Source organism: Diceros bicornis, chromosome 36 (assembly GCF_020826845.1).
Source record: "Diceros bicornis minor isolate mBicDic1 chromosome 36, mDicBic1.mat.cur, whole genome shotgun sequence".
Taxonomy (NCBI): Eukaryota; Metazoa; Chordata; class Mammalia; order Perissodactyla; family Rhinocerotidae; genus Diceros; species Diceros bicornis.
Window position 1 is genome coordinate 28,589,114 of NC_080775.1, and position 71,846 is coordinate 28,660,959.

Below are 71,846 nucleotides of genomic sequence, written 5' to 3' on the forward strand. Positions count from 1 at the left end.
GATATGAGTGACTAGTCATAGAAATAGTCCTTTAGAAAATGACTGGCTAGCATTTGACGGAGGTGGTGGAAAGACACTGGAGAGAAGACTCGATTTCCACTGCCTGCTCTGGCTCTAAACCATTGTCTGACCTTGGACAAGTCATTTGCTTCATCTGTAATGACTTCTAAGGGTTTCTCCAGTTCTAGAAAACTCTATTTTGTAGACTAGGAGGTTACTTCTTCCTCTTTCTTAATATGAGATAAAATGTGTCTACAAATGAAGACAGAATGTGCATATCTGGAAAACCCTGGAAATTTGCATCATTTGGTCTGAAATCAACAGCATCATTTTTTAAAATATATTTTGAATTAGGTTTCATAGCATTTGATCAGAGAAGCAATTTTTTTTTCTGAAGTTTGTGACATTCATCAATAGTGAGTTGTCATAGTCTTCCCATGGCAAAATTTTTACAAAAGAACCCATATGTTAAGGTATTAGAATAAGTGAGAGCTTTTCTTAGCCCTACCTGAGAGCTAACTCTATTTTTCATCTTACAGGAAGCTGGATGTGACAGCTAATGGATCTGTTTTGTTCTAAAACTACCATCTGTTCCAAGGCACTTTTTAAGGTTCCTATTATCATCATTATGTGTGAGATGTATAAATATATATTCATAATTATTGATTTCTAAGAAAAAGGTAAAAACACAATTACACTTCAAAGATATAATATTTAAACAAATGCTGCTAAGCTTAAAGTGCAGCAAATAAAGAAATTTGATATACCTGCTGACCCTCTAGTTATATACACATTTGATATCTCTAAAAACTGAAGGAACATCTTATTGCAACAGAATTGCAGGCAACGCTGGAGGTGATAGTACCACGCACAGTTTCCCAACAAGTGTCTACGAATTCCAGGAGCTTCTATGCCGCAGATGTGTGTGATCTCCTCAGCAGCGTGTCTCAGCCACACTGGCTTCTTTTCTAGTCAGAGGCATACCGGTACCACTGTGGTACCTGCTGGCATTTGAATTCCAGGTTCTAGTTCAACCCCGTGCCTTAACTTACCCAACTTGTTGGTTCAATCCTTTCTTCAATTCCGTGATCCAATTAAATCTCCCTATATGACCAAGCTAGTTCAAACTGGGTTTTTGTCATTTTAACCAAAAAAATTCCTAATTGATATATAAAATATCAAAATATAGTGGCCCTTTGTTCTAGTCCTTTAATCCATATTCTCTAGCTAATCTGGCAAACTTATCCAAGGTATGAGTTTACTAGGTGCCAGTAATGTCTTATCCCTCCCAGGTAACAGATGCCTCTTGAACTTGACCTTGGAAGGCATTTGCTTCATCTGGGGAATCATGGGTGGTCAGCAGTAAGGAGTGTTGGCCAGGGTAAGGATATGTTCCACTGTTCTTCAGTGTATTTGGAATACAAACAATACCTGGAACAACTCTAAAGCGGGGCTGCCCTGCTGACAAGAGAATTTGTTTTCCTCTTTCTGTGAGCTGAGAACAGGTCTTGGTAGACTCCCGGTCTCATGGGGGTAGAAGCTTAGGGAACCAATTGGGCAGCAAGCATCATGGACAAGAAGACCCAGGTTGAGCCATGAGGAGGCAGTTAAAGGAAAGGACGTAGTGTATACAGACCTACAGGATAATGCTGGGGGATTTCTGCTGGAATTGGAATTGAACGAGGCCCCGGAGGGTGATGATGGTGGGGAGCATTCCAGAGGAGGCAATGGCCTGTAGAAAGGCTGAGAGGGGGCACAACAGTGGACTGCAGAGTGGTCAGAGTTGGGGCGTCCTACCGAGCAGGGGGGTGGGTTGATAATCCGTGGAGCATGTGACCAGCAACTTTAATGTAGGAAGCACATGATGTGGGGTTGGAATTTGACAGAGGCTTTCCCACAGCTTTGCAAAGTGAGGAGTGGGGCGAGCCAAATAAGATTCATGTCAGATAGTTCTCCAGGCTCTGTGCAGGAAATCTGAGGGAGCCGAGGACAGCCAATGGCAGAGCCCCAAATGAGACACTGTTGCCAAAACTGTGGGAATAAATTGGAAGGGATGGGTTGAAGGGACACAAAGCCAGGCCCCAGTGATGACTTACTGTTGGGGAAAGAGAGGAGAGTAGGGAGGGACTGAAGTTGACCAGAGCTGTGAGCCCCAGGAACCGAGAGCAGAGTGCCGTCAATGCGGTTATTCAAAGCGGGGAAGGAAGGAAGAGGGAGAAGGGAAAGCAACACTGAATCTTTAAGAAGAAAGATATGAGTGATGCTTTGAAACTTGGTGGTCCTTCTAAGATGAGAATTCCAAAAAGAGGAAAGAACTTTTTTTTTCACTCAATGACTATTAGATCAAACCACTGGACAGTAAGAGAATTAATTCCATCTGGATTTACGCTAGGAACATCTAAACTACTCAACTCAGGTAACACATTAAGGAAACTCTCTTAGAGACTTTTTTTTCCTGCTGCGAGATTTATATGGATATTCTTTTTCATTCTTGTCCTCTCTTTGGGAGGGAGGGGTTGTTTGAAAAATTAAATAAATGATGAATAATGATTAGGAATAATTGTGCAAGTAAGATCTGAGCTAAATTCTTTTTATAACTTATTCTCATAACCCGCAGAAACTGTTCTAAGTTTTAAGCGAGGGAGATAACTGTGAAGTCCTGGTGTCTGGTTTTCGTAAATGCAGTTAGGTCTGAATGTATTAGACCCATCAACCGTAGACGCGATACACATCCTGACTCTGGAAACAGTCTTGCCCCTGTCCTCTCGTGTTTGAACAGGAGTGGCCATGTTGTGTATCATGTGACCAGACCCCCAGCCACAGCTGATGGGAGCCTGATCAATGAGCTGACGCAAGGTCAGCCAATCTGTGCCCAGAAATCCAGGAAGAAGTTTGGCAAAAATGCTTTGCCTAGAGATAATAGTAATCAAGTAGGCTAATCAGATTCTTTCTCTGGGAAATTTTGCTCCTTAGAAACTCAAGAGCCCACATAGCACAGTGATATCTCCATCACTCAAAGGTTCAATTGTACCTTTCTCTACTCTGTTGCCAGTTAGCCAGAAGCTCCTATAATTACTACTCTTCTTGACCTACTAACAAAGTCAATCAGATCCTTAGTCCAGCATAACCAGCAGAGGTGAGTTTCATTGGTGTTGACTGGAATAGCCTCACTAGAGTCTGACAACTAGAGTCTAGGCCAGATTTGTGGAGGCCTTACCTCCATCTTTACAACATCAAATACTTTCCCGCTTCAAGGGCACGTGAAAAAAGATGACTATGACATCTGACCATCCATTACTAAGATGTATTTAAGAACACTGGCTACACCCCTTCTCTCCTGAATGTTGCCAACATCAGTCCCTCCATCAGGGGCACCATCTTCTTGAGAGTCATCAAGGAGAAATGTCTGCTGCAGCTCTGATATGTCTAGTTCTAAAGAGGAATGCACTATTGTCCTGTGGCCTTTTCGTGTAGTAGTATAAAGGGGCCTGCTGCCATCAGCCAATCAGGAGAGAAGCGACTTCTCTGATTGATCCTTCCAGATCCAGCTCTTTCCAATTATCACAGGTACAATTTACTGGTCTTGCTGTTGGGTCAGAGCAATCAGCTTTTCCCTCAAAAGCAGCAGGCCCTGCAATGGGCACCTTTGTCTAGACTTTCTGCCATTAGAACATCTATTTCAAACATCCTCACAGGCGTGATGGGTGAATTGCCCGGTTTGCACTGAAAGGCAGGTCTCTGATGCTGCCGCATTAAAAGAAGAAAAAAAAACCCTTCATCCAACCCACTGGGAGTGCAAAGTGCCCTTCTTGATTCCGATATTTGCCTTTCTACAATTGCAATCAGCCTCTGTGTGTTGTGTGGTTGTGACAGTTACAAAGTGGAATCCCTGCAAAGCGGCTCTGAGATTTGTCAGGAAATAGGCTTCACACACACCCTGTTTGGTTGACTAGAGCAACTACTGAAATTTCAAAGGAAAAGACAGACCTGTCCTTTGTGACTAAATCATTAAGAGTATGAAATGCAAGTCAAAACCACCATGAGATACCACTTCACACCCATTGGGATGGCTACTTTAAAAAAGAAAATCAAAAATGACAAACATCGGCAAGGATGTGGAGAAATTAGAACCCTCATTTATTGCTGGTGGGAGTGTAAAATGGTGCAGCCACTGTGGAAAATAGGCTGGCAGCTCCTCAAAAAGTTAAACATAGAGGTACCATATGATCTGCAATTTCACACATAGGTATATACTCAAAATAATTGAAAGCAGGGACTCAAACAGATATTTCTGTACCAATTTTCATAGCAGCACTATTCATAATTGCCAAAAAGTGGAAACAGCACAAGCATCCATCGATAGACAAATGGATAAACAAGATGTGGTATACACAGACAATGGAATATTATTCAGCCTTAAAAAGGAAGGACTTTCTGATACATGCTGCAACACGGATGAACCTTGAAAACATTATGCTGGGTGAAACAAACCAGACACAAAATGAGAAATATTATATGATTCCACTTCTGTGAGGTACCTAGAATAGGTAAATTTATAGACAGAAAATAGAATAGAGGTTACAGAGGCTGAAGGGAGAGCACGGTATGAGGAGTTATTGTTTAATGGGTACAGAGTTTCTGTTAGGGATGATGAAAAAGTTCTGGAAATGGGTAGTGGTGGTGGTTGTACAGCATTATGAATATACTTAATGCCACTGAATTGTACATTTAAAAATGGTTAAAATGTTAAAAAAAAAATGTATGGAAAAGTAAATTTCTTTTGTTCCTCACCAGGGTCGTAGGCAGCTCAGTTCCACATACCATCTCCTGCCCAGGGTTTGTAAAAGAAGTCCACACCTGTGTGTTACCTTGCTACAGAGAAGACCAGAAGCTCTGCCTCTGGGGGGCAGGTTTCACTGGACCATTCAGGCTGGCTTGCAGCAGCATTGTTAATATTCTCTGCAATTCCAAATGTCTTCTTATATTTTTCCAAGTTCAATCAAACACATATCCATTTCTCTGTCTGCCATTCTGGGCAAGTGAATTCTGCCGGGGAATGTGCCTTCTCTTCTCCCGGAGAAACCCTTCTAAAATGAATAAAACATGGGCCTGAGCAATTCAGCCTTCGCAGCTGGTTCTCACCAGCTTATAGTATGTCTTTTGTTTTCTTCTACCCTTGACAAGCATGATGGCTTTGCTCTCACGCTGACTTTTATCCCTGTGAAGTTGTGGATAACAGTCTGTCTGTCGGTCCCATCACACCAGAGTTTAATTTAGATTCTAATGATTAGCCATGCTACCTACGACTACACATGCATCCTTATATTATTCTAACCTCACAATTTCACTGCAGAATTAGAAAAGGGATAACGTAGCAGCACCGGGATGCCATCCCTTGCTGAAACGGGAATCCCTGTTTCTACATCGGGCTGACTGAGTCTTGGAGGACCACGACTTTGAAACTCAGCTTCAGCTGTGGTTTCTGCAATCAGCAAACACCTGTACACTGTAACCATTTTGATAAAATAAAAAACATGGGTGTTCTAACTTTCAAAAGAAATAACTCTGTCCGATTTCTGGGTAGGGACCAAATGCTCAAAAAGTCTCTGTTTGAACCATATTTATAAATTGGAAGTGAAAACATATATGCCCCAGGAAGCATCAGGCTAACTCTATTTGTCATCTCAGTTGAGAAGATTCAGAACAAATGACAATGCTTGGGAATAAGTGTTATAATATAATGAGGATACAGTAGAGGCAGCTGTGGGAAACAGCAGACACAAAGGCATGACAGCTCCTTGCTTTTTACCCTAATTCTTCCAAAGGACCTCTTCCCCCCTTAGCAGATATTAGTAAAACAAAAACGAACTGCCCTAATTTCCAATGTGTTTCCCCTTTCCTACTCACTTCCGATTTTTCCACTGTGCTGTTCCGTAATCTGATGGCATGATTCTGACAGGTGGGCATCTGCTAGTGTTTGGTATTTGCTATTTCTGATATGACACTGGCTTCATTTTATGCAAGGATTTTTACCCAGAATGAATGTAAGATCCTAGGGTGGGTTAAGGGTACAGCTTCACTTCAAAATCCAACAAGGTCGGAGCACACCTTGGACACTCTATCTCCTTAGCTGGCCATCAGCTCACTTATTACATAAGTTATCTGGTGTCATCGGCACTGACAGAAATGTTAAATCAATTAGGCCATTCCATGGAGCTGGGATAAAGCTGTGTGAAATGTCATCAGACTAACAGATTTAATGAGAAGAGCATGTTGTTCCTAAACAATCCTACGAAAACCATATTGAAAGCAACGCGGAACGGAGTCTGTTACGTGAGGTTTTTCATGGTAGCAGGGGACACGGGGAGTCAACTATGATTGCATTGTGTCTGCCATTACCAAAGCACATTTATTCCCTTCAGAGATTGGGACAGTTCGGACCCCTTCCATTCTGGACTCCAAGACCTTTTCCCCAGGGAAGAATAAGATGGTTCCTAGAAGCCTATATAGATTTCCTGTTTGTGTCGTCAGCATTTAAATAAAATAATTAAAGCCTTTAAAAACTGGTTTGATGTGGGAAATGGAAAGGAGGGGATCTGCCTTCTAAGAAGATGAGAACATCATGTGTTGGGATGTAATGGATACAGTGAGGGAACGGTGGGTGTGCCGTAGGAACACGTGCTCTGTGATCTTCCTCCACCACAACCCTGCTCTGAGGACTGTGCTCGTGACTTCTCTACCTTTTCTGGGTTCTCCTTCCACGTGGGGATCTCTGGCAGCTGGCAGTGAGCCAGCTGCAGATCTTGTTGTCCTTCCCTGGAAATCATTGTTGTTGTGTGTTTGCGTGTGCAGAGCTGTGACGTCAGCACTACCCCTGCCATGACCCACCCATAGGTGAGATGAGATATTATCCGCCTGGGAGCAGATGGAAGTCAGGCCCAGATAGCCAGGCTGGCTCTTCTGAATATCCAGGCCAGAGAATTTGGCTCAAGATACACAGCGAGTACCCAAACTTGAAATAGCTGAAACCCTCCATGAGTTTATAATATGGTCACATTACTTTCACCTTGGCCAGTTGCCTGCTTGGTGCCCTCCCAACAAATTGGAAGAAAAGAACGAAAGGCAGTAGAGTACTACCCTAGCCACAGGGACAATATGTGTTAATATCCAAAGGAAGAGTCGTGCAGATTGACCCTGCTCACGCAGGCTTCAAAGTATACACTTGCTTTAGTATCAGATGGCTATTTTGTCCATAGTATTTTTGTCAAGATTTCTGACACATTTATTCATTGTCTCGTCACTGGGCCAAAACTCCTCTTCTAACTCCTGAAAGCTAGTTCTTTTACTGCCTTCTTCACACATACACACGCACGCGCACACACACACACACACACACACACACACACTCACTCACACACATATAGCCATATGCTCAGATTAAGCTCTGAGACTTCACATTTCACATTAAACAGGAGTCCTCTCATTAAAGTATTCTCTTGGAATCTTGTAATGTCTGGGCTCCCTGGAAAAATGAAGGTATCTCTAAATATCTTCCTTTCACAATATCTTAACTAAACTCCTTATGATATTTCGGTAGCTTTAAGGAGCTCTAATACTTTGTTTTAACCTGAAAACACACATGCTCTTTGCAATGCCATTCTCTCGTCTGGAGGGAAGGAAGGAAACCACCATCTTGCTTTCCAATTAAAAGGCTAACGGAACGGTCCTTCTTAAAATTTGTTAGTCTTCTCGTGTCTCTGTAACATTTTTCCCACAAAAAGCAAATGAATATAGACATAGTGTCCTCGCTTGGTTCTCAACAAATGAGGAATCTGTGCTCATAAGTTGTATTTGGTCCCCAGAAATGGAAGATGCTAACATCTCTCATTGGCAGAGCGCTGCCATGTGCCAGGTTCTCTGCATTTTCCTCACTCGTTCTCGCGTGGACCTCAGGAAGGATACAGCCAATGTTTATGGAATGCTGACTCTGTACTCACTGCTTCCACAAAATATCTCATTTAATCCCCATAAGCAAACTGTGGTGTGTTATCATGTAAGGAAACTGAGGCTCAAAGAACTGAATTGATTTGCCTAAAGATGTGCAATTAATAAATGGCGGCATGGAGATCCAACCCAAGTCTGTCTGCCTCCAGAGCCAACACGCTTCCTCCTTCAGGCATGCTACCTCCTGACAAGCAGGGGGATTGGGAAGCACTCTGCTGTGAATGCATTCAGCTCCCCAAATGGGGCAGCCAATTACTTTGTGGTTAATGAGATCTACAGAGCAAGCGGAGAGGTATTGCTAAGAAAACCCGTCAGCAAGTTGATTCGTATTAGGACAGTCATAAGCTGTGGCTCTCAAACTTTGATGCTCATTAGAATCAGGAACTTGTTCAAAATGCAGATTTCTGAGCCCCACCTCTAGTTTCCTAGCCAATAACAGCTACCACTAAGTTTTTTCAACTTCAATTTACTGATTCTTGCTTTAATAGATTCAGATGATGGCATTTGTAGTCTTCATGGCTTATGTTGTGGATGGCAGTTGTCACCAGGTATCTTGCCATTAAGAAACTTACAATCTGGTGTGATGAACAAGGGCTTTGTGCACATGGGAACGCTGCAGGAAGGCATGTGCTTATTTTCAGATATTAGTAGAAATAGTGTCTACTATAGTAGGGAACACAAAATATAGCACATAGCCTGAAAAATGAGAATGTTAAATAAATACACTTTACTGAGTAGCAGTGGGAGTTAACTGTGAACTAAAGATGTTTCATGGTCTTTAAATGCCAAGTAAGTTCTTATGACACTAGCCCTGGTCACTCACCTTCATGAGGAAGAGGAGAGTATTTCGTTTTCCCAAAGCAATGACGTATTGGTGTCTGTGGGCTTCCTTCTTCTTGTCTTTATATTAGTGTTTCAAATCTACATCTAAGAAAATCTACCTGTCTTTTAACTTTTAAATATATTTGCTTAAACATAGTTATTAAGACCTTAAAATTTTACATCAAGTGGCTGAAAATCAGATATACCATTCTGCAACAGCTTCAACACTAGAATATTTTGTCCTCACATTCCTCTGTCTGTCACCATCTCTGTTCCCCATGCATTGGTACCCTGTTCATACTGCAGTTCATTCGGAAAGCTGGGAAAAGTAAAAACAATAATAATAATAATATTGGAGCAATTTACTGTAAGATTGCAGCAAAGAATTAGTTACTAGGCAATGTTCTTCCACATTTGACATTAATCCTTCAACATATAAAATCCATCATAACCTCATACATAGGTTTGCCTCCTGATAAACAGGTGGCCCCTGATAAAATAAACAGGTGGCCCCTGACTAGGAACAAGGCAGTGTTCTCTGGAAAAGATATTAGTTTTGTTTATGAATAGCATCTGTTCCAAGAATGTATAATATTATGGCTCCAGTGTATGCTGTAAAGAAAGGGGAAAAAAATAAGGGTGGATTTAATATTACATCTGTGACTAGTTAGTTATGGTAACCTTCAGGTATTTGGTGGTTTCAGCAAAAGTTCTAATACACATTCCAGGCATCAAGAACTACAGGGAAGACTGTAAAAATATTTAGACAAAGAATTAATACATTCACTAGTTCAAGAAAACTAGAAAGTACAGGCAGTTCCCTGCTGACTTGAAAACTGCACTCAATTCATCCTCTCACAAGGGGAGTGTGCTACAGGGTCCTGAGCCCAGGGATGGAGGCTCTGGGTATGGCTCACACAGAAATGGGAGGCCTGCTGGGCCTTATCAGCAACAACTGGGAAAGATGGACTGAGTTATCAGGGGAGGGAGGGTGACAAGGGAAACATTGGAGCAGTTATCTGGAGCTTACCAACAATTCTTCCAGCCAAATGAGACACTGGGTTTGGACTTTCATTGTTACTGATTAACTATTGCTGATGAAAAGCTGACTTGCACTAATGATTTATTTTCTTTTCTCAGACTTATGTTTCATGTCTATTAGTTGCCTTCTTACAAACCACTAATTATCCTCTTTGGTCTCTCTTATTTGCATGTTTTATATAATTTGCTCTTAGAGAATTTAATTTTTGTTGGATTAAACCAAACAAACAAACAGCATGCAATCTGCTTGATATATCTATCAGGTACTTAGGCTAATAAAAAGAGTTTGAGGAAAGTAGCTGGGTTTAAGACAGAACACAGAAAAAGAAAAAGTAAAACTCATAACGGATTTAAAACAAATAGACAAAGAATTCAAGAAAACCGAGACGTTTTCTAAAAGTGCTGGCCAGCTTTCCTTTGGTAACCCTCAGCCCTCAGCTAACTGTTTTGACCCTGTTCACATGGTGAGGATTTATAACTCAGGACTTGCACAATGGGAGTTTAAATGACCATTTTTTACTTCAGAGATGTTCAACAATTCAGTTCAACTGACAATTGTTTCATCTACCTGTCCAAAGGTATGGTGGCAGGTTGTGATAAACAGAGGAATTGATTTGTATCTGGGTCTTAATTTATAAAGGTGACCAGGTAACAACATGGAGAGGTCAATGCCATTGAAAGAAAAGTTTAATGTTACTTACAATTCCCCTAGAAACAGGAGGCATGGCCCACCATGCAGGGCCATGGAAGGAAGCACCAGTGTCCATCAGGAGGCAGAAAGGAGCAAGAAGAAAGCAGAAAACAGCCTTCATTGGGGTTTCTCCAGAAGGCAAGGCAGGGCAGGGGAAACAGCTTAGGACTGGCTGGTTTGAATAACTCTGGGGGGCTTTTGGGCACAGGGGCTGTCCCTAGTTGTCCGGGTTGATTTAGGGCAGGGAAACTATTGGCTTGGTGTGTGAGAGTTAGACAAGGAGGTGGTTCAGAGGATGGGCTCGGGATCGCAGGGGAGTTGTAAACAACCGTGGCCATTAGTTTGGTGCTGTAATTAACGGATGCCAGATAGACAAATACAGAACCTAAGAAAACACAGTTAGGACAGGAATGAACAGTCCCTTTCACCAGGAACTCAGAGTCTAGTAGCTGAACTAAATATGTATGTGGATAAAGCAAATCCAATGTATACCATGATAAATGCTATACTAGCAGCTTCCACAAATGCTATGGGAGTTTTACTGAGGCAAACAAGCAAAGATATGGAAAGCTCTCTTATATGGGAGCTTTACGTTCTCTTCAACACTCAATTAGAAGCCCTACTTCAAAATCATACAACCTTGGTCATAAATGCGACCCTTATATACACAGAAGAGCATAAGTCAAGGCCTAGCCAAGTGCCTGGCACATAAGAAACATTAAATGAAAGATAGTCCTCACCTCTTTCTCTCAACTTGGTGTCACTTTTGTGTTGCTAGCAATCACTGACTTAACAAAAGCCCAATCCGTCATTCTCTCCCCAAATGGAAGCTTTGTCATTTTTTTTTGCAATTAATGTTGGTAAACAACTTGTTTCATAGTTGCTCACATATTTCCCCTTTTTTAAATAAAAAGTCATACAGGGTTAAAGAAAACACTAAAGTCCATTTTGGTTGATTCTCGGTTAGCTGGTGTGCGATGGTGAGAGAGGCAGCCCAGGGGCGCCCATGTCCAGACCACTGGCCACATCACTGTCTTCTTGAAGCCACATCTGCATCTCCCTTGTACCAGTGGGATCTCAGCCAGCCACTGTCATTCCCCAGAGGACAGGAAAACAGGGTTTTCCTTATGAATTTGGCAAAGAATTGTAGACTGCAGGCAGGGGGACGCTTGGAATGTTCTGTCAACCACTAGTAAATGGCAACCCTTTGCTAGGGAGAGTGGTGACAGGGCTTGGGAGAGAGACAGAGAGGCTGTTTCCTATTAATGTGTAGCCCTATGGAGGAAAAAGATGAAAAAGAGATAGCAAATAATTAAAAATGCTTTGTCTCATGCAATATCCATGCAGATTCCTTTTCCTTAGAGTGAAGGTATATGATTGAAATCCTCTTCTTAATCCCTAGGGTTGTAAATTGGCTGTTTGGGTTGGTGTCAAGTCTGCTAAGTCAACAGTGAACCAACACCTAATGCACTCTATTCCAGAGGGACGTTGTTATGCTATTCTTCAACATCGTATAATGATGTCCACAGCTACTGTTCTTTGAATGTTGATTATGTGCCAATCATCCTGTTAGGTCTTGACACTATTTCTGTTTCTTGTGCTCTATCCCTGCTTCTCAAACTTTACTGCGTGTAAGAATCATCTGGGCATTTACTTAAAGTACAGATTCCAGGATCTCAACCGTATGAATTAGAAGTTCTGATTGTGTCCCTGTTGATGAGGCCCAGGAATCTGGCTTTTAGTCAACCAGCCAGTTGGTCCTGAAGTAGGTGGTCCACGGAGCACATTTTGAGAAACAGATTTCACGGTTAAAAATCATTATGCAGTATAGCTTCTGGATTAATATAAAGCAAGTTGATATCTAAAAACAAGTTTTATTAGCACTGGTTGACATAAAACTCTTTCTTGTTTTTGTACAATCATTACTGTCTGACTTCCTAGAACAAGCCAACAAGACGGACTTCAAGGTTTTACAAGAACATGCATCTTTTAAAAAAATGAGAACTGGTAGTGTTTTTACAGACTAAGAACAACATCAAAGAATATCTAAGCCAGCTAAAGGAAACCGTATAATAGGTCATCACAGAAGAGCTGAAAGGAAGGAGGGCGGAGGATTATTCTAGGTCCTTGAAAAGCCAGCAAGTTAAAGAAACAAGGGTTTTGTCTTTTTTTTTTTTTCCTGAAGAAGGCCGTTAACCATTCTTTCTCTGGTCATCGCACATCTGCCCCGATGACTCAATAATTCAAGTTCCTTCCTGAGTCTGTGAAATCCCTTCACCAGGACTCGGAGAAAGGCGGGGACCTTGGGCATCCGGGGCAGGATCCCAGCACATGCTCCTGGGGCTGCACTAGATTTCTAGCAGCATCACACTAAAAGTTGCTTTAAATCATATTTTAAAAAAATGACAGAGTAGAGAGATATTTTTTCCTGTGTTTAAATCTCCCAAAATCAAGTAGGTAGGAGAAAGGAACAGAAGTTGCATGAATGTGGGAGGGGGTGGCGATGAGGAGAAGGAATGTGATTCTTCTTATGGTCAAAATAAAACTGACACAGGTGTTTTCTGAGTTACAAAGACCTGACTAATGAAGAAATTTCCTTTTTCTAAAAACATAATGAATATATGTATATATGTATATGTATGTTTATATATAAAATACATGAGACTACATGTATATATATATATCTCTCTATAGCTGGTGTCTCACATGTCATGTCCACCATCCCATGTCTATGTTCTGGTGAGCAGTGTGGGAAATTGGCCCAATGGATTCTCCTCCACAACTTTTATTTTCATTTGGGGAAGCACCACGCTCCCCTTCTGTCTTCTTACATTATAATTCAGACAGTCCCCCACTCATACTCATATTTTTTCATAATTCTATTTCCAAATCTTCAGAAAAATCCCCCACCTTTCCCCTTGCTCCCGGGCTCCACCATCACCTTCTATCCTCATTTTTTCCTTCTGCTTGTGCATTCGCAATGGCCTTAGTCATGGCTGGAAAGCATTAGAGCAGGCTGGTGATCACCCAGTGCTGAAGAAGGAGGGACGCCAAACATTTTGAAATGAGGTCGTTATGATAAAGAGCCAGTGTCAAGAAACCACAAAAATCTTGGAAATTGTGAAGTCGTCTTCTTCAGAATCTCCAGTATCTCAATCTCGTTACCTCCCTCTAATTAAATCTGCCTTTACCAACCTTTCTGCTAAAACACAATTTCTTATTCAGTTTTATTTGGGTCGGTTCAGTTTTGTTCCTAGCATTGCTTCAATGTTGTTTTCTACTGCAACTATACAGCATTTCAGCTACATTATAAAACTTCTGTGGGGTTGACCCAGAAACCCAACAATGTAACATTGTTCTACCGGAAAACGTGTGCTAATCTCAATTTGCTGGCTGATAAATGATCCTGCGGGAACATTTGGCTCCATATGTGTGTGCATAGTGCTGGCCACATATAGGTGCTCCCCAACAACAAAAAGTTATTTCATTGAGTTGACAAATTGAGGACAAATGGGTATTGTATGTCACTGAGGCAATCTATCTCTGAAAGATGCTTTTATGACAAGAAGTAACGTCACCACTGTATATAACTGCGATTTCCCAGAAAAGCCTCTGGGTTTCATTTTCTTTTCTTTTTTCTCATCTTATTCCCCCAGCTTAGAGATGATACCCTTTGTCTCTGCCTAGCCACAACCTACCTGTCCTTCAGGGTGTTCCCCACAGAGGTTCCCTGGTGGCTCCAACCCATAGAGCCCATAACTACAAGTCTTTGCGGTAGGAGCTAATGTTTTCTGCATTCTCACTGTGTGCCAGTACCATGCTGAGTGCGAAAAAGGCATTATCTCATTTAATGCTCATGGCTTTCTTATGAGGTGAGCACCATCATCACTCCCATTTTGTTAGAGAGGAAATTGAGGCTAACAGAAGTAAAATAATGCATCTAGAAAATGGCAGAAGTGCCCAAGATCGGGACCCAAGCCATCCTGCCTCTAGAGTACCAGTCATGCTGTCTGCTCACATTCCCCATGTGTCTTCGTTGGATGCGCTATAGATAATACACAACACAGCACTTGATCGTATCGTGGGGTTTTTTAGCGCTAGCATGTTTTTCTTTTTCACTCTCTTAGACTGGACACTCCTCATGGTTAGGCTTCAGAGCAAGGGTCTTGGGCCAGATTCTGCAACTTGCTATCTTTGTGCCTCCCCAAGCTCCCAGTTCCAGAGGCACCCACCTCAAGGGACTGTGGTAAGGATTAAAAGAAAATAATGCTCATGAGGGGCTCAGACTGGGGGGGCCCAGGGTGCGAGTGCAAACAGCTTTAGGTATTATGAGTCTTATGGCAGTCAGGACAGCCTTAAATCCACGGTGTGGTTTTCTAAAACTTCCTTCTGCAGGGACTCCAGTCTGCTCTGCCAGCCATTTTTGCCTCCGTGGCCTTGCCTTAGCCAACACCCTCTCCCTTTCCCCAACTCATCAGCAAAGTGGAACATTTTATGTCTCTTCTCTGCCCTGCAAAGGACAAGGACCTTCGCCCCCAGAGCAGACCTGGCAGGAGTCTACACACTGCTGCAGGGAAAGGAGGATTGGGGTGGGAGTGGGTAAATGTTCAGTCTGGTCTGAACTCTCCCACTGACCCCCTCCTACTCCTGGCTTTAGGCAAATCCTACTCCTGACTTCAGTTTCCTCATCTGTCACAAGACAGGATAGACCTTCTGACCCCTAAGATCTCCTCCAGCGTACAGCTAAGACTCTGAGATGTCTTTTTCTAAAGAAGGAAATCCTGAGCGCTACGCTGTTGACATCTTCTGCTCTTCATGCCTTCAACGTGATTGTATTTTTGTGAAAGTGTGTGTGTGTATAGGTATTTGTGTGCATCTGTGTGTCGTTGTATATGTGTATTTGTGTGCATCTGTGTGACTATATGAGTGTGTGTGCATCCGTATGTGACCGTACATGAATATGTTTTTGTTTTGTGTGTATGTGTGTGTGTGTGTGTTTTAGCGTGTGGACATTCGCACAGGGTCGAAGCTGCTCAAACCTAAGTGACAGGAAAAGAGAAAAAAGGGTGGCCAGCTCACCTGTGCCTTCGGCGCGACCCACCCAGGCGGGGTCCAGAGGAGACCTGTGCACCAGGCGCTCGGCCTGGGCGCCGCCCTCGGGCGGGGAGAGCCAGAGCCTGGAAGCGGCCTGGCAGGCGGGGCGGTGGGCGGGGCGAGCCCGGGCGGGGCGGGGCGGTGGGCGGGGCGCGCCGGGCGGTGGGCGGGGCGGCGGCGGCGGGTCCGGGCATGCTCGGTCGCGGCGGCTGCGAGCGCGGCGGTTCGCGCTGGTCCCCGGCCGGCCGGAGCGGCGGCGGCGGCGCGGGGCAGCATGAGGGAGCCGCTCGGTAAGTCCCGGCGTCTCTCGCCGCCCCTCGCTCCCACCGTCCATTTGGCCCGCCCCCACGGCGCTCGGCGGGCCTCGCCGCCCGCCTCCCGCGCTCGCCCCCAACTTCTCCATCCCGGACGTCTCTCCGCTCCGTCCCCGGCGTCAGCGGGTGTCCGCACCCCGCCCGGAGCCCCCCGCGCGGTGCCCGCCGGCACCCGGCCGCCACGCCCGCAGCCTCGGGGTGGGGGGAGCGCCCGCTGTGCGGGGAGGGGGCGTCCCCCCCTCAGGTGCCCAGCGCGGGGCTCCCGGATCGGGCGCCGAGGGCCGGGCTGGGTGGGCGCTCGCGTCGCCCCTCGGCGCGGGGAGGCCCGGAGGGCAGGGGTCGCTGTCTCCCCTCTCCGCGTCGCCCCCGCCCGGGTCCGTCCACCCGCTCTTCGCCTGCGCGCCCCAACTTCGCGGACACCGCAACCCCCGGAGCTGACAGCCGCCGCTCGGAGTCCCCGAGGTCCCCGGTTCCCACGGTGCCCGGCAGCCCTGACCTGCCCGCGGGACGTTGGGAGCGCGGCCCCCGCCCCCGCCCCGGTCCCCGGCCGGCCGAGCGCCCACCGCCCCGCGGGGTCAGGACGCGGATTAGGGCGCTAATCGCCGCTGGTCCCAGCAAGTGCCCGCGGCGGCCCGGCCCGGCTGCCTGTGGTTAGGCAAAAAAGAAAAAAAGAGGTGGGAGAAAGGAAAGAGCCCCGCCTGAGAGTGCTGTAAATCGGGTTAATCAGCTCGTTTATGGGGTCTGGAGCCTGCCTGCCCGGGGTCTCCGCGCTTCCCCCAACCTAGAGCCGCCATCAATTCACCCCAGGAGGCCGGGGTTTTCCTAGATGCCCTGACCACGGTGAGGCTCAGCACCTACAGCCGAAGGCGCTGCTCTTGCTTCTTGTCACTGGCAATAGCAGCTGAGCGCCTCGGATTCTTCTGGCGGTTTGAAAAAGAAGCTGTGATTTCACTATTGAAGAAAAAAATAGAAACGGGAACTTTATGCCAGCACAACATGGTCGTGCCGTAGTCCTTGCTCATCCACGCTTTCTAGGAGGAGAGGACTTTGCATCCCTTCCCCCCACACGCACACACGCTGCCACCCACTCTCCCACCCCCTGCAGCCCCTTCCCCAGCCGCCCATGACCGCATCTCCCTCCCCAAGTCTAGTTGCCTAGTGCTTCTTGGGAGAGGGGTGGACCACGGCTTCCTGTCTTCCTTCTCTGGCTTTTGTCTTTTCAGATTTGCAAAGAATAGACATCCCAGGGATTCCAAGTGAGGGTTGGAAGATGACAGGGGATTCTTGGGAGGGGAAGGGAATGGGACATGGGATTCAGGCAGCCAGAAATTTTCTTGACAAAAATGGCAAACTCAACAGTCTAAACTGAGTGGTCACAGACTGTGCAGGTAAAACTTTAGGAAAATGGTGCCTTACGTCAGCTAGTTTTTGGATTTAAGATAGGTGGATTAAAACCATGTAGCAAGGCAAGCATATGTCAAGGTTTTTTTTGATTCTGTTTCATGGGACTTGTGTTGGTTTTCGTATGAAATTGGGAGTTTGGTAAATTCATTTAATTTTCCATAATGTTCTGTAGGTTTAAACTTTATATTTATCTTGCTATTAGGTGTCTAATTCTTAGCCACCAATTGAACAAGCTTTTTGAAGGTCCCGAAGTGTTACTCCCCGGAGGCAGCGTGTAGCAAACTGTTTCACTCCTACTGGAGTGGGTGAGCAAATATTTGTTGAACAGAGGCCTTAATCTGCTGGGCCTTCCTCCCACAGACTTCACCCCCTGCAGCAAAGTCTGGAAGGTCAGGCCCTTGGCAGGCCCAGGAGATTTAGGGGGATTGGGTGGATGGATGAAGCCTGTGCCAGAAAAAAAAACAAGAATTTTGTCTTTCCACCTCCTTGGAACATAACTTAAAATGCCCAAGTGTCCAAGCCCAAGCTCTGGAGGGCTTGACAAGCCAATCAGAGTCATCTAATAGCACATCTGAGTGGTCACAGATTCCAGAGGCATGTAGCGTATTGTCCAGTAGCTATAAAATGTAACTGGAGCTTGGGGGTTCACAAGGAGAATAAATAAAGACCAATTTTTCAGTTAAAAAAAAAAAAGCAAATCTGAAAAGATCCTTAGATTCTAACTTTTAAAATGTAGTTTAAAAATAAATCCTAGAAATACTATCAGTGAAGAAAGCCCAGGAGTCTGTGAATCTGCCAAGTTCTCATTGTCCTTGCTGGAGAACCCTCTAGGTTGGGAAGACGGTAAACACCAACAGTGCTGTAGGAGTCCAGAGTTTCTCTTTTAATGAGCTTGGCCAGACTCCATGCTAATTAATCTAGAGAGAGTTTAGAGAGCAGAGTGTTGGATTGAAACAATTGTTCTGTTGTGGTTTTTATTTTGATAAGCGAAGACTGTATCTCTGAAATCCTCTAAGCCTGTTGCTGAACCCATTACTGCAGTTTATTTGGTTTTTTAGCAGATGTTGTTTTTCACCTTTTTGGTGGAAAGGGTTATCTCACTCATTAGAACCTTGCTATTGTGCTTTGTTTCAAGGGCCTGCTGACTTGGGGAATGCTGAGGGACGCTCACTGGCTAAGGCCAGCAGCCTAGGGAGGCTGGCTCAGTCTCCAACACTTTGATAGAGCCTTTAAAAACGCTGTGGCATTTAAAAAATACAGGAACCTCCCAATACTAAAATCTCAATTATCTGAATTTGAATTTGTGGTATCTTGTTTAAAATTTGGATTATGACCTTTACTTTCTTTAACAAAATATATTTTCCAGAAACTTTCTATAGTTAATATAGTTGGGCACAGCCTGGCCGAACTGGCCAAGATTCATTGCTTATTGGTTCTCTCTATAGCTTACCTAGTAAGCTTGTTTCTTCTGTACGAAAATGAAAAAATTTAGATACTGTTATGAAGAGACACCAAGATATATTTCAAAGAGGAAAAAAAGAGAAAGCAGCTGTATGTATAGGAAGAACAGTTGGAAAAATAGAAACCGAACTGTTGCTGTGGGCTATCTCGGCACAGTGGCGCTATTGAGAACTTTTACTTTTTACTTAAGCACTGAGTTTTTCAGTGTTTACTTCTGGAATAACTTCATATGACTTTTGTAATTAGAAAATAAATAAAAATGTAAGAAGTATTTGAAATAATTTAAACTTTAACATTTTTATAACACTTTGGCTCTTTTGAAAGATCTTTAAAAACAAAACTAGTATAGGTTTAATAGACTATTTTAGGGAATCTTGACATGTGGAGTTTGACATATGTGATGATAGTGGAATTAAATTCTAACCTATTATAAGTTTTATAGGTATTTTTACAAATAGCCAAAAATTCCAGAAATTTAAAAAACCTTACCCAATTTCAATTCTTTTCTTAATGACTGCTAATCTTTCAGAAAGGTTAATGAGGTACTTAGGTCTCATAAAAATGGGATGAGGTCACCAAGGCAATAGTTTTGTGACAGAATTTAGAGGTGAAAGAGAAGACAGGAGTGTGTGTGTGTGTGCACACACAAGTTGTGAGGAAAAAGACAAAAAAGAGAAGTTACAAGAGATAATATTTATGAAAAAATAAAGTACATAATATTTGATTCTTTATTTCCTTCTCTTTCTCTCTCTTTTTGAATCAGTGTCTTAACACTAACCCAACCCAGCAAGATTAGCCTTCCAGGATCCTTTTGATCTTCCACCCAAGTTTTCCATCTCATGTTTTTTTGGTTACCTTAAAGAAACTTAACTCAGTGATGGTTGCCCTACTGAAATTATTACTTCACAGATTAGGTATGCTTTTTGTATCTTAGGAGATTTTAACAACTTGAGGGCCCTGGTGGAGCTGGTCATCGCGCTGTGTGGTATAGTAACAACAGTGTGTGAGAACTTACTGTCCCAGGACTTAAACTGCGACTGTTGAGTTCTTTATGTAATTATTAAGACTGAAAAGGGACATGGCAGTCCTGTTGCTCATAATAAAATACATAGTTCTCCCATTAGAAAAAAAAAGCTGTGGAAAACATTAAGAATCCATGTATCAGTTAGCAACATGCTCCATTCTGGTTTGTTGTATGTCTTGGCTATTTACCTCTTGTTTAAAGAAAGTACTTTGTTATATATTAATCATAACATTAGACAAAAAGTTGTCAGTTGAAGAAATATTTACAATGAACTGCCAACAATTTGAGGGACTAATTACATCTTAAGTATGGAATGTCAGTGAAGACAGCTCAGAAGTTTTAGGTTTTCTAGAGGAGTGACAATGTCTAATCAAGACCTTTAGAATGCTATTTGTAATCTGGTATTAGATTTTATCAGCAGAACATATAATGTTAGGCGTACTGGAAACAGGTGAAGAATCTGTAGCAGGTCAGACACATGTACCATATTCTAATGTGTGTGTGTGTGTGTGTGTGTGTATATATATATATATAAACTTATATAATTTACTATTCATTTATTCTTTTCCTCAGTGTTTCTTTTATTCTCATTGAGTCTTCCAAATATGTAATATATTTTCAAAGATACATTTTCCTAATCCTACCTAAGCAACTCTTTTAAAAGTTTTTTTCCTGATGATGAAATAATACTGTTACAGTATATAAAAGTGCCAATATTTGACCATTTTTTAACTGCAAGATGACAGCTTCATAGGGTTCCATCTAATCTATTTCATGATGAGACGTCATAAAATAAAGTATAAATAAGGACTTTTTTTTAAAACCCAGAATCCAATACCACTGTTGATATTTTCGTATGTTTCCTTTCAGTGTTTTTCCCCCTGTATGCATATGTATTTAAATGAAATTGGTATTACACTGAATCTAGGGTTTTGTATCCTGTCTTTATTATTTAACACAGTACCATGAGCATTTCCCTGTGCCATTAAATATCTGAAAACATAATTTTAAACATATATATACCTATTATAGTCTACCATGTGGATGCACCAGAAATTTTAATCATCCCTTAAATGGACATTTAGTCTGATTTTTTATTGTAATTAAAACTTGGATAAGTATCATTATAGAAAACTGTGTACATCTCTGATTATTTTATTAGGGTGGATCCCAAGAAGTGAGATTATTAGTCCATGGTGTTTCAGATTTTTAAAGATTTTATAACACGTTAATTGCTTTTAAGAAAGGAAATACCCAGTTACACACAAAGCCCATACGCATTCATACCCCCAACATCAGAGAGCCCTTAAAGCTCACTGTGCCCTCACCAACAACAAATATTGCTTTCTAAAAGCTTCAGTAATTTAGTAAGTGAATAATTGCATTTTGGTGTAATTTGCATATCTTTGATTATAAGTGAGGGTGAACATTTGTTTCATATTTTTAATTGGGTATTTATCTCTTTCATTAATTTTCAGTTCATGTTCTAAGCAAATTTTAAAAAAGAAGAAAAGTTCTGGTTGATTTAGTGAGCTTATTAATATTTTGTTCCATTTCACTGTCTTGGGGAGCCTTATAACTGTAAATATGAGAATAAAAATATTTTTATTTTTATAAATGGAAAGGGAGGAGGAAATTGTACTTGTTCAGTAACATTCATTTGCGAGTCTCAACCTCTGGTGATGAGAATGCCCATATTGAAATAACACCGCTAGACTATGACATCCACGAGAGAGGGTGTCGATGGCTCTTAGGTGTCTTCATGTTCTCCAGCACAGAGCCCAGTGCCTGGGACAGTCATGCAGAGCAAGGGTCTTGGCCAACTTGAGTTGGACTGTATGTGCCACACCTGCACTTTGGACTTCTGGGATGGAGAATTGCTGGATGGTGTACTGCCTGTCCTCCCTACCCCCACCCCCACCCCGTGCCAGCCTCCTCCTCTTCTCAGTCTGTGGCCCTTTAGCTCTGCTCTCTTGGTCAGCTTTTGTATGGGTGCTAATGAGGCCAAGGTCAGAAGTTCTATCTTCATATGACCTATTTAGCTTTGTTCTGGGTCATGGCCACAAGCTGTATGCTTTTTACTGTGGCGAGCTGACTTGGAATTGCCTGCTGTTTGTCATGAGGGAGACCAGGCTAGAGAGGGGGCCGATTTCTAGAGCTAGAAGGACCCTGAAGAACCTCTAGTTCAACCTTCATATTTTACTTTTTCCAGAGCAGACTGAAGCCCAAAGAAGTTCTCTCCTTTTGTGCAGTGTCTCAGGCTCAGTCAACACAACAGATATGTATTGAGCAACTTGGAGAAATAGAAATTCGTCTCGACAGGGGGTGGGTGGACAGCTCAACTCCAGGCTCAAATTCCAATGGATTGTTAACAGCTCTTTCCTCACTTGATCATCCCTCCGTCTGAATATAAATGATAGACTAATATTTAAAGAACTTGGAAATCCACCACACAATAAGATTACTTTCATCCAGGTTCTTTGGAAGAGACAAAAGTTCTGATGAAAATCCATTTGAAAATGATTTGGGGAAAAGAAAATTTTGTGGGAATAGTTTGGTTAAATCAAAATCAAATTACCTGTCACCTTCTCCAACCAATAGTGATTTCTGATTTTTGTACTTCTCTTAATGAGATGACCATTATCTTAGTCACCAAGACTAAAATCCATTGTATTTCTTCCCTTGAAAATTACTTATTATTCCTTTTTTTATATAACCTCTGCTACCACCCTGCACACGTGACAATAGAAGGGACCTGTAACTACTTGTCCCCACGTCCATCCTTGCTCTGACCACATTAGTCCTCCGCTTTCTTGCCAGATTCTCTGTAGAGCAACCTTCCCCTTCCTTGCCCAAACCCTTTTGTGGTTTCCCATTGTCTGCTTAAATAAGGTCCGAATTCAGCTAAGAGTGACTATTTCTATATAGATATTTTTTTTTCTTTTAGAATTCAGGTTTTTTTGAAAGTTACTCGCTCTTCTCGCATTTATCATAGATGTAGTTTGTTTGCTTTTCAGTTACACGCCGCAGGTTTTCTGACAGCTCCAGGTTACTGATGAAGAGCCTGCAACCCAAAATGAGTGAAAAGGTCTGCTGAAGGTCACGAAGCAATTGCGTGACATATTTGTGAATGAATCATCTTACTGAGTATTTAAAAATTAATTCTAGCATTACCGTCAAGACGTTACAGTCGAGTGAGGCATCAGCCCTTGTGTGTGCGCACGCATGGATGTGCAAAATGTGTACAGGGTGCATATGTGCTGAATGTGTATATGGAAAGAATCAGTTAGAAGAGCCATCCGAATCTCAGAGAATAAAGGAGAATATTTTTCTTTTAAATATACAGTTTTTCTTTTTTTTTTCTTTTTTGGTGAGGAAGATCAGCCCTGAGCTAACATCCATGCCAATCCTCCCCTTTTTGCTGAGGAAGACTGGCCCTGGGCTAACATCCGTGCCCACCTTCCTCCACTTTATATGGGATACCGCCACAGCATGGCTTGACAAGTGGTACATCAGTGCACACCCGCCCGGGATCCGAACCTGGGTCACCAGCAGGGGAGAGCGCGCACTTAACCACTACGCTACGGGGCAGGACCTACAGTTTTTCATTTTAATGCCACCATGCCTTCTATCTTTTCTTGTTTATATTTATGCGTTGTTTGGTAAATTAGGAAACTTTTGTTGCTATTAAGGAAGGAAATATAGATGGGTGAGCCTAGGATAGTAGCACAGGCTTCAAAGCTATGTAGACTTTGGTTTGAATCTTGGAACTGCACTTACAAGCTGTGTAACCTCAGACTATAAGCCTCATTTTTCTGGTCTGTAAAATGGAGACATTCATGTTTACATGAGAAAGTTTGCTGGGAGTGTAAAATGAAATAAAGTGTGCCAAGCAACTAGTAGAGTGTCTGGCCCCTTTGAGATGCTCAGTGGATGGTTGATATTATCATCTTTCATGTGTGCTGCTATTCTGAGTTTATAGAGCAGGCTCTTCCTTCTGCTTGTATAGAGAGAGTTCATTGGGGCAGAGGGAGAATAAATTAACCACGAATTGGAAGGTATTCTTGGTGAATTTGTTAAGCATATACTGGAGAGTATTTGAGCATTTTACCACCTGTCACAAGCATCCTTAAGGGGGAAAACATAATAGAATATAAACTTAGTGATGTCAGGAATCAATTGAAAAACCTAGCCTGGGAAAACTTGGCTGCTCAGCATTGTTATTCTTCCACCCCCATCCCCTTTAAACCACCTAATTTAAATAAATTAGAGATTGCATGCAGTAAGCATCTCTTTTTGAGCCTCATCTCATGACTTTAATTTAAACCAGTCCTGTAGAGGTGAACAAGAGAATTGTGGAATGAACTCTGACTTCTCACTCAGCTCAGTATTACTTGTTTTTTGTTTCCTTCACTGTTTCTTCAATTACTTTATGAGTTTTGATGCTTGTAAATATGCATTTTAATAACAGAAAATAGGAAAAAAACAATTTGCATTTATCGTAACTATTTTTTTCTGTGTTGTTTTACACTCAGCACAAAATCTTTCTTCTATACAAAGAAAATTGTTATAAAGCCAGTTTTTCTTCTTTCGGTATACTACAAAGTTTGCTTTAATCAAGTGGCTTGTTTCGCTCAACCCGAGTTGTACAACCAGGTGAGAGGTTCTCTGAGCAGGTGGCTGGGTCTAGCCCTGATTTCTCTCTGGTTAAATTGAGCAGTGCCACAAAGTCCAATAGAAATCACTGTCCTAACACCCTGATAGCTCCTAGGAGCCACGTCCTTTTCTTTGGAATAGTGGCAGATTCATCTATTTTACAGGTGAGAATATTGAGGCCTGGAAGTTTGGTCACTGGGTAGAGGCCCCCTACCCAGTGGAAGCCTGGGTCTTTCTGACGTCTTCTGACTGTGTTCTTCTGACTGTGCGCTGCCTCTCTGTGTGCTTGTGTAGGAGAAAGTCTGCAAGCACCTTCCACCTGAGATGAGAAGGAACAGCTGAACACATGCTACCCAGAGACAGAGATCCGTTAGGATGTGTCCCTTTTACTAGGCTGTCAGTTTTTATTGTGGTGGTAGAGTTTTTAAACTGCTTTATAAATTTTATCTTTGAAATGATGGGCTTACTCTAGGAATATATGGGTCAGAGAATTGGAGGAAAACATGAAAAGAACAATAGTGAAATCAAAAGAAACAGAAAGCTGCTTCTGGGCGCTTTCAAACCATAGAGAGAGAATAAAAGTGGTGGCACTGCAGACCCACTTCACTTGGAGGGACCTTCGGCTTCCCTGTCTGCGTCTGCGGTGCTGGGTTTGTCTGTCAACCAGGGATGTAGTGTCCGAGGCCTCAGGGACCAAGCCCCCAGTGGTCATAGGTAGAGTGAGGAAGGAAACAGAAGACAGGACTTTCCCTTAAGGAGATTTATTTCTTTTCATTTTATGCTCTTAAGAATAGGAAAGTAGCTTCATTTAGTAGGTATGACTTTATTTCTTGGAAAGAAAATTTTTAATAGGATAGAACAGCTGTATTTGTTGTTGAGAACAGAGCAATGAACTTATTAGAGCAAGGAATTTCTCGTAGGTTGATGGGGTCTTTGACTTGACAGAATTTCAGAGGTCGTCTAGCCCAGCATCCTGGCCAGAGCAGGAATGATTTCTACATCAGTGCTTTTCCAACTGTAGGCCTCAACCTATCAGTGCATCATGAAATTTAGTGACGAGCATTAAAAGTGAACTGGAATAGAAAATATTACATGTCAGGATATGAGGTTTAAATATTTTTCCTCTGAAGTTTTGATTGATGTGTATGCACACACCATCAGTGGGTTGCTGTAAAAACAAAACGGTTTACAAAACACTCACCTCAGCCTCTGCTCGAGAACCTCTCAGCTTGGAACTCCCCGCTCTCAGAGTCAGCTGTGCCTTGGTGGACCATTCTGTTAACGTGTTTGTTGTTATGTTAGATGTTTCCTCCGCATTAATGTTATTTAGATATTCATAAAATGAAAAAGATCTTTAAAGTGGGCTCATTCATCTTCTGTCATTGTGTCCTGGCTCAGCCAATGCTAGAAGTCCCTTCCTTACCTGAGATGGTATCTAGGCCCCTGCACACTCTTGACCACTCTTCCTAGGTGTTCCACTGTGAGTATTTGATACAAGGCAACAAACAAACAAAAGTAGTGAAAGAACAAAATTCTTAAATGAACTGGCTGGAAAATCATACTCACAGGGTGACCTTACAGTGCAGATCCACTTTGAGGTAGAGGATTTGTGTGGCTTAGAAGCAATCTTCCAGAAGCCTTCCTGACCCCTTGAGACTGGGTTAGGGTCCCTCTGTCTCATCCTGTCATTATCCCTGTCACAGTGCTGTGACACTGTGGAGAGGTGGCAAGCTCCCGTCACTAATCCATGCATATGCTATGTTTTATGTGCCTGTTTTCCAGCTGTCTCTACAGTAAGATTCTCAAGGGCAAAGAACGTGTCTTATTCATTATTATAGTTTCAGTGCCTGGTACAATATGGACATTCAGAATTGTGTTTTAATGTTTTGGACTATATGAAATGACACTTATTGTTCTAAGTGACTTGGATGGAGATTGAAGTATCCATTCACAAAAGACAAGTATGTGGGTGATGTGAAGTGGGTATGACTTTGGAAATCAAGAGTTACATCCCAAATGATACAAAAGGAATTAGGAAGTGGTCTAAACTACGTGGTAAAAATTAATAGCTAATGTGAAATCTTTCCATGAGGCAAGTAACCCTTCAGAGGCAAGCTAGAGCCATCGTAGCATAGTAAATACACACTCATGTTTGCGTGGTGATTTACACTGTTACGTATTCTCATCTGGCCCTCAAAGAGTCTGGTGAAATGGGAAGATAGTGACATTGCCATTTTGCTGGTCAGAAAACTGAGATTTGCTGTGGTTGATGACCTGCTCCAGGGGTCCCGGCTGGGACTGGATATTAGCACTAGTACTGGGATTAAAAGGATCGCACCTGATCCTGTGCTATTTTAAACTATACACATATCTCTCCAAGTTGTGAAATCTAATGTCATAATAATTTACATTGATGTCAGATTTTGGTGTGTGGTTGTTTACAGCCACGCTTTGAGTTGGTGTGTGGGTGACGAATAAAATTCTGTTGATTAGAACACTGGTTTGGGGCCAGCCCTGTGGCGTAGTGGTTAAGTGCGTGCACTGCGCTGATGGTGGCCCGGGTTTGGACCCTGGGCGCGCACCAACACACCACTTGTCAGGCCATGCTGTGGCGGCATCCCACATAAAGTGGAGGAAGATGGGCACGGATGTTAGCTCAGAGCTGGTCTTCCTCAGCAAAAAGAGGAGGATTGGCATGGATGTTAGCTCAGGGCTCATCTTCCTCACAAAAAAAAAAAAAAAAAAGGAACACTGGTGTCTCAGGATTGGAAAGAAACTTTAAAAGGGCCAGCTTTTAGTCCGGCAACTCCTTGGCTGCCTGTGTCCTCCCCAGCGCCTCAGTGTCCCCTCCTGGTGGCCTCTGTGACTGATGTGTTAGTGATGGGGCGCTTGCTACCTCTGAGGTAGCTCATTCCATCTGAAGTAGATAGGGATGCTAAAGAAAGTAGGCTGACTATGATAGGGGTTGGAAAAACCATGTGACTATTCAGAAATCTGTGTAAGGGAGAGGTGATGCCTAGCATGGGTGTGGAGATGAGGTGGCAGGCCAGGCTCTGAGTTGGGTTGGAGAAGGTGAAGAGTGCAAGGCTAAGGGAGAGGAGTCCTCCGTGGGTTAGAGGGTAGCTGGGAACACTCACTGCATTATGGGCCTGCAGGTCGTCCCCTCCCCTCCTCACCTCTCCCGCTCGGCTTCAAGTCCTGCATGCTGAAGCTGGTGTATTTCATACCCCTGCTCCCCGCAAGCTATTGGCCTCTGTGAGACAAAACTAGTTAGGAGTTTCCAATGATAATACACTTTGACCTCAGACTTATAAGGTCATGTTATGGCTCTTAAGAGTTTGAGTCTTATATGAAAGATGTTTATTGCTTGGCCTGGGTTGTCATTGCCACTTAAGGGTTTGCTAAATATATTTCCATGCAGACGTAGCCATAGTGGTCCAACCTACCTAACCTCACTAGGAAAGTGACCCACAGACCTGTTTTGTGAGGGTCCTTCTTCTTACCACTCTAACAGTGGGCTGCAGCACAGACAGCCCTGTGGTGGGCACTGGCTGGTCCCTCTGCATAGTGGATGGCCAGTTGGAGCCCAGTGTACTTTGCTTTGCTTTTAAAGAGCCTGATATAGTAAGAGAGAGAAACTTGTCTGTCATAGACCTAAACTCTAATTTCAACTGTGGTGCTGCCTGGGTGTGTGACATTGAGCTGGTGAGTCTGGGGACCCTTGTCTAGGCTACCAGGATCCTGTTGCTATGTCATTTCTTTACTCCTGGCATAATTGTATCCAAAATCTATTTTAAATGCCAGTTCCCCCTCTCATACACATGCATGTGCAGTTTATCTAGTGAACTCCTAATCACCCTTCAAAACCTAGCTCAAATGTCTCTCTTTCTCATTTCTGCATTCATTCAACAGTTATTATTGAGAGCATACTGTGTGCTAGATGCTGGGGGTGTAGCATTGAATAAAACAAAGACTCTGGCCTCATAGCCTTGCCTCTGTGTTCCCATAGCCCTGAGTTTGTAATGGCATCTCTTTCCTCTGTGGTCTCTAGCCCAGTGACTTACTCAGTTGAATCAAAGAGCAAGTGCTTGCCTCTCTGGTCCTTCCATTTCCATCTAAGTGAATGACCCACGTTGTACAACTCCTTAAAAGACAGATAGCAGGAGTGTCAGGAATGGCAGAGTTGCTATGGAGAATTTTCTACTCGTACAGTAACTGCCAGAGCTAGTCAACCTTCCAGAAAACTTAGGGACCTAATGGAAAATTATAGACTTGGATACTCGCTGTGCTGACAGCCGCGACTTTTCTGCTGCTTTAGTCTAGCATGTGATGAAGAGCGAGGCCATGCACAGTCAGCAGAATCGTGTGATGGCCCCCGTAAGAATTCCCACTGACAGGAAGGACATGCGTCTCCCTTTCACCTGCACACGGCCAGCAGGCATTTCCTGGCCATTGTTCGTGGGCTGGCCGCGGCGCTGTTTCCGTCCACTGTCCGCCAGCGAAGTGGACTGGAGCTGGCCCAGCTCCTCCAGGCCCGGTTGTCGTGTGCCTCTCTCCCAGGCCAACGTCACAACCTCCGGGGAGGCAGCAGCAGATCCATCAGCCCAAACTGTCTTCCATCCTGTTAGCAATGTGAAGACACAGCAAGAAAGATTCTTTGTGTAAAAACAAACATGGCAGCCCCACCCAGTTTCACACATGCGCTCTCAAGTGGGTTCCTGTCCCTTTTGATTCTTGGTTGGTTCTGTCACCTCTGGGCAGTTTACTCAGGGAAGGTGCTGCTGTTGAATTAATGCACTGTGGCAGGGTCTGGACGTGGACACCATTGGCTCAGAGATGCAAAACATTCCCCCGGGTTCCTGGGGGAGAAACTTGATTCTTTGAAGTCTCGCGTGGAAGGGCAGAATTTGGAACTAGGCAGTGGGTTGGGGTGTGTGCTGGACCAGGGTGTCATGTGCTTGCTCATGAGCTGAAAGCCTGGAGATCTATTTTCAGTGGCTGGTTAACCTGCCTGGGGAGGTTGCCCATCTCGATTGCTTCCGCTGAAGTGTATTATGGCTGTGAGTTGATTAAAGATCTCACTCTGCCCTTTTAGAGCAAAAGGTATGTCTACAAGATGAAAGCAGAGAAGTATAATAAGATTAAGCTGAACACTGGTCATTTCTCCTTTTAGAAACATGAGGTCGTAATTGCAGCTTCTGAGTCTGTATTTATTTTGTCCTCACTCCTTATGCCTGTTTTCAGATGACTAGGGTGAGGGGATGGTGGACACTGTTACTCATTTCATTGCTTAAACACTATTCTGGACTGTCCTACAAGGCAGCCATCAGAGGGTGGGGTCCCCAGAATTACCACCACATCCTGCAGAGCCCACGCTCCACCCTTTCTCCTTGAAGCAGAGGGAGAATAATTTCAGGCGGAGCACTCCACATGTCTTCACTGTCTGTGCAGGTGCCGTGCTGTGTTCATACCCTGGGTCTGGTTTGGTCAGGGTGGAGGGAGGAGGTGTCAGACGAAGTTCCAGGAGGACCGGTGGCTCCTCATCAGCACTCTCTGTTGTCCCCTCAGCGTGGGTCCTGTCGCCACGACCGTCCCGGCGGCTGAGCTTTGAGGCGGCCGGTGTGTGTGCATTATGTACAGTGTAGAAGACCTCCTGATTTCTCATGGATACAAACCGTCAAGAAGTCTCCCAGCACCACACGAAGATAACTGTGAGGGGCGCCAGCAGGCGAGGACAGGCGCGAGAGCTGGCCACGGCCTGCTGAATGGGTGTGAGGATGGCCCTGCAGCCTTCCCACACAGTAGGACATCCCTGGGGAAAGGACACGTGAGTGACTCTGAAAAGAGCCGCCGCATCCCGAGAGTCCACGGAGAGTCCCAGCGTGCTTCTGCTTCCAGAACTTCTGAGGCGAGGTAAGCTTCCATGTGAACCCACCATTTTCTTTTGACTTAGGGGTTTGGCAGTGGGTATGTAACTAAATCCTGCAACTCCTTATGTTTGGCTGGGGTCAGGGAGGGAGAGGGTCAGAAACAAGAACTCTTCTTCCCATTGAGGTGTTTGGGATGTTCCAGGCGTAGTAGGCCTTTGATAAATAGTGGTGAGTACGTGAATTCTATTATGCTGAACACAGCATTTTAATACTTGCTTCTTTGTTCTCTTATAAACTCTTCATACTGCCTCAGCTAGGAATCATTTTAAAACTGTAGAAGCTAGTTTATGTCAGGCACACGTTCATAGTATATTTGGCTTTCTTAATAATATGTTTCAATATTTTCTACGTTACAGAATTGAAAAGAGTATGTATTCTCCACCATTTGTGAAGAAGAAAACCTTTCTTCTTGTGTATTCATATAATTCCATTGCCTTCCAACCCGTTGTCTTTCCCTTGCATGCACACTGGTGCTGATGTGGGTATCCCATCTGAATACAGCTGCATCTGTGAGTGTTTTCCTACAACAGAAAAAGAGGGTGGGTTGGCTGCGGAAACAGAGGGGCTAAAAAAGAGGGGATTTCAGCAGCTTTCCACAGAGCCAGGATGGGAGAGGAGCCCTGCACCTCTCATCCACGCAGTTTCAACCTAGAGAAAACCTTTATCATCACCTCATAAAACCGTGTTGTCTTGAATGGCGCGTTGGGACCAGGCTCAGATTGGGGAAGGAGGGCTTTGCCCATATAGAGCATGTTATGTAACTGTGTGTAGCCATGAAGAAATGGACCCTGGAAACAAATGGAAGCAGAAGCTTATCTTTAAGGGAAATAAAGAGACAAGCAAACAAAAAGCAGAGTGAATTAAGTCTAATATGAATGACCTAGCCTTCCACAGTTAGAAGTCACCTTTTCACAGAAAGGAACTTCCTTGTTGGTTGACAGCTTTCAGGCAAAAATGGGAGAGATTTTGTTCTTATAATTCAGAGCATTCAACACCTTAGTTATTGAGTAAAAACAGAGGTGATAGCCCCTCTTCACACCCAGTGTAGTAAAAGTAGGTTTCTGCTGCCAAGTCAGGACCACTTCTCTGGCAAGGGGCAGGGGTTAGCATCGATGGGGCCAGGTTCAGGAGGGACCCTAGGGTGGAAGAGGACTCGAAGCTGCTTTTCTTTAACCTTGCCCTTCAAAAATCACACTTGCGTCCTCTACTGTCTTGGACATAGTCTCTTTTCAGCTATGTTCCCTGAAAAACATGCCCACCATGGACTTTGCAAGAGGGTGCTTATGGACCAGCTGGCTGAAGGCTGGGACAGCCTTAGTTACTACCACACAGACTTGTGCTTGACTGTATCCTGCTTCTGTTGCTTCTAGTTTTGTGCTGAGCATATCTGTACCTCCCATATCTGTACATGCCCACCTGGATTTCGGGTACCAAGGCTGTACCTTGTCTGCTCTTTCTTTTATATTTCCTACAGAGCTTCTTAACAGTGTTGGGCACACAGTGTGTTTAATATATGCTCATGGAATCAATTCATGTAACAACTGTTTAGAAGCAGAAGGCTCAATTTCTAACGAGGTAAAGATAGTGGCCTAGAATCCCTGTGAATGTGCTATGTAGGCTATGTGGGGTCCCCTCAGTCTTGAAGGGCTAGATCAGAGATCAGAGTTGAGTCTCAGAGTGGGAGCAATAGAATCCTGTTTAGAATTCCATGTGGGCAGTGTGACTGCCAGCTTTGTCCACAACTGGCTCAGGACTTTCTAGCCCCTATGTGATAACACGTTCCTGAGGACCACAAAGGCCCACCAGCCTGGCCTCTAGGTGGGTAGGCATAATCGGGTCTTCAAGCAGTCTTTCTGTAGTGAATGAAGTGCTCAGATGAGTGGCTTTGTGTGGTGCTGGGATGTCTTCGTACAGATGACAGAGTTCAGGACAGAACTGGCCGCTTCCCCCTGTTTCTGCTTGGCTGATTCACTTGGGAGGTGTATACTAGCTTTGCAGTGGAAGATTGCCTGGTAGGGTAGAAGAGAAAATGCATACGTGTTTGCAGAAATCCATGCGGAGTGCCCAAAGCCTCGGAGAGCAGCTGCAAGGCTTCCTGGGTTGAAAGGAAAAGACATTTCTTTCTTTAGTAGCCAATAGAGAAATGAAAACAGGAGGCAACGAGAAAGGTAGGCAGGAGAATTATTATTTTCCCCATCAGAAAAAAAGTGCTTTGGGAGGAAATAAATAAGTACTAATAGTTAACAGCTTAAAAATTAAAAAAAAAGAAAAAGAAAAACCAACAGTACTGTGGCTTATGTGAATTCTGAGTGTGGATGAATAAATGGTTGTCTGCCAGATCCCAGTCACTCGACCAGTGCAGCTGTGGCCCTGCAGCCTGGCCTGTCCCACACAGTGACCCTGCTGGGTTAGCCTCTGGGTCTGAGGGCAGATGGGGCCCAGGATGGCGCTGTCTGCCTCCAAGCCATCAGGATGACTGGGAGGAGTCACAAGGGCCCCTCTTCCTGCAGTGTCTCGGGTGGGTTGAGTTCCGCCCTAGAGTGTGTCCCCACGCCACAGGCCAGTCTCCCTGGCGAAGATGGCAGTCAAAGTAGTTTGGAAGGCCGCAGGGGCCTAAAGGAGGTTAGTTTGTTTAGTTTTGGCAAGGTGGCGGAGACGCAGGCATATTGGCAGTGTCGTTATCGTATAGCCGAAGAACGTGAAGCCTAGAGAATGTCGGTGACTTGGCAAGGGCCGCCGGACACTGCAGTGGGGGGAAGCCTGACCCAGGCCACAGGTCCTAGGCTGCTAGGCTGGCTGGTAGCTGCCTCCTGCAGCTGCACCAGGCCTGGCCCAACTCTCCCGTGTGAGGCCTGTCCCAGTTTGAAAGGGGCGCTCTATTCTGTGTGCACCGTTCACGTTTGCCCTGTGCAGGACTGTCCCTTCCTACTCCCTTGTCCTCCCCCCTCCCTGTGGCAGGCATGGATGTGTAACAGCTCTCGGGCACAGCTGCATCCCTTTCCTGTCTGGAACTGCATGAGGAGTGCATCCTGTCAAACCTAAATTAGGTGTGTGCACATAAGGCTGCTGCTTTTGTACATTCTCAAGGGCTGCATAAATGGAAGGGAGTATTGTCCATTATCTGGGGTGTGGTGACAATGATCAGGACTTATTTCTTTCCCTCTGATAATTAACATCGGCTTAGAACAGAGTCTCTTATATAAGAGCTGGTTATATCTGGTAAAACTTTAAAAAAAAAAAAAGGCAGCACAGATATGGAGCCTTGAGCAGATTTCCAAACATGCAAGAGACATTTCCTAACTTGCCGAAGAGGCTGTGCTTTGCTTTTCACTATTGTTAGGTCAATGATATTGAGCACCCAGGATGGCCAGAGAAGGACAGTTCTGTTGTGAGGAGAGGTGAAGGACCGAGTGAACTTGCTCAAGTGGTGGAGACAATTCTCGTTTGTACGCAGTTTATCCAAATTCATGATAAGAGGCTAATTGTTTTCCAAAGCTACATTCAACTTGTTGCAGTGTCTGTCTCAGGGCTGGTAACTTTAGGAGATTTAAAGCACAGAAGATGGACCCTGAAGCCTGGTTGTGTGACTCCCTGCTCAGGGGACTTCCTTGGCCCCCTGGCCTGTGTTGTCAACCCCCAGCTCTTTAGTGGGCCCTGCAGGCCTTCTCCTCTGAGCCCCACCTGCCTTTCTTGAGGTTTCTCCTGTTCCTAGGGTGCCAGCCACATGGGGCCACCATGTGCTTCCCACTGGCTAAGCCCTGCCTGGAAGCACCCAGAAACTCGCCTCCCATCTGTCTCTGGAAACCCTGCCTTAATAGTTTGACTTCTTCAGATTCCTCCAGTTGAAATTACTCTCTCCCATGTGTTCTTCCAACACGTTCTCCTGGTCCCCAAGATTGCCAGCTTCCTGAAGGCTGACACCATTTCTAATCCATCTCTGATGTTGCTAATTCCTGTTAAAGAATTTTGCATTTATTAAACACCCAGAAAGATTTTTAAAATAAATTGGATCAAACCTAGTACTTACATACCAAGGCATTGTGTAAGTGCTGGGTATTTCAGGTCGCTGGGCTATACTGGGATGGGAAGTGGAGCCACTTTTGCAGTGAGAGGGCTGTGTGAGGCTCATGGGGAAAGTTCTGTTGTGAGGAGGAAGAGTGTTGGCTTTCTGTGCTGGGCAGTCAAGGTAGAAATGTTGATGGCTTCCCTTCCGTACATGCTGTCTCTGGGGGTGAGCAGGGAGGGAGGAGGAAATGACCATCAGAGACTCAGCAAAACTCCCAGTAGGCCGAATAGTCTCTGGTGGTAAAGTTTCCCTGCTTTCTAGATTCTGTGGGTGCAAGAAACGGGGGCCTACCTGAATGAAAAGGGGGTGGTTGTTGTGAGGATATAATGGGCCGTCTCATGGACTGTCCATAGGTGGGAAATGAAGGCCAGCAGGCCTCATCCTGTGTGGGAGGGAGAGAGCTGGGAGCCAGGATGGGTCTGCCAGCTGCTGTCTCTCTGGGTTGTGGGTTGTTCCCCTGGAGGACTCTTTAGGTCTCTGTCCCACGTGGCCTGTCTCTGCATCTCCCTGCACTTACGCTCCCTCCTCTGCTGACCGGCTCTTCCCTTCACTGACGGTTGCTGCTTCCTGGTGACTTTGGCTCCTGGTGATCTTTGTTCTACTATTGCCTCTGCGTGGCAGTTTAGCTCCAGAGCCCCCTGATGACTACCGTCCTGTTTTTCAAGTGGCATTTTTGAGAGAATCCATAGTTTTGGGCAGCCAGTGGATGCTTTGGCCTTGGTTAGTGAGTCAACCCTATTCCGATCAGTGGGGGCAGTGGGGAGGGGGGTGGATGGCAGAGGGAGATTGGATGCGGTGGGGGTGGGAAAGACCAGACGTGGATGTCTAAGCTTTACCTGCTGTGAGTAAAGGGGCTATAGATGAGGGCACTTCCCAGGCCGGGAGTGGGGATGACTGTGCACCCCAAAACATGTTCTCTTCTCTCTTCACGGACCATTCATTTAGTAAGTCTAAAGACTTGGCATTTCCCCCTTAAGTCCTTTACTCCTCAGAGAGCTCCTCTAGATGCTAAACCCCTCCTAAATGGTCTCAGTTAATAGATTGAGATGATGAAACCGGCTGCAGGTTTTGCTTGAAAGTCACTCACATGGTACAGAAAAAATCCTCACAGGCCATGTCACATGTTGCTGCAGTATTCATAGAGTCATAGCTGGAAAACGTGAATGTCTGTAAAACTGCAGACAGTCAGCATTCTCTATATGAGATGAAACAATGCTCGAGTTTTACTGTGTCCTAACTTTTGCCATGTAGCTAACAACAGATACTGAGTGTGTCTCTGTCCTCCTCTGGCAATACGAAAAGGAAGCCTCTGAAAGCTTATATTTCCATCTGTGTTTAAAGATTGTAATGAGAAGTATTCTTTTAGTTCATCAGTTTGCACTAAGGTTTTTTTGCACATACTGTCTTGTTCCAAAGCTTGCTTGCCAGCACACACACACACACACACACACACACACACACAGTAATTAAGGGGAAAAAGGGGAGGTGGACGAAGGGGAAAAGCTAGCTGTTCTCTATACATGGAGGGAACTGCATGCTCAAAATGCAAGTAGCCATAACTAAATAATACTTAGCTACCATAAAAATATGTAAGAGACTGTTAGCAGGCATTCATGGTTCCCTTAATGTGTTTCCTTTGAAATAGTATAATCAGAGGAAGCTGTAAAATAGCTTAACAGAGCAGAGGTTTGAATCTGAAAGTCGTACCATAATAGGTTCTTCTCTGCTTAGCCCCAGGAAGTCTGGTAAAAATTTATGTTAGTTAACCATGAGAATACCTTGTAATTATCTCTTGTCATCAGTGGAGGTCATAACAGATTAGAGACTTACCAAGCTAAGAGAGTCTCTGATGTGGCTGTCTGGGGCCCTCATCTTGGGAGGTTTATATTTGATCAGTAAACATCCATTCTAGATAGTGCTACTGGATATGGTAAACAGTTAATTTTCAGAGCCTTTTTAAACTTCTCTCAAATCGTATCCTTCTTATAACGGCTTTCCAAAAAAGGAGTACTTCCAGTTTAACATCTGTTTCTATGTATCTCTTTCTCTTTACAAAATTATACTTCCACAAACATGATTTGTCTTTTAACTGCTCGTTCATATCCTAAGCGTTCCGCCTTGTTAGTCTGACCTCTTCACAGAGAAGCATGGAGTGTTAGAGCTGGAGTGCTCATGAACACCCGTGGAGATTCGGACCTCCTGTTTTCCCCATTGTCTTTCTGTAAACCCTTCTTCTGAGGTGCTTTGTTCTTGCTCATAGGCCATGTAACCTTCCAGAAGTGCCTGGATACTGGTCCTCTCTCCTGCACATGCTCTCACGTTGCTCTACCATCACCAGTTTCTCCCAACAAGAAGCAGGTTGGACCCTTTAAACTTGAGACCTCTGGAAGAACGGTGATGAGGAAGTGCTTCTAGAATTAGTGGGAAGACTTCAGCAGCAGCACAGCCTGGCACTTCATAGGGCTTGGCAGCCGTGTCATCACCAAGAGGAGAATGTTAGTGTTGAGTTTCATCTTTAGCTAGAGAATTGGATTAAGTAGCAAGCTGGGAAATACCCAGGTGAGAAACACTGGATGGTAAGACCATGAAACACGGGTCTGAAAAAGACCTGAGCAGGTCATCAGGTCCAGTCACTGCACTTCAGAGACGATTATACCTCTGAGTTCTAGACGAAGCACAAAGAGCCTAGACAGGAGTCTAGTTGACATACTGACACGTACCAGCTGTGGGACCTTAGGGCTTTAGTTAGCTTCCCCAGCGCGTAGCATGCTCATCTGTCTACAGAGTGGACTAGAGGTTCTTTATAGCCCCTCAGGCACTCTGGCTTACTCGTCCCTGGTGATGGCCTCCCCTACTCTTTACTGCTCTAAGCTTAGCTTCCAAAGAACAGAGGGTCAAAGGCACTGAGGACATTCCCTCAGTGTCCATTGAATGAATGAATGAATATATGAAAGTGAGGGGTGATGATAGAAACGTGAAAGGGAAGTGAGAAACTACGGTAGTTGTTTTTTTCATGTTGATAGTGGCAATGTATGGACTACACCGGTGAGGATATTTTAACTTGGTTAAAATCTGATGTATCCTTATTAATAAGAAAATACTGAAATAATCTGCCTTACCTATTCAATTTGTTTGAGAGACAATGCATCAGAGCTTGCTCTGCCTACTTTGTTGTAATAAACTAAATATTGGTTTGTTCTACATCATCATCATGGAAATGGGCGTAGCTTCTTCCTTAGAGACTAGCCGTCACCGGAGGGACAGAGCCTTGTTATGACCGTCAGCTCTGTCATTATTTCCTGTTATGGTGAAGGCCTATTGATTACAACTTAGAGAAAAACAATACAGATCTAAAATAATCATCACTAAAATAATCATCACGTAAAACAAACACTCAGTTCTCCTCTTTCCTTTGTGCCCCGCACCGTCTTCCTTGGACGATGCAAGGAGAAAGAGTTTCAAAATTATCTACTCCACTGAGAATTTATTTTAATTGGGTTAATAATAGTAATAATAGCTAAAAACAAGAGTTTATTATGTTAGACACTTTGCTAAACAGTTTAAATGTATTATCTCATTAATCCCTCCCAACAAACTAAAAAATAAAGGAATTATTACCATCCCCTCAATATAAGTGAAGAATCAGAGGCAAAGAGAGGCGAAGTGTGTTGCTGAAGACATACAGTTATAAAGTCGTGTGTTGGCACTTGAACCCATGCTGCCCGGCCAGCACCCAGGGCAGATGCCCACACTCTCCTGGTGGCCTTGCCACACTGCTCCCTGTTGGTGTGGTGAGAAGCCTGAAGCCACCCATGGTCCCTTTAGTCCTATGAAGTTGCCAGGAGCCATCTTTGGGGATTGGCTGCAGGTTCACCAGGCTTCCCCAGGCACCATCTTCTCATTCCACTGTTCTTCGTCTAAACTCTGTCTTCCTAAAGCTGTGGAGTTCGTCAGAAGGTGAGTAATAACCTGTAGTAAGTGCAGGTGCAGCTACCGGTCAGTCAGAGGGAAAGGTCCGTGTCTAGGAGGGAGGGACGGCATTGCCCCTGCTTTAACTGGGGCTGTACCTCCCGGACACTGCGACTCCAGGTGGTCTCCAGTGCTTCCTGCCCCCTCTGATGAGACCCTCCCTGAGGGTGGGCTTCTCCAGAGGCTCTCAGATGCCCCAGCATCATGACGATTATATAGTATACGTCACATATACCATGACGACGGTATACAAGATGATTTTTTATGTGGAGGGACGGTGTAATCTATCATTGGGATCCCTGTATGGATAAGAATGGTAGTGTGCAGGCTTCTGGGGTGGCCGCTGCCAGAATAAAGAGGACTCCGAAGTGTCTTCTTGCCTTTAAATTCAGTCATCGGTGTGTCCCCGCCTTTTTACTCAGTATAGCGAGTGGTCTAATGTATGTAACTGACGGGAGTCAGAGATGGGAGTTTGTGAGACAGGCTTTCTCTCTCGTAAGTGCAGTTGTAGGAGGGCTGTAGTTAAGGATGATGGTTCACTGTGCGAGGTTCTAGTTCTCTCCATTGAGGATAACTCAGTGCAAACAGCCTGCCCTGGGTGACCCCCCACCAATTCCCACCTACCTGTTCTCCACGTTCTTCTCCTTCCATGCAGACCTCATGCCTTTCTTCCTTCAGTTTTATTCCTTCACTCCCTTCTACTTCTCTCATCTTTTTCTTTTCTAAGCCTGTGTTTGTCAGTGGTCCGCATGGAGACTTAACCTCAGAAGGACCCTTTCCATGAGTGGTTTTCCTAGTCACTGATTTTGTTACGTACATTCAGAAGATACACTACTAGAGTTTTCACCAGTTTCTGAGAAGGCTTAGTCTTTTACATCAGCACCAGCTGTGCATTTACTAATTTGTAATAAGCAAGCAATGACCCCCTACACCACTCCCTGAGGCAGGGCCTCCTGGGTGGGGGCTCTGACCTACCTTGCGTGTTCCCTAAGTGTCCGTTGGAACTTTACTAGGTCTTTCTAAAAAAGGTCTTTGCTAAACCTTGCAGAATCAAAAGTCTATGACGTCTTAGTCCAAAGATGATTCAGAAACTGCTGGCAACCACGGCGGAGCAATTGGTGTTGCAGGTTTTAAAATATTATGGTCCTGTGGCAGAGCACGTTGGCACTGCAGTGGGGATGGCTTCCAAAGTGACTTTTCCATTCTGAGCTGATGCTTGTAGGACCCGAACCCAAGCTCGGGCGTTCAGAGCCTTTGTGTGAAGGACCCACGACTTGGGCTTCCATCCGGATACGGTAGCAGGTGCTTTTCCAAGGGGAATCCACTTAGCTGCCACCGTGCACTGATACCCTGAGTGCTTTGAATTGTTTTCCTGTCCTCCTGCTCATATGTCTAAATTTAGCATCATTTATAAGTCTAATAATTTATTATGCTTCCTCTTCAGACCCATTATTAAATTTGTGTAGTTTTAAAAAGTAACAAAAAAAGTAATCTCCTGAAATAGTCTACCTGGTACTTTATTTCAACTGAATCTATATTATTTATCATTTATATTCATTTATTGTGACATTTGTAAAAAGCAGGCATAATAGTACTTTCACAGTCTGACCAGGCATTTTTGTATTTTCTAGTTATAATTCTGCCACTTAGAATTCTTTGTTCAGATTGAACTTTGCTGAATAATGGTATTCATCTATTATATTTCCAGAGCAGCTTTTTCTTTTCTGACTGATGTTGAATTTATGCTAACCTCTATACCTTAGTCTTAATCTTCTCTTGACTTCATATTTCCCCTTTCCAAAATTAGCCTATTTGTTACTCTGTGTCAGAGGGTTATTTACACGGTGTAGTATATTGAATATACTGAAAATTGAATATGCTGAAAAACAAAATTGCAGGCTTCCTTCCAGGCCCAAAGAGCATTAAGAGCGAATTCCGCAGTGGTAGATGGCTGACCCCATCACAGAAACATATCAGACAGCTCACGCTGGGGCTGGTGGAACCGAGTCGCTCTGAAGAGATGCCCCGAGTTCCTCTGCCAATCTAGAACAGAGATGCTCCTTCGAGCAGTGTGAGCTTCTCTAAATGACACGTACTGCCTTTATACTCAGATTGTGCATCTGGGTAAGAACAGCTCACCCATCTGGATGAGGGAGTGGCTTCTGAAGGAACAGCCACAGCAGAGTCCTACAGCTGTCCACTGGTCCAGAATGTGACACCAGAGTTGGAAAGCGATCAGCAGCACCAGCATCTGCTAGGCTGGCAGAGCTGCTAACCGGAAGCAATCACTGGACCTGGGGACCACTTTAGTGGGGCCTCCCACCCTCCACCCCTTCTTCCCCAGGGAAGCGCAACTGACTACACTTGTTGGCCACCCTTGGGACCAGGTTCAGGATTTCGTTCACGGAGGAGGCGGGGATCACTACAATGTCTGTGTTCCCATGGAACCCCCAGTTCAGTCACTCAGGCAGTGAGTGACTCAGTTATCTTTATTAAACCACATGTCTGTCCTGTGCCCACCAGGGAGCAGGCACAGAGCGAGGCTGTAGGTGCCCAGATGGTAACAAGTTGGTGCAGCTCCTAAGGACCTTGGAGTCCACTGAGAAGATGATCTTGGAGCGTGGGAAACCGTGGTTACAAGTCATTTCAAATATTGCTATTCTAAGTAGGCTTTTACTTTTTAAAAGAAAGGCAGTATTTTCTATTGTGGTTGAAAATGAGTCATGTGAACTCACAGAAATGTCTCCTAATTTTTTTCATCATTAGCTTTTATGTATTCAGCAAATAGGTTTGTCAATTTTCCTTTAAACATGTTGTTTTTCACATGTTCGTATTTCAAATATTTTCCAAAAAGTTTTTATCACTTGATTTGTTGGCATCGTGTCTCTTTTCTGGGATAAGGCATAGAGCTCTTAGCAAGTATTAACTTCTGTCTTGTCTCTGTCCTGTTCTCTTAGGAATTCTGTATAAAGATGCTGCTGTCTCATTGAACTGGTCAGCACAATTTATTTGAGCTATCACAATCCACTTTGCTCTCCTTATCTTTTTCCCACCCTTTATTAATATGTTCAGCATGTTTTTGTGAAATGTCCCATTGTTAACTTTTTAAAAATGTAAATTATCTCTCATTTTTTAAAAAGAAAAATTTAACCTCATCTTATTTCCTCAAAGGTATTAGGAGGTATATTCTTGGCTTTGAAACCATATGAGGTCACACACCTTGTAGCTGATAATGGACATCCTATATGGAAACCAGTAGACTATCCACATTTGACAGTCTGTCTGAAGGAACAGTTTGCCAGAACTGTCACCACGTGGGGTCCAGTTGTGCCTGTCAGAGCCAGGTTCATACTAGATACGAGATGGACTTTTGTTAAATAAATGCTTTATAGTGTTCTATGTCATGTGGACTATATTTTTAAATAGATTATTTAAAATTTCCCAGATGACTCGTGTTTTCCTTAAATTGGGATTTTGGTATATTGTGGAAAAGAAAGAAGTTTGATCTGGAATGCTTAACCATTTTGACTAGTTATCTATGGCAGTTTTGACAGAGTTAAGGTGATAATGTAACATTTTTGGTGGGGAAGGAAACTGACCACATTACTGCTGTAGGTAGTTACAGACTGTTTGTATTCTTGTTCTGTTTGTGTCATTCTTTATTTGTCTTCTGATGATGCTCATGGCACACACCTAGACAAACAGCACCTTGGGATCTCAGCCACCTCTTGGCATTTAAGGACACCACATGTTTACTAAGAAACCAGAACATCCATTGAGAAAATGAGCCAAAACCACAGTGTGGTTTCTTCCCTAAAGCCGGGCACCCCGGGAACGTGTTTCTAAGACTGTAAGAAGCCCGAATGGTGCTGATTAAAGGCCTATGGTCTAGAGAACCCACTCACCGTCAGCTGAAGAACACAGGCAAGAAGGCCGATGCTTTCTGATATAGGGCATTGACCACACACTTCCTAATGATTTATTTTACTCTCTCTTGATTGGGTCTGTGACAATTGTAACTTATTAAGTTGCTTCTTTTTTTTTTTTTTTTTTTGGTGAGGATGATTAGCCCTGATCTAACATCTGTTACCAATCCTCCTCTTTTTTTGCTGAGGAAGATTGGCTCTGGGCTAACGTCTGTGCCCATCTTCCACCGCTTTATATATGCGATGTCTGCCACAGAATGGCTTGATAGGCAGTGTGTAGGTCTGCACCCGGGATCCAAACCTGTGAACCCCAGGCTGCCAAAGCAGAGTGCGCGAACTTAACCACTGCACCACCGTACCGGCCCCTTAAGTTGCAATTTTTAAGTCTTGCCCTTGGGCTTTGCATAGAGTCTAAGTCTACCCTATGGCCAGAAGGTGCTGAGGACCAAGTGATTTATCTTCTACAGTGTTTCTCAGCTGGGCGATCACAGAGGAGTTCCTAAGGGAAGGGACTGTGGCTTCCAGAGCTCTGGACAGCAATTTACTGGCTCAGCTCGAGGGGCAGAAATGGGGGGAGATGTGCCGTGAGGCCAGCAGAGATGGATCCATATACAACCTGACCCAAGAAGTGCTCTGTTAACAAGCATTCAAAGCTAAATAGTCAAACCATGATTTTGATGACAATAAAAGCAACAACAACATTGCCCTTCTCACATGCCCAGTGTGAAGACAGCTGGCACGTGTATGACTAGTGAATGCAGAAACATTTAGGCTGCTCAGTGGCAAATGCTTTACCTTAAATTGATTTTAAGTATTTTCTACTTTTTCAACCCATAACTCAGCTTTGCTTTAAGTGGTGCTTAACAAGTGATCAGAGGTTGGAGGTGGAGGCAGAATTTGAAGAGCTACCCTCACTTTTTAAGGCGAAGAAGTGATTCCAAAATAATAATTAAAATAACGATAATAATAATAAATTTTATTTACACACAGGTAGAGGCAGAACAGCAGCCTCTACCTGTGTGCTGGGAATGGTTGTCCTTAAGCCCAGTCCCTGGCGGTTGTTCTGTTCCACAAAAAGTGGTTTAATGGCACCTAAGTACATAAAAAAATAATACACCTTACTAGTAATCAAAGAAATGCAGATGAAAACCAATGAGACATTATTTTCACTTATCTAGTTAGGAAAAAAAAATTACTTGTAATAACCGGCAATGAGAAAGGTTCAGCAAGACCAGCTCTCCTCCCCACTACAGATGGGAGGATAAATTGGAGTGGTTGATTGCAGGTCAGTTTGATAATATGGATAACATAAAACCCTTGATGTACTAATTCCTTTTCTAAGGATTTATTCTAAATAACCTGAGTGATGCTTAGTGTTTGTGAACAATAGTGTTTCTCAAAGTATTTTAGAATATAATCTACATAGATGTCCACCAGTGGTACAATGGTTAAATAAATCATGTACATATGATAGAATACTATTGATCCATTAAAATTATGCACTTGAGGAATTTTTCATTGCATTAAAGAAGTAAAATGGAGTGGCTAACTGAATGGGCTTTATGGGTCACACTTCTTGGGTTTGAATTCTTTCCCCACTACTTACAAGCTATGTGACTTGGGAGAGTTTAACCTTTAAACCGTTAAACCGAGTTTAACGGTTTAACCTTTCTGTGCCTCAGTTTCCTTATCCATAAAAGGGAGAAATAATGGTGGCTGTAAAATTTACATGAAATAATTCATTTGGCTTGCTTTGCACAGTGCCTGACACGGCATAAGTGCCCAGTAAATGTTAGTGTTAAGCAAGTTACATAACCTCTGTGCCTCAGTTTCCTCCTCTGTAAAATGGGAACGACAGTAGTTCCTACCTCAGAGGGGTGCTGATGAGGCTTAGATGAATTAATGTAGAGAAAGCACTTCATACTCACTGAGCACATAGTAACCACTGTGTGAGTGTCTACTGTTGTCTGTACTATAGGTGCTGGGAAACGTTCACATAAAACCAGATCCCTGGTAGAACACTGGGCTGTTTGGAAATCCACATCCTCACACACACAGACTAGAAGATGTACAGGCACGCTTCATTTTATTGCGCTTCACAGATAGTGTGTTTTTTACAAGACCCTCCACCAGCAAAAAGATTACGACTCACTGAAGGCTCAGACGATAGTTAGCATTTTTTAGCAATAAAGCATTTTTTAATTAAGGTATGTACATTGCTTCTTTAGATATAATGCTGTTGCACACTTAATAGACTACGGTATAGTGTAAACGTAACTTTTCTGTGCACTGGGAAACCAAACAATTCGTGCAACTGGCTTTATTGCGATATTCGCTTTATTGCGGTAGTGTGGTGGTCTGGAACAGAACTCGCAATGTCTCTGAGGTGTGCCTGTATATCAAAATAATCATCTCTGGGTAGATTGGTTTTTGTACGTTTCTAAGTTTTTCCAAATTTTCAACAATGAATATATATTATTCTTATAATTTAAAAAACAAACAACAATTTTAGAGTTCAAACATTTTCTGCTTAGCCCACAGTTAATCAAAACAGCTGAGTGCCCCAAGCTTCCTTCCAGTTAATAGTTTTTCTGTGCTACAGTCCTGATCTCTGGTCATTTGCAGGCACTAGCTTAATATTTCTGCACAGTGTAATGGTGTTCAGAGTCTTTCTCCAGCTGCGTTAAAGCAGGGATTCCAAACTCTGGGTGCATGCTAGGGTCATTTGAGAGATTTTGAAATCTTTTGGTATTGGGCTCCTCGCTAGACTGCTTAGATGCAAATATTTTGGAGTGAGCCCTGGGCATTGGTATTTTTTAAAGGCTCCAGGGGACTTCTATTGTGCAGCCAGGTGGCGAACAACAGCCTGGAGCTGGGCTGGCATTTGATACCACCATTTCCTGCCTGGCGGAGGGCAGGAACTGGGCCTGCATGAACAGGGCCCCCTCTTCCTCTGGTCAGTCTCAGAGTCAGCCCCAGCGGCATTTCCCACATCTCCTGAAGATAAGTCTCCCCTGGTGCTTGTTAAAAATGTTGATGCCTGGACCTGAACCCGAGCCTGTTGAGTCTGAACTTTCCCAGAAAGAGGCTTGGTCATGTGACTTTTACCATCAGTGAAGTGTGGGAACTCTGCTAGAGCGGAGATTCTGTCCCAGCCGCACACTAGGAATACCCGGGGGACCTGGACAAAGGCTGACGCCTAGTCTCCCTCCCACCTCCATGGTTCTCACATGATGGAGGTAGGATACTGCCTGGGCATCAGGAGTTGTGAAGTCCCTCCAGATTCTACTGTGGGCAGGGTTGACAACCCCCAACAGACGATTCTCGGAGTGGGCTGCTGGAACCAGCAGCATCGGCATCACCTGGGGACGTGTTAGAAATGCATATCATGGAGCCCCACCTAGAGCTGCAGAATCAGAAACGGGGGTGGGACCCAGCAGTCTGCCTTAGCCACTCTTTTGTGATTTCTGCACATGCTCAAGCTTAAGAAGCACTGCTCTAGAGCAGGGTTGTGAAAAGCAGGTTCCTAGACTCACTCCCAGAGATTGTACAGTGGTCTGGACTGAACTTGGAATGGAGGCCCGGTGGCCCAAGAGCACGCTTGAGAAACACTGCTCTTGGGTTTATCCTAGTTCCCTTGGACATTTCAAAGTTATAAGGGCCTTGACATCTCTCAAGTACTGCCAATGTCCCAGTGTTCTTGTGGGCAGCCTGTTGCTGCCACTCCTGGGCGGAACACATGGCTGTCTTCCAGCCAAAATTACTGGGACATGTTTGCTTTAAAGTGGACAAGTGCTGTGGTTAGAAATCTGTTTTTCAAAAGTACTGACCTAAGTTTGACTTGGAACAGCAGTCACAGAAGCAGAGAAGCACATGCTTCTTCTGTGAGCTTCCTCCCGTGGTGTGACATCCGTGCCTCTCTGTTTTGTAGGTTTTATCCACCCGTGCCAGCGTGGTCCTCTCAGCCCCAGACCAGTCACGATCACGCCTATTGGAGAAGAAGAGGACAGGAGGTCAGTGGCTTGCTAGGGCCAAGGGACCGAGAAGACCTGGAGGCCAGAGGAATGGCCCAAGCACACAGTCTGCCCCACGTGAGGGAGGGTCCATGGGAAGTTGGAGGAAGGACAGAGAATGTGATGAAGAAGGCAGTTTGGGAAGAAGAGCTGAGAATGGCGTCTCCTGCCAAGTGGCAGAATGTAAGCCTCGAAAGCTGGAACCAGCCAAGGAAATTAGGAAGGCAGATGTCTGATGGTGATGGGGAGAAATTGTTTCAAGATCTGTACCCGTTCGTGCAAGGAGAACATGTATTGAATTCCCAAAGCAAAGGGAAATCCCAGTCGTTGCCTAGAGTTCTTTGCCCCGAGAGCCTGAGTTGCATGGAAATTCCCATTCCGATAAATGATGGACATTTACCAAGTATTCCTAAAATGCCATTTTATCCTCCAAATTCTGCACCAAATCTGGAATCTACCAGGAACCCTGAGAAGGGTGGCTCCTCGGTCCCTCTACCCCGGCCTAAGTTTGGGAGACCCCTCAAGCCTCCATCTTATGACTCTCACCAACACTCTAGGGGAGGAGTGGAAAACAGCGACCATGCGGACAGCCAGCAGACAGAGCTGTGTGTTTCCTACTTGACCAAAACTAACGACCCGAGGCAGGAGCTCTGCGCACCCGACTCTGGTTTGGAGCCTCCAGTGTACGTGCCTCCACCCTCCTACAGGTCGCCGCCCCAGCACATCTCAAACCCCTACGTGGAGGATGCAGCACCCAGGCCTGTGTGTGGCGGTCGCCGTCAACAGCAGCATCCAACCGAGAAGGCCAGTGCCAGTTGTCAGCTTCTTTCTGGCTCCCTTGGGACCGGAAGTGAGTATGGCGCGAGCCCACGCTCTCCCCGAGGACTCCCTCCACAGCCCCGGCCCACCACTGCTTATGACGGCTCTGTTCTGTACATTCCCTTTGATGACCCACGGATCCGACATATTAAACTAGCTCAGCCCCAGGGCTTCTGTGAAGAAACAAAGCTTGATGAGAGGTCATACAGCTCCGGTCCTGTCACTCCCTCAGAGCCAGCTCGTGGAAACATGCAACGTGGTGGTGCTGTTTTGAATCCACACAGCATGAAACCCCCACCAGGGAATGGGAGAGGCCCCCTCTTTGCTGATCCCAGCACCCGGTGGCTGTGGGGCCAGCTCCCCAGGGATGGAGAAAATGGCGGCTTTCCTGACGCAAGAGACCACTGTGTCTCGAGAGGACAGCAGCCTGACGTGAGAGGCAGCCAGCACGGACACACAGAAGGCCGAGTTCCCTCACCACAGCCGCAGAGCAAGAGTACCTGCGACACCCGGACCAAGCTCAAAACGTTTGAAACTGGGATTCAGACCAAGAAAAGTTCAAAGAAAAAAATGAACGAAACGATATTTTGTTTGGTTTCCATCCCAGTTAAATCAGAATCCCATCTGCCAGATATAGATACGAACAACAATGACTTAAAACAGAGTGCTGATAAAAAGAATGGGCTCGATAAGAGCGCAGCTCTACAGGAACAAAGTCCGCTGAGCACGTCTTCCACCGACCTGGAGCTGCAGGCTCTCACAGGAAGCATGGCTGGGAGAACAGAGCTCCAAAAACAAGATCTGGGGGAACAAGAAGACGACAAACAAACAAATGACCTCAGATTCATTCACCCCACAAAGCACAGAGAACTCAAGGGTTCTGGCTTGTGGCCAGGGCACCAGTACAGAGATCAGCAGACACAAACCAGTTTCACCGAAGAATCCAGAAGCCCACAGCCCCTCCCTGGTGAGAAGCTGGGAGACTCACCTAACGCAGTGCTAACTCCAGACCCTGGTCCTGCCTCTGAAGCCCAGGTACTCATGGCATTAACCTCCAGTGACCAAAACCAGAGGCCAGATGCTTGTCACCTAAAAGGTCACGTGTCCCTCAGCCCATCCAGCAACAGCGCTTTCTCAAGGACATCCTCGTCCACAAACCAGGCACCCCGGCCCGGAGCGGGCCAGAGTCAGCCCTGCGTGCATGGCCATGGACGCAGAGCCAGCCCCACGCCCAGGGGCGAGGTGGTGAAGGGGGAAACCACGGGCCCCTGCAACAGTAAGCAGCCGTTTGGTCAGTTTCTCTTGAAACCAGTTAGCCGCCGTCCCTGGGATTTGATCAGTCAGTTGGAAAGCTTTAACAAGGAGCTTCAGGAAGAGGAAGAGAGCAGTCAGAGCAGCAGCGAGGACGGTGAGGCAGAGCGGTGGCAAGAAGGCTGTGCCGATTCCATTCCCAAGAGTTCCGGCTTCAGTGAAGACAGCTGGGAAACGAGAGTCAAGGAGCCGCCGAGGAGGCTGGTGCCAGAGGACCCTGTGTTTAGGTCGGGAGGAGTTAGGAGTAAGTCTGAGAGCTGGAGTGAGGAGCAGAAGCCTGGCCCACTGTGTGTGCATCCCCAGTCCCTGGGCCCCTGGCAGGTGGAAGACCGCAGAGGTGGAGCGTTGCTGTCAGCAGACGGAAACTCCATCACAGAGAAGGGAAGCCAGGAAGTCAAGAATAGACTAAACAAGCTCGCAGTTAGCCCGGGTCCTGCGAAAAGAAGAACATCTTCTAGATTCAGTGACACAAAACCAGCGCCCCCATCTGATCCAGCTGAACTGAGGGAGCCCCAGGAAAGTCAGAAGCTCTCCAGTGTTGTAAATTCTGTGGAAGTGAGCAAAGCTGTGCGTCCAAAGGCCGAGAGTGAGGAGGAGAGGGTCCCAGTGGTCTCGCTGTCTCTCGCTAGCAAACCCCGAGGGCTCTCTGCACCAGACTTGAGGTCCGTGGGGCTGACCCCGGCACAGAGGGCTGATGAGTTAGATGGGTCTTTACGGGAAGCAAGTGCAATAGAAATCCCCCCAAACGAGTCCCTTCAAGCGAGGGCTGCGAGGATCCTAGGCATCGAAGTGGCCGTGGAGTCCCTGCTGCCCAGCACCAGGAGGACAAGACAGGGCCAGCATCTTGCACCCGATGAGAGTACCCACAGGCCGGAGTCCCCCAGGGAGGAGTCCGTGTCCAGTCCAGCACGAGCAGATGACCCGCCAGTGTCCACTGACGCCTTTTATGGCAGGAGAAAGTGCGGCTGGACTGAAAGTCCCCTTTTTGTAGGGGAAAGGGACAGTGCCCGACGGGCCTCCCGGGCTTCTGAGCACTCAGTTGTGGATGGGGTCGTCCCCAGCAAGGCCCCCGGCCCGGAGCCTCAGCCCGGCCCCCAGGAGTTCAAGTCCTTCAATCACAAGGACGTGGGGACAAAGCCACCCTTCAGGTCCACCTTGTTCCATTTTGTAGAAAGGACCCCAAGCGTGGCAGGCTTAGAAAAGAGGCTCAGAAGCACTTCCAAAGTGATTGAAAGTTTACAGGAGAAACTGGCTTCCCCCCCTAGGAGAGCAGACCCGGACCGCTTGATGAGGATGAAGGAGGTGAGTTCCGTGTCTCGGATGAGGCTCTTGAGCTCCCGGAGCGGTGAGGAGGAGGCCGAGGAACTGAAGGCCGAGAGGGGCCTGGAGGCACAGCCAGGAGGCCTGGTGTCCCTGAACGCAGGGGACCTGGCACGGAAGGCAGGGCCCTCACTCTCTGTCTCCAAGGGCATCCTCTCGCTGGAAGAAAACGGGCATCCAGCAGCACAAAGGGAGCAGGACGTGGATGAGGACTTCCGGTGCCCAGGTGAGGAGGCAGGTGGCGGGCAGGTGCTCGGGATTAATTTGGCGTCCTTAGAGCACAAAAAATACCAGGTTAGTGAAAAATGAAAATCTGCATATTCAGAAAAAATAAAGTTGACCCTGTGAATTATTGTACCAAAAGATTCTTCATTTTACAAAGAATTATCCCAAAGCTTTTCTTAAAAATCAAGATCTTGTATTTTAAATGATTATATCTTTATATAAATGATCTATGTAAACAACTGTATAACATTTTCTACATAAATGACTTTTGGCCCCTGACAGGATAGAGGTAGATTAGTGAAGTGTTCCACCTGTAGTGCAGGCCCCTTGATAAACCCTGTAGGAGACCGTGACACTTGTACTCTGTTCTCTCCTCCTAACATAATAGGCATTCACCCAAATGACCCCCATCGCTCTTTATTAACCTGATGAGAAAAGACAGACCATGTTGATTCAATGAACCACCAGCCCATGATGCTATCTTAACATTTTCACCTTCCAGAATCCATTGCCCCCATGTTTATGTTTTTAGTACCATACCATTTAATAACTTTAAAAGGTCTTGGAGACAACATTAACACTTTCTCAACACCCCACCCCTAAAAAGTTCACCCACCAACTCTGTTTCTTAAAGTCCTCCGAGTTGTGATCGCTCAATTCCAGGCGAGATGGTTTGGCCACAGCATCCCACAGGCCTTTGTGTCTCTCCATCTCTCACCTGAGCGTGTCTTCAGAGCCTTTTCCAGTTCCCACTGACAGGAACAGTGACGACCCCAGACACAGTTCCACCATCTCTGTTCTGACACAAGCAGGCCAGGGGACTCGCAGCGTCTCTGGTTCAGGGCCTGGGGATTATCCGTTCTGTATCCTAGACATGATTAGAAGAGTGGTTGACAAAGATATCAGTGGTCCACGCAATAAACCACAGACCGGAAGGGACTTAAATCATTAGTCCAGAACTTCACAGTAAGGAGAAACTGCGCCCCTGACCGAGTGTTACAGCTCTGCCCAGACCCCAGCCAGGCCTCCTGAGCCAGGCCCTGCCTTATGGTGCTGCCCCAACAGGGTGGTGCCCCCGCCCCTACTTCTCTGTTTTCTATTTTGAAATCTAAGGATTTAAAAGTAGATGGAAAAGATCACTTGTTTCAGCTACAAGAATCCAGAAATTTTTGTTAAAAAAATCTACTTGGCACTCTTTAAATGTTCCCACAAATGCAGTGTGATTCCTAGGAGTGTTCGCCAGTGTTGCTCTGTGCCTTATGCAGAATACGTTGTTGAAGTAATCCATTAGTCAGGGCCCACTTGGATCGTCTGGTTTGACAAATTTGGTCTTTGCTGAGGAAGAGAATGAGGGGCCTTTGCCATTGTGATGGGAAAAGTATTCCATGGCCCATTTTTGAGCTGTTGGGATTTATTAGGCTTCAGCACGATTCCTCCTCCCTCCCCTGCTCCCTCTAGAAATATGCCCATTCGCTTTCAAGTGCCAGTTAAAAAGTGAGTTTTCTTATCTGTAAAATCAGGATGATTTTATCAGTCCTGCCTCTTCCTGAGAATTGTAAGGATTTTAAAATAAGACAAATCTTGTTAGAATAAAACACCAGTTTGTAAAGATTTCTGTGTCTCAGTCTATGGCCACGTATTTCTGGGAATGTTTTATAACATAAAATTTCTAGTCCAATAAAGCACTCCCTCAATTTTTAGCTTGATCATTTGGCATGTGAGTGGGGTTGGATAGGCATCTGAAAACACCTAGAGAATGTCAGTTTTAATTTTAGCCAGCCATTAAAGATACCTCCCCGTGACTTTATTATTTTTTTCACTATAGTTACTAACAAGTAGAAATTTTATTTTTCTCCTCTCCGTCTGATGCATTTGTTAATACACAATAAAATGACCAAAAATCTGAAGGCAGAGAGTTACATTGACAGAAGCTAACTTGGGCCTTCTTAAGTGCTTGGATAGAGGACACCATTAGAGACAGTCTCTTACGCTGCGGCTCAGGTCACCTCTGTCAGCCTTCCATGTGATGGTTGACAGGACCTCAGTAGTCAAAGGCAGTCCTTTTGAGAGGCCATATATTGAGGTAGTAAAACTTTTGACATATGTTAACTTTTCCACTCATTGTTGCTTCACAAATTAGAATAAAATTAAATCTTTGTTGCTTTGTTGATGATAAGCTTTTGGATTTGTTTTCCTTCTGATATATCATTTTGAGCACAAGAATCATCAGCCCCATCCCCACTCCACCCCTGCCTCTGTCACCCCCATGTGCCAGAACCACGTCATTGCTCCCAAATTCACAGCCCACTTAAATTCAGATTTTGTTCTGGAATTTCAAAATGAGATTATACTGTGTCTACCTGTAACACACCCCCAACACACACACACACACACACACATGCACACACCCCTCCAGAACTTGATTATCTGTGTTGTGTTGTAATACCTATCGTATTATAAAGTGTCTTTATTTCAGATTAAAGATGGTCACTTCAGCTAACATCTTTTCAGTGGTCTTTTTGGGCTCTGGCTAGGAAGTCAACAGCTCAAAACTAATTCAGGTGACAGAATCCTATCTCCACTGAATGGATTGTGTCCCAATTCAGAAGTGTAATTCCCGGCACTGATAGTGTTCAAAACCTGCTGGGCCCATCAACCTCTGTGGTATGCTGTCCTAATCCAAGTACGAGAGGAGAGTGGGGAGAGACTGTCTGCTCCAGGCTTGCAGTGGGGGACATCTGGGAAGGTTGATGATGCACAATAGTGCCATTAGAAGGCTAGACATTAGCACATCTTCAAGGGCAGTAACTTTCAAGGGTGTTAATGCATGAAATACCCACCAGGGCAGCCTCAGTAAGTTGTCTTCACCTGAACTGTTGCCCATGGGAACCAGGATTCCAAGTACTCAGGGGAACCTGTCTGTCCTCTAGACCTGTGCTGGCCATGTTGTAGCCCCTTGTCACATGTCGCTTCTGAGCACTTGAATTGTGGCCTGTCCAAATTGAGATGTGCTATAAGTGTAAAATAAACACCAGAGTTCAAAGACAGTACAAAAAAATCGAAAATTTCTCAATAATTTTTATATTAATTACCTGCTGAAATGGTAATATTTTGGATGTATTTGGTAAAATAAAATACATAATTAAAATTAATTTCACCTGTTTCCTTTTATTTGTTTTTTTTTTTGTTTGTTTGTTTTTTTTGTTTTGTTTTTTTGGTGAGGAGATCAGCCCTGTGCTAACACCCGCCAATCCTCCTCTTTTTTTGCAGAGGAAGATGGCCCTGGGCTAACATCCGTGCCCATCTTCCTCCACTTTATATGGGACGCCGCCACAGCATGGCTTGCCAAAGCAGTGCGTCGGTGCGCGCCCGGGATCTGAACCAGCGAACCCCGGGCCGCCGCAGCGGAGCGCGCGCACCCAACCGCTTGCGCCACCGGGCCGGCCCTTATTTGTTTTTTTTTTTAACATGGCTACTAGAAAATTTAAAATAGCATATGTGGCTCACATTACATTTTTATTGGACCCAGATTCTCCATGATCTGAAGAAGGAGCCCATTGCTCTACAGAATTCTTTCCCCAGCTCCCTGTCTCTGGGCCCTTAGCTTCAACAGTGGGGCTGTGGGGGACAGGCATGTTTTTGGAGGTGTCTCCGTGTACCTGGCCCTGAGAGGAGCTGGTAGGTGCCCAGTGTCTGCGTAATTTAAGGCTTAATAGATGCTCCACCTCTTCTAGGCCTCTGACCAGCCGAAAGTGTGCGCTTTCCACAGTGTCATCCATTAGTGACCACCCACCTCATTCTCAGTGGAGAAAAAGAGATATTTGCTCACAGGCTCTCTCTCAAAATCAGCACGCAATGAGGCTGATTGAGCACAAAAATGTAGCGCTAGCTGTTAATATCCTGTGTTGTCACATTGGGTGGTGTTAGGGGTAAAATATGAGAAGGCGTCTGACACGCGTGAACTCTGCTTGCTTTTAGTCAGATGGGCACTTGGTGCAGTAAATCCTGTTTGAGTAGGAGCAGACTCCCTCTCCTAAATGCGGAGACCATCCTATCTGGTTTATAACGTCTGACTCACAGTGCCCTGAACACTGTCTCAGTTGTCACAGTTGTAGTCTCGTATTGTAAACCTATCGTGGCGCAGGTGAGGAGGTGTGAGGAGGACGTGGTAACACATTTTGCTGCTAGAGAAATCAAAATCTACATGGCTTTTGTAATGCTCAGTTGTTCAGATGGACTGGAGAAGAGATTGTTTTATAATAGTTTTTATAACTATCAAATTGTACCATCCTTCCAGGTTTCTTATGTGCTTTCTCTTAAAAAGTTAGGAAACCTCTGAGCTGCTGTGGCAGGAAATTCTGACCACAGGAGCACCGAGGTCTGTGAATCCTGAGGTAGTCAGATTTAGCATCACTAAATTGCAGCCCTAATGGCAGTTTAGGACTATTGTTCCTTTGTATGGTGTCCCGTTTTGGAAACACAGGTCATCTGGGCCCAGTTTGGGCTTTTCCAGTGTAGGCTCTAGAATGGACCAGTGTGGCGGCCCAGACTCATGCACACTCGTGTGTAGGAAGACCTGGAAGGTTGGTGCTAACAGGTGTGCATCCAGCCTGGGCCTGCCTGCTGCTGGTGGTGGTCAGAGACAGGAGGCCTCGCATTGCCAGCCAGGCAGTCAGGATCTCAGGGTCCTCAAGCCTTCCAGGGACAGCATTTGATTACAAAGATGTGCATCCTAAAGCAAGCTTTCATTAGAGTTGTAATTTACCAAAAATGAAAAAAGAAATCCTCAGCATCAGCCGGGCACACCACTGCTGGGTTACAAGCGTCGCATCTAAAGTGAATTATGTTCCGCTATGAAAAGCAGGAAGAGACCATCAGAATATTAAGCAACTCATATTTTTCCATCTGTGATTAGGTAATGATTATACGTGTCCCTTTAAAACAGACTTTTGATGATAGTTCTTCACTCCTTAGTGAAAACAAGGTTGTTGAAATGTCTAAAAGTTAACTTTCATATACTTGTGGATTTGGCTCCCTAAACACATTTGTTTATGCTCTGAGGATTAAACAGAAAACAGACCAGTTGAATACATCACTAACTTTCTTGTTTTCTTTTTTACAGATTCATACGACCCCAGCAGAGTGGAGAGGGTGTGATGAGATGTGGGTGAAGCACGGGACACCTGTCGTTTGCTGCTCGAGTGGCGTCTGGTTTAGCCACCAGCGCAGCTTGCCCGTGCGTAAGCTGGAAACTGGCGGCTCCTGGCAGCATTACCTCCTTCACCACTGCCACCAGGAGGCTTGTCATCCCTGCAGAATCGCTCTGTGGAAATAAAGCAGTAGTCCATTAAGACCACCTGTTTTTTGTAGCATGAAGAGTTAATACCCACATTTAGCAAAGAGTCATATAGACTCTCCTTAATGATGGGTTTAGCCACGCTGGTAGATAGTTTGGTGTTAATCTGGTTCTAAGTGAAAATTTATACATGGCTGATATCGTGAATGATTTTGAAAGGACTGTGAATGTTGTAAGTTCCCCTTGGCATCTTCACGGCCTGTGGTCCAGGCTCACGTTAAGGGGTTTGGGATATAGGCCATCACCTCGTGTTCCCGCACCTGGAGTTTAGGGGAAATGTGAATGAATGTGTATGATCCATCGCTAATGAATTTGGCCTTCTGTTGCTGGAAGTGACTTTACTTATAAGTAACTTGCCATCAGAGAATAAAAGCAATATCTTTTAAGTTCCTAAAAAATTAAAACTTGTACTATAATGTACTAAGAGTATTATTTATCTGGCAATGAAATACTTGGATCGTTTGCAAACATGCCATTGTCTGCTTTGCACTCAGTATTATCTATTTTTATTTTCTGTGTGAATGTTTAGAAAATGTTTATATGATAAATAATTGCTGGTTTAAAATAGATCATTTTAACAAAGTATATTTCTTTTTACAAAAATGCTATTTTTCTATGATGTAAACAATTGTTAGGTGGCAGATTTTTAAGGAAGTATTATTTTATTTAAGAGTCTGTATCCTTTTGTGTGAGAGGAACCCAAGGAGGGTTCACATTTGCTTTAAAGCGTATGTCCCTTACCCAGTCACAACTCTGCTACTTTTATTTTATCTTAGAGATGTCAATATAGACATTTTACAGGGTTAATAAAATAAACTTTTCACAAATATTTTTTACAAATGTTAGCTGTAAGGTTGTAATTGAAAATAACCATCTTAAAACCAGCCAACATCCTTACAACAGTTGTCACTGCCGTATCCCCTAGAATTACCAAAAAATGTAGTTTCATCTTTGTATGTCTGTGGGGATCTGCCCTGAGACCATACTTCCATCCTCCTGCCCTGCCCCTTTAAAGAAATATGTATTTTTATCTAGAATGATCCTTAATTAGTCTCTGCATATTTTTTAAAAGTGCTAGAGATATTATATATATGCCATTACAAAAGTATTACAAGGCCTCTATATTGCTGTGTTTACTGTTGCATTAACCTGCACAAAGTGTATTCATTTTATATGCATTTGTCCCTTCTTTCTATAAGGCATTCTTGTTAGCCAGCATTTCCTGAATGGTTTCTTGTCTTTTTTTACCTCTCTCCCCTTTATTTCTTTCCTTTCTTCTTTACTTCTTTCTCTCTCTCTTTTTTTTTTTTTTTTTTTTGAGAAACCACCTTATCTATTTTTAGATGTTTCAAATTCCTAAAATGTGAACTATTGGGTGGTCTGCAGTTTGGCCCTAAAATGACTCTGACTGGACATTCACGGCCTGTTTTTATCTGTACCATATGATTTTATTTCATAAGAACTTCATGTATTTGGGCTGTAATAAACAAAACAGAATCTAAGGAATTCTGAACCATCTTTTCAAATACACTTATCTGCCGTCTTGGTTCTTACCTGTTACCCAGAGTCACTTCTCTCCAGATCTCGGCTCTTGTGAAAGGTTAGAGTAGGCTCTCGTTTTCACAATACAACAAGAGGGGCCATGTCTCTGCTAGGAAAGGCTGAAACTGTTTCTCCCAGGAAATTTTAGTGGGGAAGAGGTCAATTACTCTGTTATAGTTGGTGAATCACTCAAGTCATCTGGTAGAACTGAATGAGGGCTGCTACCTGGAGGTCTTTGTGTAGTGTGCTTCCCTCTTTAAATGCAAGTGAAAGGAGGTATACATATATGTACATATACATATATCTACACACATACCACCTAGAGACACATGCATATATACACACTCATGTATATGTATATACGAACTCTGTTCTGACTGCCCCTTAAATTTTGTTGATTCCATCTAAAGACTTCTTTTAATTAAAAGAATTAAATTGCAGTTTATTTCTCAAGAGAAAGAGAAGGATCCTAAAGAGAAAAAGTTTCTGTGGCTTATGTATATCACAAAACACAATACTCTTGTTTTATTCTAAATTATTGTGTCATATCTTTTGGAAACCATTCTGAATTTAGTTGAAATTATCAATAGTTATACTTTTAACCTTAATTTCTGGATTCCAGCCTGTATATAAATCTTCTGGCGGGGAAGGGAGGAAGGTAACTTTGAAAATTTGACTTTTAAACTTGCATATTCTAAGATAAATAATACAGTCTTTAATCAAAAATAGCTTTCCCAGTGGTTTTGAACTTAATGCTAATTATTCTTTTGTTAATTCTATTTTTCATACATACACAACTCTATTATTATGTGTGGCTAGAAAAAAACTTTTCATATTTTATGTTTGTCATTGTTTTTCTCATACATATGACTTACTGTTGGTGTTTATTGGGGGCTTATAAAATTAAAAGTTCTAATTTTGATTATTTGGACTAAAAGTTATATGAGGAATTACATATGAAATGTATTTGTATTTCTTGATTTGCAAGAGAAGGGAAAAAATTATGGTAATATAGCTCTAATTACCTTTCTTTGAAGAAAATTTCTGAATGATTGAAAACTAAATATCTGTATTATCATTGTCAATCTTATGTTTCTACAAACCGCAGAAAATTCCTCTGTAAAAACGCAGTAGCCCCGATTTCATCTTCAGGATTCTTTTCCATGTTGTTCATAACTATTTGGATTTCTTTTTTAAAAGTTCCTTAAAAAAATGTATTTACTGTCTGAGATCCTGATTTTCTTACTAGAATTGTAGGTTAAGGTTGTGATTCATGTGAAAATTCTAAGGAGAACTTTTTCTATTCCATTTGACTATTAGTGAAGGGTTGTTGCCAATGGAAGTTCAACTGTTTAAACTCAAATGACTCTGAAACTAGATAGACCCTTACCACTTTCTGCAACAGCTCTGATAGCAGCTGGGTTAGGGCTTGTGAGGAAAAGTTATGCTGATCCACTGTTGACACAGCTCCTCCCCAGCTCTGAGCAGAAAGGCCTGACGGAAGATAAGACTAACCCACCATTTCTTCTGTGGCCCCCAAAGATTATCTTTGTGTGCTTGGCTGTATTTTTGTTTGTTTGTTTAAAATGATTAAATAATACACAATTGTCAGGTTAGCATCTCTTGGAAAGTGACCGGTGCAGCAGAGTTCTCCCTGTATAGATAGCTAGCTGAGAAACACTTCCAATCTTCTCAGTTCTTGCAGGCAGTTATTTTGCTGTTTGGACCATTGTTCTGCCAGATCCCTCTGTGCAGGGAGGTGAAGCTTAAGGGATGGAGTGAGGGGCAAGAGTGTTTCTTAAGCTGCAGCTATTGCAGGCCTGGGGAATTTTTGCATTTTCTTTTCGTTTTGTTTTTAACTGCAGATTCTGTACATCTGTTTGTGGGGGGAGAGTTGCTACTCAGGACAGGATTTAAGAGACACATTCCAAGTGACCTTTAAGAGTCTGCGTGGTGGGAGGTCTTTTGCAAAGAGTGTGGGTTGCTCCACTTGGACCCACCAATCTAAGAAGAGAGATTATAAAATAACATTGTAGAAAGAATGGTCCCCAGCCTGCGTGGTTTGCTTAAAAAAAAAGTGTTTAAGATCATAATTCAGATTGAAGCCTCTAGAAAAGGTCGATATAGTCTAGCAAACTGCCCGTGGAAACAGCCACAGGGTTCACCCGCAGTGTGGGGAGGCGGGCAGAGAGCTGGCAGATTCCTGGCTGGGGCTGGAGAGCCTCGTCACAGTTGTGTTTACTACAGAGGACAGGGAGGTCCTTGTTCCGTGGCCTCTGCTCAGCGACTGAAACTGGAACCCAAAGGCAAGTCCCGATTGTCGAGCTGTTCGTCCCGTTGCCTCGGCGGGTGTGAGGAGCAAGTGCTCCCCATAAGATGCTCCGCTTTCCTGTGTGGAAGCCAGGCCTGGTGGGCTCCGCTCAGCCAAAGGGAGCAGCCTTCTCTCTCCCACCTCCCTTCACCCGGCCTTGCAGAAGGGCCAAGATGTGTGACGTTCACGGTCACGGAGCAAGAGGGAGACAAAGGCAAGTTCAACTTGAGAAGCATATGGCAGAAATTAGAAATGAAAACCATATGTCCTGGCCGGGGAGGACAGCAGTAACCTACAGATTATACAAGCCAGTGAAGTACTCTACACCTGGGTCAGCTGAAATTCGAGCCTCACACTCAGGCCTGTCATGAAAGCTAAACAGAAGCATCCCCCAAAAAAGAAACAACAAAAACTTCTAAAATTTGGTGAAGACAAGGCCCTGTAAACCCCACAGAAACTTTGCATCTGCCCGTCATTTCTTTGGGCACCATTAATACGTCAGGCAGGTAGAGAGGGTCCCAGGAGAAGACACAGCTGGTAATGGCCGAGTGCCGGCTTCAGGCCGTCACCCCCAGATCAGCCAGTACCAGAGACCTTAGGTGATGAGGGGTGATGGTGGGCAGAGCATAGCAACACCAGCAAAGCACAGGTGAATGTCCTCCAGGAGCTCTTGTATCTCTCTGCACAGTGTAAAGACTCTTGCTATTTCAGGATGGGCAGCCTGCTCAGTAACACGTGTTCCAAATAAAGATTTTGCATGAAAGTACCTATGTCCGTTGTCTTTGGCTCTGGGTGCAAGAGCTGCCCTGAAGCCGTACAGGCTGGTCCTGCAGGGCTGCGGGCTGCGCAGGGCGCAGCTCGTATGGTGTCAGTAATGCATGGACCCGTGGCCGTGGAGCTCCAGCACCTTTGGTCTCCACCGAGGATTTCCGTGGTGTTAAAGCTCCGCTCTGTGCCTCCCGCAGAGGCTGACATGAGGGAAAGAGGCCTAGGGCACTCTGGGGCCTGGGTTTCAATTTTGGCTCCATCAACTGACCGTGTGGCCTTGCTCCGTGCCTTCCCCGACTTCTGTTTCCCCATCTGCCTCTCTTACCCCTTGAAGATGAGAGTCACATATCTGAAAAGGCCTCTGGCACGCTGTGGGTGTGCAACGCCTGGAAAATGAAGGTGGACCTGTACCTTACGGGGAATGGAAAATGCTTGTCTGGGAGCTTGTAGGATGTAAAATCCAGACCTTGGTCTTTTAGGAATTCACCTCCTTGCTTCTAGTATTGTGATTCTGGAAGCAGATGCAAATTCGTTGCCACATCACGCTCTCAACTTGTTTCTAGTAGCCCAATAAACTTATAAGCTGTTGTTCTGAGTTTTAAAAACTTCGGTCCTCCTTTCCAACTTCAGCCGCTTCTCTCCCTCGTTAGCTTTGCGGACTGTTGTCGTCATTCCTCTCCTGGCCCCACGTGTGTGGGTCTCAAGTCTCGAGTGTTCCAGGGCCCCTCAGTAGTATGAAATTTCAGATCACGTTAAGATGCGGGCTTTAAAGTAAGAGCTATTCCCAATTGGTTAATGATTGGATCCACATAGTAAAATATAACTGAAAAAGAAGTCCCTTGACCAAATTCTGTAAGATGAAATACACAACCAAGGAATTGGGGGACCCATCCCTGGCCTGGCTCTGTGTTAACTAGCTGTGATTGAGGCCACCTCACCTACCCTCTCTGGAACACTGCATAAGTGGGGAGGAGGGGAACTAAATTAACTGCTTTCTTCCAACTCTAAGATCATATAACTATTTTTTGGCAAAATTGGAAGTCCATAGGATATGTTGCCCTGCCAGAAGGGCCCAAGAGTAAAATAATTTGAAAACCACGGCTGTACATGACGGAGGGCCAGTTCATCGCTGGGGTAGGGAGTCTTGCCATTATTTCTTTTACCAGGGTGGTCCGCTTCCCCATTCCAATAACTTATCATGCGTCTCTCCCCCTCACCGTAGCTATGGACCAGCCAAGAGACTGACAATATTGAATTCTCCCAACCTATTTTTCTTACGTTGGAGCAGGGCACTGGGGCGTTTACGAGCCTGGCAGTCAGCCCAGGGCATCAATCTACATCTCTATACAGACGGCTGTTCCCACAATCCGGCTGCTCAGGGTCCATGTAAGTGCACTTTGGTTCAGAGATGTTTGTGTCTCACCAGCTACGCTGGCCTTTCTGCTTCTAGCCTGGATGTAAATCTTTCCTCAGGTGGTCAGCTTGTATTTCACAGGCTGGAGATGCTGTCGGTCACCCATTGCTCAGCATTTCGGGGACAGCAGCTCCATGGAAAACAGCACCAGCCCTCGCAGGCCCAATGGGCCTCTGACTTGGATTCAGCTGCAGAGCCGAGCTCTCCTTTGCGCTCCAGGAGGTTTGTGCTGGATCACGTGGGGGCTCCATCTGCTGTTTTCCTCTTGGCTGCCTCCCGCTGTCCTGTGCGTCCTGCTGCATTAACTGGGGTGCTTATTACCTAGCCTAACCGCACTGGTGTGTGTTAAAGTTTAGGATAGCAGAGTCAGCTTGTGTAGAAATAAACCCAAATGTGCATTTACCTAGAGTTTCTTTTGAGTATTTAAAACAAAATGCTCAACATGGGAATGAGGGGACGACGAGGAAACTAATGTTGTTGCTCCCTACCATGTGCCAGGTATGTTATATGCATGAATTAATTTAATGCACACCATTTTACAAAATACAGATGGGTCCAGAGAAGATAAATAATTGCTCGCAGCATGCAGCTAGCAGCAGAGCAGGGATTCAAACCTATTTCTATACTCCAAAGTCCATGCTGTTCATCTTAGCTTGCTGCAACCCAGGAGGATGAAAGAATGATCCTCCAGTTAAGTCAGGAAATTCAAAGGTAACAGCTCACAGTACTAAATGTAGTTGTTAGAATCAGGTTCAGCTGCTTATGTCAGAAAATTGGAAAAAACAGTGGCTTAAATGAGATGGAAGCTTATTTCTCCCACACTTCAAAGGAGTCTAGAGGCAGGCAGTCCAGGGCTGGCATGCCAGCTCCATGGCAACTGCAAAGCAAGGCTCTTTGTATCTTTCTGTTCCAGCATCCTCACATGGTGGCTCCCAACCTCAAGGTAACCTCATGGTCCAAGATGGCTGCTAGAGTGCCAACCATCCTAGACACTTTCCAGGTAGCTGACAGGAGGAAGAATTCTCTCCCAGATGCGTTAGCTTCTTTTAAAGAGACTTACAGGAAGTTCTACACTCTTTTGCTTATATTCCATTTGCTGGAACTTAGTCACATAGTCAAACTAGCTGCAAGGGAGTCTGGGAATATAGTCATTTTAACTGGGCACCATTGTGGGTCTGAATAAAAGCAAAGTTCTATTACTAATAAAGAGAGTGACATAGTTATTGACTGATAACCAGCAGCCTCTGCCACTCTTAAACTACCTAGGGGCATTAGCCCCAGGTGAATGAATGCTCACCAGCCAGCAACACAGAGCAGTTCATGCACCACCCAAGTCTCTGTGGAAGGCTTTGTGATGGGAGCCCTGCAGGCCACACTGAAGAATTTGTGTCGCCAAAGACTAAACATGGTGCCCCAAATGGGGAGTTCTTAATGGTGCCTTCAATCCAAGGAGGGAGCAAACCACAAGCCCAAAAGGGCCCACTGTAGGCAGCTACCTTCGCAGTCCCATCTTAGGGTCCATCAATCACAAACCCTCGCTTTCCTGGGAGACGCACCTTCAGGTGAAGGCAATGATTTTGCCATTGAAATGATTTGGTGCCCTTGGTACACATGACAGGGAAATGTGCGGAGAGGTGACTGGCAGGCACATGAGGCTAGATGCCAAGTTTCTGGGTTCTAGGAATATCAGACTTTGTCCATCCTTGTCTGCTCTCCTGTGGACACTCACCACACTTCATGCAGAGGCCAAAGCTGTGGACTCTGGGCTGTCTACATCGAGGGTCCCAACAGTCTTCAGGAGAAAGCCCCTGTGTGGATGGGGGAGGGGCGGGGGGGGTGAAACGGGGCGGGGGCGGGAGGGCATGGGGAATGGCCATGGTGATGGATGGAGCAGCACAGCCCCCTGCATCCTCGCTGGAGAGTTCCCAAGAAGGGCTTATGCCAGTGTCTTCCTGCCCGAGATGGACCCTTTCAGCCTTGGAAGACCTGCAGTTTATCAGAAAAGAACCAGAATAGAACTCTGAGCAGTTCCAATAGCAGGTTTACCACTGAATATTCTGCCTTTCCAATTAGTGATCTCAGCCGGTGTTAGTTGCAGGGGAAGCGTTCTGAACCGTCTTCCCTTGTTATTGAGATTTTTGTTTATGAATGTACAGTGATCCCCCCTTATCTGGGGGGGATGCATTCCAAGCCCCCAGTGGATGCCTGAAAGTGCAGGTAGTACCCACCCCCATATATACCATGTTTTTTCCTGAACATATATGCCTATGATAAAGTTTAACGTATAAATTAGGCCAGTAAGTGATTAACAACAATAACTAATAATAAAATAGAACAATTATAACAACATAATGTAATAAAAGTTATGTGAATGTGGTCCCTCTCAAAATACTTTGCTCTACTGTACTCACTCTTCTTCTTGTGATGATGCGAGATGATATGATGCCCATGTGACGAGATAAAGTGAGGGCAATGATGTGGGCATTGTGACGTAGCGTTAGGCTACTCTTGACCCTCTGACGATATGTCAGAAGGAGGATCATCTGTTTCCAGACCTCCGTTGACCACAGGTAACTAAAACCACAGAAAGCGAAACCGCAGATAATGGGGGACAACTGTATCTCCACTGAAGAAGATGCACCCTAGGAACTTTTTTTTTTTTTTGTGAGGAAGATCAGCTCTGAGCTAAGATCCGTGCTAATCCTCCTCTTTTTGCTGAGGAAGACCAGCTCTGAGCTAACATCTGTTGCCAATCCTCCTCCTTGTTTTCCCCAAAGCCCCAGTAGATAGTCGTATGTCATAGTTGCACATCCTTCTAGTTGCTGTATGTGGGACGTGGCCTCAGCATGGCCGGAGAAGCAGTGCGTTGGTGCGCGCCCGGTATCCGAACCTGGGCCGCCAGTAGCGGATGGCCGCACTTAACCGCTAAGCCACCGGGCCAGCCCCACCCCAGGAACATTTTTAATTTTTTTGGTCAGACTTTCTGACTAAAGGCAAAAATGAAACAGGAGCCACAAGAAGACATTTAAAGCTGTCAGGGAAAAAAGTTGTAGTGGGTGGCAATGTTCATGCAGTATAAATTAGCATGGCATTCGATACTCTGAAGCGTGTAGAATATTCCCCCTGGTGGGTCTCTCTCAGAGGGAGCGGAAGTGTTCACCTCTGACTGGGTGGGCGTGCTGTGCCAGGCAAGGGCGGCGAGGCTGGGGGAAAGCAGGGAAGGATGACTTCCGTATTTCGACAAATCTAGAAGATGCCATTTTTTGTTTCATCCTGAAAAAAGAAGAAAATGTTGTCTATTTAATTATTACTTGTCTTGGATTGTAAATGCATCCCAATTTTAGAGATTTTAAGAAGTGAAAAAGAGATGTGCCGTATAGTTGGTGAAATGTGGTAACTAGCCTTCACTCCCTCACAGCAGGTTCCAGGAGCACACCTCTCCCCTGCTGGGGCCCCCGCTGGGCTGGGTCTACAATGATCTGCAGGATCCATGATCCGGCCTGCTGCCAACAAGGGGCTGTGGCTTTCAAACTTGGGTGTGTAGCCCAATGCCTGGAACCTGTTAGAAGAGAAAAAGGCTGATTTAGGGTGTCTGGTGTGGGAACTAGGACACTTCTTTTCTAACGAGTACATCACGTGATTTTGATCCGAGCAGTCCCACAGCCACTTGAGGAACCTCTTCTGGAGTCTTCAGAAGTGGTTCAGCAGGGCAGACCCAGATCTTCTCTGGGTCCTCCCTGGCTCGAGCACCTGCTGGTGTCTCTCACTGGCCGGCCTTTGCCTTCTCTTCCCTGAACAACGTCCACTCATCCTTCACGTCTCAGTTTAAGCCTCAGGTTCTGCAGCCGCTTCCCTGACCTGCCCAGGTGAGGCTGGTGCTATGGTCTGAATATGATCCCCCCTAATTCACATGTATGTGGAAACATGGTGCCCAGTGTTTTGGTATGAGGAGATGAGGTCTTTGGGAGGTAATTAGGTCAAGAGGGTGGAGCCCTCATGAATGGTATCGGTGTGCTTATAGAAGACACCCCAGAGGGCTCCTTCACTCCTTCTGCCACGTGAGGACACAATGAGAATTCTGCGACTTGGAAGAGGGCCCCACCCCACCCTGCTGGCACCCTGACCTCAGACTTCCATCCTCCAGAACTGTGAGGAGTCAAGTTCTGTGGTTTATGAACCACCCAGCGTGTGGTATTTTGTTATAGCAGCCCGAATGACTAAGACAGTTGGGTAGCTCTGCGAGGTGCACTATAATGACTGTAAGGAATTGTACTTGAAGTGTCAAATGCTACCATTCCCTCCTCCTAGTTGACAAGCATCATGAGCGTTTGGATTGTGTTTATCTCGTGAATCATGGGGCCTAACACAGTTCCTGGCGCATATCGACAACAGAGGTTATCAATAAACATTTGTTTTGAAGCAAGAACACACCCCTTCAGATGTTAGACAAAAGGGGGAAGTAGAGGCCACCAGGTCCTCTGTTTTATTATGGTACTGCGGGAAGACAGCAGCATAGTGCAATAGAAATTTAGAACAAGTCTGGAAGTGTTTTCACTAAAATGTTAACAATCATTATCTCTGGAGTTGGGATTATGGGTATGTATGTGTGTATTGTTTATCTGTTTTTTTTTTTAATAAGAAACAGCTACTGCATGAAAAAAAGAAGAAAAAGAAAGAAAAAGAAGAAAAAATAATGGACAGTAGATTGACCTGGATCCCGAGGTGGTGGATGGGGCAGGAGTTGCATGGGTTAAGATGGGTAGCTGGCATTCCAATGGGGAAAGGGGATTCGTGGGGACGCAGTCCCCAGGGCTGCCTTAGCAAAGCAGAGAAGATGGAGGATCCAGTATCCCACGTTCAGGGCAGGTGGGCCGAGGGCTTGAGCAGACGTGGCAGGAGGAGGGCAGGTCTGCACCCTCGGGCAGCACTGGCCTGTTGAGGCTCTCCTCCCACACACGGCCTGGCTGGGCCCTTCGCTGTCTTGACACGTGAGCCATGTGGGCTGGTCAAAGGGAGGCCCCACCACTGGAGAAAGTCGGCAGATCACACAGCCTCTTCTAACCCACTTGCTCTCACGAGGTCCAGTCCAGCTTCACCCTGAAACCAGCCTTCTAGAAGTCAGCAAAAAGCGACTTCAGGGGTCCCCATTCCATTGACGCCTGCCTACAATTCTTTCATGATGGGACAATGCTTCTTACTACAACTAGAGATAAAATCCAATGCTGGTTGATGTGACTCTTGACTGACATTCACTCTGAAATCTAACCACTCAATGAACCTGTGTCAAAAATTGATATCAGGCTATTTTCCTTTTTGATAGGAGAGGAGTTTCTTTTAAAAAGGCCCCTGAGGCTGGCCCAGTGGCGTAGTGGTTGAATTTGCATGCTCCGCTTCAGTGGCCTGTGTTCGCAGATTTGGATCCTTGGTGCAGACCTACGCACCACCCATCAAGCCATGCTGTGGCAGCGTCCCACATACAAAATAGAGGAAGAGGGGCACAGATGTTAGCTCAGGGACAATCTTCCTCACCTAAATAAATAAATAAATAAACAAATAAATAGATAAATAGAAAGGCCCCTGGAAGTGAGCTGCAGGTGTGGCAGCCAGCCTCCAAAATGAACACAATAGTCCTTGCTCTAAGGTATTCATATTCTTGTGGAGTCTCCTCTCACATTAAATAAGGCTGAACTCTGTAACCAACTAGCATATTGCAAAAATTATGGTAGGTGAATTCTGAAACTAGACCACCAAAAACACTGGCTTCCAACCTGCACTCTCGGATCCCTCATGTTGAGGGGAGTGGGCTGCCTCATCAGGTGGACACTCAAGCAGCCCCGTGGAGAGGCCCACACAGTGGGGAACTGAGGCCTCCCGCCAACAGCCAGCACCAGCTTCCGGCCGTGTGAGTGGCCCACCTTGGAAGTTGGCCTTCTAGCCCCAGAGGAGCCTTCAGAGGACAGCAGTTGACATCTTGAGTGCAGCCTCAGCAGAGACTCCAGACCACTGAGCTCTGTGCTCCTACGTGCTGATTCACAGAAACTATATGAAATGCTAAACGTTTATTGTTCTTTTAAACTGCTATGTTTGGAGGTGATTTATTTTGCAGAGATAGAAAACCTATTTGGGAGGTTTGACTTTGAACCTGAGAAAGGAATTTAGAAAGAAAAGGGAAATTTGTGATTGTTATTGGGAGAAGAAGAAGAAATATAAGACTGGGATCAGGAAGCTCTCTAATTTTGCTATAGGGTGTGGCCTTTTGTCTTCAACTCTAGAAGAACAAGTAGAAGCTGTCAGGAGAGGTATCTCTGCCTTTGGGAAGCCCTGTGTACACGAACCTGGACAGAATGCTGTGTTTGAGTTCCAATATTATGCCACACAGTTTATACCACTATTTTAAATGTCTTTATTCTAAATGTCAATTACTCTCAGAGGATTTTCTGTCAGAACTATAATTGTGCCCATATTATATCTGGTTCAGATCTATTAAACATACATAAGATTGTACCATGAAGAAAAATAAACTCAAGTTTGCAGAATTTATTTCACTTACAATAGATGATCTTTATTAGGTTTGGGGACCTCGAATGGGTGGTGCCTGTGAAGCATTTCATTTTTCCAGAGAAGTTCAAGTCACAGAACCGTTGCATAGATTCTGGTATCACGTACAGTAGAGAGAAAACATCTTCTCATGAAGATAAAAGGTGGTTGCCCAGGACAGGTTTCTTTACTATGCCTTGCTCATGGCGTATCGAAAAATCTCTGTTGTCACCCACTTCAAGGAGTGAACTCTGGGACCAGAACCAGGAGTCCCACAGAGCAGCCGTCTCCACAGGCAACCCCTGTGGGCCACATGAGCGCCCGCCTGGGTGGAGAACTCCCAGCCCGAGGAAACTGGACCATCCCGGGGCCTTTGCCAAGTTGCCCTACACAGTTTTGTCTATTCTTGATGATCTTTATAAAAAGTAGCAATTGGTTATTTTTCTGAGGCGTGCACACAAATTCTCTAGTTTGAACCTGGTGTGTCACAGTGTCACTCGCCAGAGAGTAAGCCCACATGTCTTCCACATGGCTCTGTGTGTTCCACCCACTGATTAGTGCAAAGGCACATTGGGGTCCGAAGGAAGGGGTATGATGGTTTGGGTTACTGTTGAACAAATATTTATTCTCTAAACCCCACTCATTCACCCCTCCCCAACGCACACACTGAGGCAGAGTATAAGTCCCAGCCCGTTGACTGGGCCACGTGGTTTGCTTTGGTCGATGGTATGTGAGCAGATGTGATCTGAGAAAGGCCTGAAATGTGCTCACATGGTTGGGCTTTCCCTCTTGTGCTTCTCTCATTGCCCCAAGACTATGCCCCAGACAGCCCCTCATTCTGGAAAAATGGGAGACACACAGAGGGGAGCCACCCTAGTCAACCCGAAGACCCATAGCCTGAAGCAGGCTCGCCCCAGCTGACCCACAGACCTGTGAGTCAAAAACAAATGCTTCTTGTGGTATGTTCCTGAAACATCCGTGGTTGCTTGTTAACATAGCATTACAACGACAATAGCTGCTGACCAGGACGTGGGCTAATCACATTTTTCATTTATAAGCTACTGCATTTATGGGGAGAATTGTGCACTCTTGAGATAGCCATGAATTTTTTTGACTTGCAAATGCCTGAGCTCAGGGCCTTCAGGAATATCAAGAATCTCCTGGAAGAAGGCATGTGCTCAAGAGATTGTTTCTCTGCCCTTTGACCCTGTGCCTGCCCTGAAAACATCGGTGGTAGGGTGATCTAGGCCGGCTGCCTTGGGAAGTCTTTCCACTCACCCCCAGCCCATTTACACCTGAGGGTCCAGTTGAGCCCAGACTTTTCTTCTCTTACTTCTTCAAGGGCTAAATGTCAGTAGAGGGCTCCTCTGCTTTTGGCCATTCAAACATTCTTCTAAAATCCTAACATGAAGAGTTGCTTTGTTCCTTAGTGTATAGACAAATTTCTTTGGAACTATACTTGGTTTCTAAAAGGATGGGGACATGGGAGAGAATAGGAAATATATTTGAGGCTTGTGGAATCCAAGTTGAAAATCCAGTCAATTTTCAACACTTACCATTAGCCACTGGGATAAAGGGCTCCAGGAATGACTGACTGTACAACAGTCCCCCTCAGAGAAAAAACTTCCCTTCTCCTAGGGCGGAGCCTGCTGAAGGTTGCTGGCAGCCCCACCCAGCACACTGATGCTCGGATCTTCACACAGGGGCTCTTGCTGTCTGTGTGGAGAGGCCGCTGGGAAGAGGCCCCTTCTTTGGAGTGGGAAAATTCTGCCGCTCGTGGGAAGAAGAGGCTGCCACCTTGTGCGTCCTGAGCAGAGGAGGTGTCCCGTTGGTGTTTAAACACTAGAGGGCAGGGTATGTTCAAGCCAGAAAGGAGTCACTGAGCAGCACAGTCCCCCCTGGGGTGACAGTGGCTTGCAGTTTTTCCTGCACACAGAACCCACAGACCTGCTTATCCACAGATGTAGGTTGAGGGACTTTGCTGCCACAGGCTGGCACAAAAGAAAGGCTTTTAAGGGATTCTGCTCCTGGACTCCTACTTTATTTGTGAAAATGTGCAGATGACTCACATGTCCTTTGTTAGAAGCATTTACGGGCCTTAGAACCAGTTAGGCTTTTGACGAATCTGTCACAGTGTGGCTCGAGCCTGTCACCGTAGAAAGAGTTGTGAGGATTAAGATACCACATGCGAAGGGCTTAGCAAAGCACCTGTTCAATCAGTGTTAATAGGCAGTCATACTGGTGGATTGGGAAAGGGGTTCACGCTGGGCAGGAGCCCCGGGAGGAGACAGTGAGCCCTGGTGCTGCAGGGGCGCAGCGAGAGGCCCTCCAGGGCAAGAGACCCTCACTGACACTGTTGAAGCACAAAGAGAGACCTCAGTCCCAGGCCGCATGGCCTCTCGAGCCTGGCCACCTTTGTTGCACAGCAAGAACCCCTCAGGGACGGATCCCACGGAGGACAGAGCAACAAGGACGGTGCAGGCCTGAGAGCTGCCGGCTGACCACCAGCCCCGGGCCCCGCAGCCCTGCTCCTCTGCCCCTCCCAGGATCCTCCAGGTTGCTCCTGCTCGGGATGCCCGCAGCAGCATATCCCTGCGGGTCCCAATTGCTCCTGGGTGTCCTGAGCTCTCTCGTAATCCTCTGATGCCCAAGTTGGTAGGTCAGAGCAGCGCCTGGAAGCATTCTGATAACCAGAACAAAGCTTAGTCATTTAGTGCACGTATCACCTGTTTTCAAATGCACTCTGTCTTGGAAGCTTCGGAAGACTCTAATGGCAGTGACTGCCGAGTGCTCCTGGAGTGTACCAATTTGTGGACTGTAGTGAGGATAAAAAATGAGGCTTGAGTGACATTAGACATCATCGTGCCAGTGGCCTGGAGTCTAGATTTCCCAGTGTTGGACGTGGCAAGTCATCAAGCAGCTGGGTGGCCTTGGGCAAATGCTTAGCGTCTTCCTTCCCCGCACTCCGTGTCCGTGTCCGTGTCCGTGTAAGCTAATGATGGTGTGGTTTTGGCCCCTCCCTCTTCACGGGACAACGGCCAGAATAAACGAAGCAGGAATGCCTTGTGTGTGCAGAGTGCTTACACGTCACATGGCGCTTTGTGGGGCAATTCTCCCTTGGTGTCTTGCTCTTCTGTTCTTTGCGCCCACAGAGACGCTGACTGCTTTTGTTCTGGACTTTGTCCCTGACCAGCTTTCAAAGGATGTCTGCAGAACAGACAGCCTGGGACGACAGAAGCAGTGTCTGTCTCCAGAGCAAAGGGCAAGTGTGTGGACCGCCCAGGAGAATAAAGAGAATGTTTCCCTCTGGGGCAGGCAGGCTCACTACCATTCTAAAAGATGGGGGTTTCCTCAGTGCAGGTCCCCTGTCCTGTGTGCTGGTTTCATCTGGCCCTCTTCCCATCACCCTGGAGGTGGGTGGGATCTGGTTGGGGTTTAGGGATCCAGTGTGAGAAAATGCTGCTACCCTGCCCACTGGGAGGAATAGAGTCCTTCACCTCTGACCCTAGAGTCTTGTGTCTTCTCCACCCTCTGTGAAACTGGGGCAGGCTCACTCATTAGCTTACAACCAGGGCAACCACCTCAGACCCTGCACTGTTCTGAACAGGATTCAGCCAGTTTCCTAATACAGTTTTCACCACAGCCCTGTGAGCCAGCTACGGCAGAGATTTTCATCCCTATTTTGCAGGTGAGGCAACAGTCTCAGAATGTTTAGGGACATTTCCAAGGTCAGCTAATACCACGGCAGAGGAGATACTTCAGTCTAGAAAATAAATGCTACATAATTAAAAACAACATTTCCTCCGAACCTTTCTTCTCTTCTGCAAC

The 71,846-nt window shown here is 45.2% G+C and overlaps 1 protein-coding gene across 1 annotated transcript; it reads left to right on the forward strand.

The window, feature by feature from the left end:
* Positions 1-15,886: 15,886 nt before the first annotated feature.
* JCAD (junctional cadherin 5 associated) lies at positions 15,887-56,029 on the forward strand. The gene is made up of 4 exons (XM_058532713.1): positions 15,887-15,942; positions 30,080-30,424; positions 46,334-50,091; positions 55,213-56,029. The coding sequence occupies exons 2-4, from the start codon at positions 30,144-30,146 to the stop codon at positions 55,245-55,247; spliced, it is 4,074 nt and encodes a 1,357-aa protein (XP_058388696.1). The 5' UTR covers positions 15,887-15,942; positions 30,080-30,143; the 3' UTR covers positions 55,248-56,029.
* Positions 56,030-71,846: the final 15,817 nt, after the last annotated feature.

Bases quoted from the DNA above. Each gene is read 5' to 3' on its own strand.
- JCAD (XM_058532713.1), top strand. From the start codon at position 30,144: ATGTACAGTGTAGAAGACCTCCTGATTTCTCATGGATACAAACCGTCA. The intron at 30,425-46,333 runs GTAAGCTTCCAT...TCTGTTTTGTAG, and splicing joins TCCAGAACTTCTGAGGCGAG to GTTTTATCCACCCGTGCCAG. The intron at 50,092-55,212 runs GTGAGGAGGCAG...TCTTTTTTACAG, and splicing joins TGAGGACTTCCGGTGCCCAG to ATTCATACGACCCCAGCAGA.